We start from the raw sequence: 72,089 nt of genomic DNA, 5'->3' as shown, positions 1-72,089 counted from the left end.
ACATTCCCACCAACAGTGTAAAAGCATTCCTATTTCTCCACATCCTCTCCAGCATCTGTTGTTTCTTGACTTTTTAATGATTGCCATTCTAACTGGCATGAGATGGTATCTCACTGTGGACTTGATTTGCATTTCTCTAATGACCAGTGATGATGAGCTTTTTTTCATATGTTTATTGGCCGCATAAATGTCTTTTTTTGAGAAGTGTCTGTTCATATCCTTCACGCACTTTTTGATGGGGTTATTTTTTTCTTGTAAATTTGTCTCAGTTCTTTGTAGATTCAGGATAATAGCCCTTTGTCAGATGGATAGATTGCAAAAATCATTCTGTAAGTTGCTTGTTCACTCTGATGATACTTTCTTTTGCTGTGCAGAAGCTCTTTAGTTTAATTAGATCCCATTTGTCAATTTTGGCCTTTGTTGTCGTTGCTTTTGGTGTTTTAGTCATGAAGTCTTTGCTCATGCCTATGTCCTGCATGGTATTGTCTAGGTTTTCCTCTAGGGTTTTTACGGCTTTAGGTCTTATGTTTAACTCTTTAATCCATCTTGAGTCAAATTTTGTAAGGAAGAAGTCCAGTTTCAGTTTTCTGAATATGGCTAGCCAGTTTTCCCAACACCATATATTTAATAGGGAATCCTTTCCCCATTGCTTGCTTTTGTCAGGTTTGTCAAAGATCAGATGGTTGTAGATGTGTGGCATTATTTCTGAGGTCTCTGTTCTGTTCCATTTGTCTATATATCTGTTTTGGTACCAGTACCATGCTGTTTTGGTTGCTGTAGCCTTGTAGTATAGTTTGAAGTCAGGTAGCATGATACCTCCAGCTTTGTTCATTTTGCTTAGGATTGTCTTGGCTATACAGACTCTTTTTTGGTTCTGTATGAAATTTAAAGTAGTTTTTTTCTAATTCTGTGAAGAAAGTCAATGGTAGCTTGATAGGGACAGCATTGAATACATAAATTACTTTTGGCAATATGGCCATGTTCACAATATTGATTATTCCTATCCATGACCATGGAATGTTTTCCCATTTGTTTGTGTCCTCTCTTTTCCTTGAGCAGTGGTTTGTAGTTCTCCTTGAAAAGGTCCATCATATCCCTTGTAAATTGGTTTCCTAGGTATTTTATTCTCTTTGTACCAATTGTGAATGGGATTTCACTCATGATTTGGCTCTCTGTTTGTCTATTATTGGCGTATAGGAATGCTTGTGATTTTTGCACATTGATTTTGTATCCTGAGGCTTTGCTGAAGGTGCTTATCAGCCTAAGGAGATTTTGGGCTGAGATGATGGGGTTTTCTAAACTTACAATCTTGTCATCTGCAAACAGAGACAATTTGACTTCCTCTCTTTCTATCTGAATACCTTTATTTCTTTCTCTTGCCTGACTGCTCTGGCCAGAACTTCCAATACTATGTTGAATAGGAGTGGTGAGAGAGGGCATCCTTGTCTGGTGCCAGTTTTCAAAGAGAATGCTTCCAGCTTTTGCCTATTCAGTACGATATTGGCTGTGGGTTTGTCATAAATAGCTCTTATTATTTTGAGATACTTTCCATCAATACCTAGTTTATTGAGAGTTTTTAGCATGAAGGGGTGTTGAATTTTATCAAAGGCCCTTTCTGCATCTATTGAGATAATCATGTGGTTTTCACCATTGGTTCTATTTACGTGATGGATTACGTTTATTGATTTGCATATGTTGAACTAGCCTTGCATCCCAGGAATGAAGCCGACGTGATTGTGGTAGATAAGCTTTCTGATGTGCTGCCGGATTCAGTTTGCCAGTATTTAATGAGGATTTTCACTTCGATGTTCATCAGGGATATTGGCCTGAAATTTTTTGTTGTTGTTGTGTCTCTGCCAGATTTTGGTATCAGGGTGATGCTGGACTCATAAAATGAGTTAGGAAGGATTCCCTCTTTTTCTATTGTTTGGAATAGTTTTAGAAGGAATGGTACCAGCTCCTCTTTGTACCTCTGGTAGAATTCAGCTTCGAATCTGTCCGGTCCTGGGGTTTTTTGATAGACTATTAATTATTGCCTCAATTTCAGAACTTGTTATTTGCCTGTTCAGGGATTTGACTTCCTCTTGATTTGGTCTTGGGAGGGTGTATGAGTCCAGAAATTTATCCATTTCTTCTAGATTTTCTAGTTTATTTGCATAGAGGTGTTTATAGTATATTCTCTGATGCTAGTTTGTATTTCTGTGGGATCAGTGGTGATATCCCCTTTATTGAACACCACTTTTTATTGTGTCTACTTGATTCTTCTCTCTTTTCTTCTTTGTTAGTCTGGCTAGTGGCCTATCTATTTTGTTAATCTTTTCAAAAAACCAGCTCCTGGATTCATTGATTCATTGATTTTTTGAAGGTTTTTTTGTGTCTCTATCTCCTTCAGTTCTGCTCTAATCTTAGTTATTTCTTGTCTTCTGCTAGCTTTCAAATTTGTTTGCCCTTGCTTCTCTAGTTCTTTTAATTCTGATGTTAGGTTGTCGATTTTAGATCTTTCCCACTTTCTCCTGTAGGCATTTAATACTATAAATTTCCCTCTAAACACTGCTTTACCTATGTCCCAGAGATTCTGGTATGTTGTGTCTTTGTTCTCATTGGTTTCAAATAACTTATTTATTTCTGCCTTAATTCTGTTATTTACTCAGTTTTTTACCTAAATTATTTATTTTTAAAAAATTTACTTAGACCACTTATGAAAACTGAGATATTGAACAAAGCAAGTCATCATTTCAATTTATTTCCCTGTTAATCATTTTTATAGGCTGTGACTATTTGGTGTTCATCTCAACATCAGCAGAAAAGTCAGAAGTAGGCTGGAAAAAATAAATAAATAACGCGAGAACTTAGAAGGCTGTATATATTAACTTTGTAATTGCAGTTTTTAATTCAGCTCCAAGAAAAACAGACTTGATGAGTTCAAATGATCTCCACGATGGCCATGAATTTAGAAATGTGTATGAGAAAAGCCATGTAGTCTGTTGGGGGCCACAGAAAAACTGGCATGCCTTAGAATTTTGAGAATCCTTCTCTTTCTTATCAGTTTTTCCAGAGTAAAGAAAATCCTATAACTTTGATCGGGGAATATCAGGAGTTTGGACTGGTGTTTATATGGTGGTGACTGTCCTAGTGGCTTTTAACGGGCCATCTTGCATCCACCATTTAGAATGTTCTTTTTTGTTCTCAGAAAATTTTCAGAGATAAGCAAGGGAAAAGAGTCAAATCATCTGTAGACACACCTAACCAAGCCAAAATGAAACCGAAATCAGTGTGTTCACAAATATTTTAAATCAGGCATACAGACCACACACAATATTAAATTAGGCACACAGAACCAAGATGAATTCACCAGAAAAGATATGCCCCATAGAGAATGTAAATCCTGTAGAAACCAAGCTACTCAGACCAGGACACTTGTCTTTATACAAGAAAGCACTTCCAAAGAACAAAACAAAAACCAAAAAAGAAAAACTTTCATGGTCCCAAGAGAGATAGAGGCAAGGTTTTTTATTTAAGACAGCCTTATAACAAAACCAAATCCCGAATAAATTCAAAAAGCCTGTGCCAAAAAGAAGGGGGTTTGACTTGAGAGAAGACTCCTAATGCAGAAAAGGTGAGCCATGAAGGAGACAGCCCACAGGGCTCAGGTGAGTACTGCATATCAATCAGTTCCAGGAATCACCAATTCCTTTAAAAGTGATCTTATGTCAGATCCCACTTCTGGACACCATTTCTATCAGAGAGGCTGTATAGAAGAAATGATGTTCATTTGGGGATACAGCATTGCAATGGGAACACACACACTGTAGTAAACTATCCTTGACTACAAGGATCAAGAACAAGCGTAGCATTCGCTCAAGATTGGACAGGCAGTTGCGGGGCAGCTGTCCTGATAGGAGTATTTTTTTCATAAGATTATAATGGCCTTTGTGCAAAGTTGGTTTTTTTTTTTCAGTATTTTGTGATATTCTTGTTATCAGTCATTTATGCACGAGAACTTTCTCTTCATGGCCTTCCCTGGATTTATTTGTCAAGATTTTTTTTTAACACAAACGACTCTATTTTGATTCTGACAACTTTCAGTGTCCACCTAAGAGAGAATTTTCTTTTCCTTTCACTTCGGATACTATTATACTTATTCAATCCTTAAAGTATTCAAAGGCAATCAGCAACATTTGAATCCTTTTCCATTCCTAATGAAAATAAAACTGTCTTCCCAATTTCCTGAGTGGGAATTGAGGCCAAATAGAAAACAGTTTTCCACAAGGAAGGTCTTCCGATAGACCAGAAGTGGGGAAAAGTATATGTAATAGACTTAATACTTGCCTGCCTCCCCAACATCTATTCCCTTTATTCTTGCTAAATTCCCCCAAATTCATTCAGATATACACACCTTCCCCTAGGGCAGAGTTTCTCAATCTTGGCACTACTGACATTCTGAGCCAGTTAATTCTTTGTTTACGGGTGGAGGGATGGACCGTCCTGTGCACCATAGCATTGCTAGATGTTTAGCATCTTCCCTGGCCTCTACCCACTAGATACCAGTAGCACACCTCCCTCCCTTCAGTTGTTCCATGGAGGCAAAATATTTCCCCTTGAAAACCACCGCTGCAGGGGTAGAACACAGTTGTTCAGGCCTAAGTCAATTATTACAATCCCATTCTGGCCCACAGTTATCTTTTCAAGGGAAAACACACGTCCCAATTCAGTTCAAGAGTATTACAGCAAATGTTTCTTTGTTAGTTTCACGAAATGAAATTCTCACTCTCTCTAAATTTTGTAGTGTATGAACGAAACTCTAAGAACCAGTGCTTTCATTTGCCCTGCACTAGGGAAAGAAGCCAGACTTAGAATGAAAAAAGCCAGGCTTAGAATGAAGCTGACACCACATGAGGCTAAACAGAAACACTGAAAGAAACTGAGTCCTGATTACATTTTCAAATTGCTAAGTCAGTTCTGACCTGGAATCATGAATGTATCTCCTTTTTTTGTTTGTTTGTTTAAGACAGTTTCAGTTGGGTTTTCTGTTATTTGGTACTGTTAAAAGGAAAGCTTTAGACAAATTAGATTTAGGAGTTTAATTGAGCAAAAAAATATATTCGTGAATCCCTTAGAAGCAGCAGAGGTTCAGAGAGCTCTGCTCCACAACGTGGGCAGGAAGCATTTATGGAGAGAAAACAGAAGTGAGATACAGAAAAAGCCTTATTGGTTACAGCTCTGCGTTTACCTTTTTCTAACATCACCTGATCCGTGGGCTGCCTGCAATTGACGGAAGCTCCACTCAGTTGTGATAGGCTGAGCCTCAGCCATTTGTGACAGAAATTAGGCTTTGAGTTAGTTTATGTACTAAGTTAGGTTGCAGTTCATTATGTAAGGATTCAAAGTATGGAGGCATCCTCAGGCCAAATTTAGTTTAATTGAACACTATTAAAGGCATCTTACCTTGTAAAATATGGTAAGTATATTTATGACACTTAGACATCGGGAAAGTTTTGACCCGTTCTAAAAAGAAAAACTCTATTATTAACTTCCAGTTCTGAAAAAAAAGTTAAGGAGAGTTGAAGATAATTTCTGTCTGTCTTTGAACTCACTGCATCCATTCCAGTCATGTCAGTTGTGCAGTCAAATGAGTTATGTCAAAAGAACTCCATCATATAGAACCCATCAAAATGCCCTGATTACCATTTCAGGCAGAATGGTCCCAAGAGACCTTATGGCAGAAAAGAAAGATGATGACCACATGGATTTTAGGTGTTTCTATTATTGCCTTGTTGACATCAGCAAAATCACCCCTCTGGGTCAACATTTGTCAAACTGTAGTCCATGAATCCTTAGGAGTCCTTGAGGCCTTTTCAGGGGACCCACAAAATCTACACTATTTTTATAATAATATTAAGGAAAAATTTCATCACATCAACAGTTGCACCAATGGCTAGCAAAACTGCAGGGGTCTTAGCACAAATCAAGGCAGTGGCAACAAACCGTACTCACAGTAATTATATTTTTTACTCCCAGTAAAACAAACAAACAAAAAAATCACTTAAGAATGTCCTTGACAAAAGAGTAGAAATTATTAACTTTAGTACATCTTGACCGTGATTGCATGTCTTTTTAATTTTGTGTGACTAAATGGAAAGAATGCTTAAAGCACTTCTGTGGCATACCCAAGTACAATGATCGTTTTGAGGAAAAGACCTTGTGTGATTGTTCGAATCACCAGCTGAACTAGTTGCTTTTTTCATGAAATGCCATTTTTACTTGAAAGAACAACTGACAAACTATAGTTTTATCAGACTTGGGTATCTGGCAGACATTTCCTCGAAAATGAGCAAGTGAACCTGTCACTTCAAGGAAAACAATCTTGATAAAATTTGAGCTCTCAAGAGAAAATTATAATTTTGAAAAACTTGTATCTACTACAGTAAGCTTGACAGCTTCCCAGCATTTAAGATCTTTTCTGATGAGATCAGTAGTGATGTTAAAAATGTAATTTTTTGATATTGTATAATAAGATATGTCAGATTTGAAAGATCTGCATAACTCATTGAACCATTTTTTTGTTAGGCTGTTTGTCATTTTCTTATTGGTTTTAGGATTTTTTTTATATATTCTAGATAGGAAGCATTTTTCAGTCATGTGCATTTATATCTTATCTTGTACTATTTGCTTGTCTTTACACCCTCTTTATGATGTCTTCAATAAAGAGAATTTTTTGGTTTTTATGTAGTCAAATTTATCAATCTTTTCCTTAATGATTAGTGTTTGTTGGCCTTGTTTTCTGATCCTAAGACGCGAATATATTCTCCCATGTTATCTTCAGAAACGTTGTAGTTTTACCCTTTACATTTAGGTTTTTAATCTACCCAGAATTTTTTGTTAGGTTGAATTAAATTATTATTAGGTTTCATTAGGTTGAATAAAATTGCCTATACTTGACAGCTTTTGACCTACAAAATTGCAATTCTATATCATTCAACACAATATATGATGTGAGGCTGGAATATATTTTTCTTTCTTCCCGTATGAGTAGCAAATTTCCCCATTACTATTTGTTTACAGGTCTGTCTTGCCCACTGATCCACAGTGCCATTGTTCTAATGTAGTTCTTTTTGTTGATCTCTGTTCTAATACTACACCATCTCAATTATTATGGTTTTAAAACAATTATTAATATCTTTAGGGCAAGACCTCCCACCTTGTTCTTTCTTGTCAGTGAATTTGGCTATTCTTGATTCTGCCTTTCCAAATAAGTTCTTTAATCAGCTTGTAAGTTTTCAACAACAACAACAAACAAACAAACAGCGAGAATTTTAATTGGAATTGCACTAACTTTATACATCAACTTTATACATACAACACAATGTTGTGAAGAGGCCTGTCAATGAACACTGAATACCTCTCAATTTATGTCTTATTTAATATCTTTCAATAAAAAGTTACAATTTTCATCTGAGAGGTTTTACATGTCTCTTATTAGATTCCCTGCCAGGTACTATTTTGGGTCTGAGATTTGATTTTATACTACTTACAAGCTAGTAAGTTGACCTATTATTGTTTCACGAATGCTGGCAGAAGACACAAGCCTCCTGAAGAGATGAAAACTCTATTACTTACGGCATAACAAGCAGCATGTGCGTTGGTTTTCCTCAGCCGAAGTCCCGTGAAGAAGCACAGGTGGATGCTATGCACAGAGGGGGTTTGCCTGACAGCTGAGGAGCACTGACCTTGGGAAAGCCATTATTCCATTGCAAGCAAGAAGCAGGCTTGCTCTCTTCTCCAGAGGAAGACATTATCTTGTCCTGCAAGATTTTTCACTGCAAAAGCAACCCCTTATGGCCTGCATGAAGATTTGTTGGGACCTTGCATTCTTGGCATACACAGCAAGAAATGTAAGAGTATAAAAGACTCATGGGAAAGTATCCCCAAATTTCACAGTCGGATAATCTTATAAATGATTACCTTTGTAAAAATTTCATTTTCTAACTCTCTGCTGCTGATACACAGAAATATAATTTAATTTTGTATACTAATCTTTTAACATGCATACCAAACTCATTAATTTTAATCATTTATTCTTCCATTCTTTTTTTTTTTTTCTTGAGACAGAATCTCACTCATTCTATCGCCCAAGCTAGAGTGCAGTGGCGCCATCTTGGCTCACTGCAACCTTCACATCCTGGGTTCGAGCAATTATCCTGTCTTAGCCTTTTGAGTAGCTGGGATTACAAGCATGTGCTATCAGACCCAGCTAATTTTTGTATTTTTAGTAAAGATGGGGTTTTACCATGTTGGCCAGGCTGGTCTCAAACTCCTGACCTCAAGTGATCCGCCTACCTCGGCCTCCTAAAGTGCTGGGATTACAGGTGCAAGCCACTGTGCCTGGCCTATCCTTCCATTCTATAAAATAATATCTTGTATGTTTTCTTTTTAAAAAAAAAAAAAAGTAAATTGCATCAGTGAAAATAGTATGTAAATCATATTTTAAATAATCAAGTGTTTTTTCTTTGGTCCTAAACATTACATCTTTTATTCTTTTTTCCTGCTTTATTTCATTGGTTAAAATCTCCACAGCAATGTAAGTGGTGAGAGATAGCACTCTCGTCTCATTTTCTTTTAATCTCAAAGAGAAAGTTTTCAAAATTGTATCATTATAAATGATGTTTTCTCTTCTTCTCTCCCTTTTTATTTTTATAGATACCTTCCATTAAATTAAATAATTCTTTTCTATTTTCACTTTGCTAAATGTTTACAATGCTTAGATGTACATTCATTTTAAATTTTTTCTTGGAATTTGTGGAGTTTTGAATCTGTAGTTTTTACTCTTTAGCAGTTATCAGAAATTATCGTCTATTATCTCTTCAAATATTTTTCACATCTTATTCTCATCATTCCTTCTGAATTCCAATGAGATGCTTGTTAGATCTTCACAATCTGTTCTCCTTGTCTCTGGATATCTCTTTCTTATTTTTAATATTTTGTGTTTCTGTGCTATATTCTGGATAATTTAATCTGATGTTAAGTCCATCCATTAGGTTTTTAAATTTTATTATTATAATTTTTATTCCTAGAAATTATATTTGATTCTTCAAATCTGCCTAGGCCTTCATTATAATTTTGTGTTTCCTATAGATATTTTAAGGTTGTCTTTTGTTTCTTTAAACATAGTAATCATGTTCATTTTGGATGATGAACCTGATTATTACAATATCTACTTCTAAAGCACAAATCTAGTTTGAGATTAGCCTGGCCAATGTGGTAAAACCCTGTCTCTACCAAAAAGTACAAAAATTAGTCAGATGTGGTGGCACAAGCCTGTAGTCCCAGCTACTCAGGAGGCTGATGCACAGGAATCGCTTGAACCGGGAGGTGGAGGTTGCAGGGAGCCGAGATCATGCCACTGCACTCCAGCCTGGGTGACAGAGCAAGACTCTTTCTCAAATAAATAAATAAATAAACAAATAAAGTCTAAATCTAAAGTCTAAATATCTAATATCTAGAGTATATCTATAACAAATAAACTAATATCTAAAGTTTATGAAGATCTGTTTCTTCTATGTATATACTTAATAAATTTTCATTGTTAGCTTCATTTTTTCCTTTTCCTCATGAGAATTCTTTGAGGCCTTGGATGAAAGTGAATTTCTTCAGAGAGGATTTGTGCTTACTTTTACCAGATGCTTGGGCATTGCCATTCTGGGAATACTTTAAAATTTGACTTGAAGATTTTTGGACTACCCAGGTCACATGAATTTTATTAACATGTTCAGATGAAGATCAGCTTAAGATTTTAACTATCGGGGAGAGTTTTTGGGAGTTTTTTTCCCCCTGTTTTGTTTGGTGCTTAAGCTACTTGCCTTGAAATTTCCTGTGTGTGGAAAGGTTGAAGTCAGGTTTAGATCTCACTCACGTTTACACTTAGCTTGTGACACATTGGGTTTACAGAATTTGGGAATAGGCTCTGAACTTTGTTTTCTGTCTCTATCTCTTTCTCTCTTTTACACATACACACATGCACACACACACACCATACACACAGAGGCACTTATCCTAAAACAATATGAAAATTGAAGCTCAGGTTCATCATAAATTCAGCAATAGCCCTCAGGGTAAAACCTGTTTCAGAGTTTTGCTTACTTCTCTTTGTTCCTGTCTTGCCTTAGATGTTGGACTGATAAATCCTTGCTGCTATGTTTTACTAGTTCTTGGATGTCTTTAGGAAGAGTTTTTAATATATGCATTAACTCACTTTTTTAATATTAGCAAGAAGATTGTTGCAGGTACCTAGCCATTATATTACCAGAAACAAAGCAATGCATTTCTGAACAAGCATGTTTACAGCAAGATTATTCACTGTGAATTCCAACTAAACAGGACAAAACAGAGATCTGTGGCTTGACAGTTTTTCAAAGGAAACTTAGAGAAATATGATAGTATTACCTTTACACACACACATATATACTAAACTAGAAGTTTCAGGCTGGTGGGGATTCTAGGTTCAATCTCTGTCTGTGAGGCCCAGCCAAACTAGACAGATTTCATTAATTCAACAAATATTTATAGTGCAACTATTCTACATACTGGGGATATAGCAGTGAAAGAAAACCAAGTCCCCATCCTCATTGAATATAAATTCCAATAGAGATTCATGTCTGTGACTTTTTCAGTACTATGTTCTAACCAGCAGAGTTATGCAGCACAGTTGGGATAGAACTATCAGTGTCATGTTTCCTGAGGCCAACTTAGCAAGTGAAAAAAAACCACTACAGTGAAAAGGAGTTGTTTGTTTTTTTTTGTTTTTTTTTTTTTTTCACTTTAACAGCCCATGCTCAACAAATGATCCATTATTTTTCATTCCTCTAAGTTAAGTCTTCTTAAATCTCTGCCCCTTCCACCCTGGGCATAATTGAGAGCAAGGAGGATATTCTTTGTCCATTTACATGGCAAACCCTGCTGTAGTTAGTCGTGCTTAGGTCTGGAAAATCAGGTTTCTTTTCCTCCTTTATAGTCTGTGTAAAATCACTGTAGAGGTCTCACTCTTAAGCTTGGGAAGTGAATGGGACGTTGGATATGCCTTTTTAGTGGAAAAGTATATCTCAAAGCATTACTTGGGAAATACCCAAGTAAATTAAATTTATTTCGGGATTAGGAGGTCTTGGCCCTAATTTCAAGGCCTGACAATCTGCTTCTACAAGAGTACACATGAGCAGAGACTATGTACCAAGACGCCATCTGCTAGCTCAGGGCAGGGGTTCCTACCTTCTCGCTTGCTGCTGGATCATCTCAGGTTCACACTTACAGACCCCAGAGACTAATGGAGAGAATCTGTTTCTACGCAAAGCCTTGTCTTCAAAGTCCCAGGATAGCATAGAAGAAAGCAGGGAAGAAAATTGCACATGCCTTATACTTATCATGATGTAAATCACTTGGATGTGCAAATAGAGCAGAAGGCAGCATTTTGCAGCATGTGTTCCTCAATATCCCTTGAAATGTTCCCAGGGGGAAAAATGTAGTTGTTTATCCTTTTCTTGAATCTTCTTAAAGTGCATTACCATACTAAAGATTTTGAGAAGTTATGCAACAAAGTAAAGAAAGCTGTGTAATATTATCAGAACATTTCTCAAATTTCTGAAATCATTTTATGATGGAGCCTTTTTTTGTCCACATGACATCCAGTGTTTTATGAAATCCTTTCGGGAGGGTGCCCTGAGGGAAACATAATGGTCAGTACTTTTGTGTTCAAGCAATAAGGTTATGGGACCTTTTTCCTCCTTTCCAAGCATGTTGTAATCCAAATTGTTTTGATGATTTTGTTGATTTATTTATTTTGGTGTCAGGGTTCTTAGTTGCAAACTTGTTACTGGAAAGGGGTTCCAATCCAGACCCCAAGAAAGAGTTCTTGGATCTTGTGCAAGAAAGAACTTGAGTCCACAGATTACAGTGAAAGCAAGTTTATTAAGGAAGTAAATGAATAAAAGAATAGACAGAGTATTCCCAAAAATAAAAGGAGGAATGCACCCACCTTAGGTACAATGCTTGTTTATTTATCAGATAACCAAAATCATGAGGGAGATGTACTCTATTACAAGGATTTGGGATAAAGGATTGCTGATCTTTGTGTAACTACCACCATTCGCAAGAGTCTATATTATTATCTTTAAAGCAAAACTTATTCTTAAACTAGGAATGGTTTCTTCTTAATATATCAGGACATCAGGACATTTCCTGGGTCTGTTAGGTCTTGGGTATGTTTCTGTTTCCTTATGCAAAAATATCTTGTGGCTAAGAATGCCTAACCTTCCAGAAGTGCCACCTGGCAGGCCTTGGCCTCATTTTACTCAGTCCCTATTCAAGATGGAGTTGCTCTAGTTCGAATGCCTCTGACATTTCCCTCCTTCCTTTTACAAGGAAAGCCTTAATCCTAAAAGTGGCAGAGGGATGAATATCCATCTTCTGTAGCTTCTTCATGCTGAACAGAGGCAGTGATGTTCTCATCTAATCATTAGGGTGTCTTGTCTTGAGGGTGTGGAGGAGCTCAGTCAGAAAGCGTTGGTATGGTGAGGGTCTTTCACAACTCCGAGTCCTGATAACAGGTGAAATCTGGAAGATTAATAAGTATCCAATTTATGAAAGCATTGAGTAAGCTTATCTTGAATTCCTACACAAAGAGTACCACTGCACGATATTCCACAACAGCAAGGCAATATAAGTAAAAGTATTCCAAGTAAACTAAGCAAGAAGGCTGTCCAAGAACTAGACAATTGCTGGAATCAAGCCAATATGGGGTCAACCAGCAGCACATCAGTAGCAGAGATGTGAATGTCTAAAGCCTTTATAGCTTGGCTGATAGTATGTGAGTAGTTTGTAACATATACACAACATTCAGTTATGACCAAAGCACAAGTTCTCCCTTGAGCTGCTATTAAAATGTCCAAACCCATGCAGTTTTGTAAGGCTAATTTGAGAGGTTTCCTCAGTTAGGAGGGTAAAGGCATGATGTGTATTATTGAAAGCTGCAAGTGTGAGCTTGGTGAGTTCAATATCAATCGTGGCTGCCTGTGGGGAAACTATAGCCATCAGGTAAAACCACAAAGATGCTTTCTTTTGTCACCTATGGCAAGCCTTTCCAATTTCCCAGTTAGATGGCAGAGAGTGCAATTTAGTGAGCATATGTCCTGGGAGATAAGGACAACCCCACGTACACCTTCCAATCCAATTTTAAGGTAAGTATGGCTAGCCATGAGTTCCACAAGCCCATAACCATCCCCAAGGAGAAGGGTAGACACCTATTTTTGGTGAATTACATTGCCATCCCATCCACATTTGGTCTGTTAAAGAAGGGTCTGATTACATTGTTGAGGTGGCAACCATCCCATGTCATGGGTCCCTGTCTGGTGGTGACTGTTATTGTGCCTTTCAAGACATAGAGACACTTTGCTTGATAACTGTCATCCACCCAAGTCCATCCTGTACAGTATAACCTAAGTTGGGATGGAATTTAGCTGTTTCCTAGTTAGACTAAAAAAAATAAAGTACCTTTTTGTCTCTCTGTATGAGAGGAAAGGGGCTTAGGCCTGTGTGGCTATAGTGCATGAGGAAAGAGGGTGTATGTTTATTATTTTCCATTTCCCAATCGTAATACAGTCCCCATAAACTTAGGTTGGCTGGTTGAATATGCCAGGGCAATCTGGAAGTGGAGGAAAGTGGTAATTTTCCACATCCCCAACATTTGGTCTGATTATGCAGTGAGGCTAAGGTCTGTGCTCACTCAACAAATAAGTTATTCTCTGTGTGATTCTAACTTATACCCAAAAGTAGAATGCCAATCCATATTTTTATGTTAACCATCCCTTTCATTCCTTCTGAATAGGAGCCAGAGGTCACTGGTTGGCTCACAGGAATAAGTAGGATCAGTCTCAGTCTCCAATGGCCTGTGGGGCTTCATAAGGGACAGGTTTAGTTCAAGATAACTGGACCCAGCTATTTATTCCTAGAAGTTTAACTGCAATTGGGGTACTAAGGAGGACTCCATAGGATCCCTTCCATTTTAGGGAAAGTTGATCTGCTGTGAATACTTTTTTCCAAGTTTTTAATAGGACCCAATCTCCCCACTAGGTTATAATAAGATTCTCTTCCTAAGCAGGGAAAAGAAGTCTTTGATTTCCATATTCAAGGAGTGCTTTTTGCATTTGTCCTAAGTTGATTATATAATTTTGGAGCTTGAAAGTATCTATGTCCATTAGGAAATCTGTAGTTAAGAAAAGGCTTCCAAACATTATTTTAAAAGGGCTGAAGTGTAGGTTTCCTTTAAGGGCAGCTCAAACCTGCAACAAGGCCATAGGCAATAGAGTCAGCCAGGCTTCTGATGTTTCCTGGCAGAGTTAAGCAACCATCCTTTTCAGAGTTCGATTGGCTCTTTCTACTTTCTCTGAAGACGTGGCCTCCATGCTGAATGAAGGCAGTACTGAATTCCTAGGGCTAAAGATATGTTTTGGGTTATTGTTGCAGTTAAAGGTGGGCCATTATCACTCTGCAAGCTTTTAGGCAGCCCAAACCTAGGAATTATTATATTTAATAAGAGTTTAGAAACCTTGATTGCCTTTTCAGACCAGGTAGGAAAAGCCTCAATCCAACTAGAAAAGATGTCAACAATATTAATAGATGTTTAAACCCATTTCACGGGGGCATCTGAGTATAATCTATTTGCCAGTCTTCACTGGGATATGTTCCCCTATGCTGAACAGGCCTTATTGAAGGAGAAGGTAAAGCTGGGTTATTTGGATTATTTCAGGCACCAAGTTCATAAGCTCAAGTTACCTGCTTTACAGTTTTACATAAGCCATTTACTATAAAAAGATGAGACATTTATTGAAACAAGGAATCTCTTCCCAAGTGAGTAGAATCATGCAAATATTTATTTTCCTTTAATTAGCATCTGGTATCAATAGTCTGCTGTCACTAATCAGCCAGCCAGAAGGATCTTAAATTAAGCCATGACAGTCAGCCTATTCTTGTTCCTCTTTAGTATATTTCGGTTCTGTTACTACTGGGGAAGTGGACACTAACATACCTACAAGTTTAACTGGCTCCTTTAATGCAGTGACTTTAGCTGCAGCATCCGCAAAGGAGTTTCCCTTTGTCACACTGGAGTTCCCTTTCAGATGCCCTCTGCAATGGATTACAGCTACTCCCTTGGGCCGCAAAATGGCGTCTAATAGATTCGGAATTTCCAAGTGATGTTTTATAATGAAAACCTTAGCAGTTAGGAGTTCTCATTCCTTCCAGATAGCAGCATAAGCATGAAGCACCAGAAAGGCATACTTCTTAGAATCAGTGGAAATGCTAACTCTTCCCAACTGTAGGGCTCTAATAAGGGCCACTAATTCAGCCTCTTGAGCTGAGGTAGAAGCCAGTAAGAGCTGAGCTTCAATTATCTCATGTTGACTGATGATAGCATACCCAGCTTTTCTGTTTCCCTGGTGCACAAAGCTACTTCCACGTGTAAATCACTCTAGCTCAGGATTATCTATAGGCTCATCATTTAAGTACAACCAGTTGGAATAAACTTGCTCCATAACTTATATGCAGGAAGGATCTAGGGTGCCTGTGAATTCAAGCAGATAAGTAGTGGGGTTTAAAGTCTGGCAGACTTTAAGAGTTACATCAGGAATGTCTAGCAACAAAACCTGATACTTTAATACATGTCCTCCAGTCATCATCTGGTGTTCTTTAGCTTCTAGTACTCCTTGTACTTGGTGTGGAGTCAAAACCTCCAGATGTTGTCCCAAAGCCAGTTTATTGGCTTCATTTACCAAAAGAGCCATTGCTGCAACTGCCTTGAGACATCTGGGACATCCCAAAGCTACATGGTCTAATTACTTAGAAAAATATGCTACTGGTCAGGGATGCCTCCCAGTTTCTAGACAAGTACTTCCAGAGCATTCCTTGTTTTTCAGCCACGTAAAGGAAAATGATTTATCAAGATTGGGGATCCCTAGGGCTGGAGCTATTCCCAATTTCTCCTTGAGGTTATTAAAAGCATGTTTTACAATTGCTACTGCATTCAAAAGGATCTAAGTGTGCTCCTTTTAGAGCCTTACATAAAGACTTGGCCATATGCCCAAATCCAGGCACTCATTAAGAGCAGAATCTTCACATCCTTAGGAAAGCTCACAGCTGCTTTCTAGTTTGGGGTTCCAGGATTCCCAAGATCACTTCCTTTTTTTCTGGGGGCTATTGCCCAGGTGCCAGGGGTTAAAACATATCTTAAATATTTAACTTCTTGAGCTTAAACATGGGCCTTATGCAGTGACACCCTATACCTATTAGTGCCCAGAAAATTTAGCAACTTAATGGCATTTTTATTTGAGCCTCTTTGGGTTGGGCTAGTTACCAACAAATCATTCGCATACCAAATAATCGTGGCCCTATTCAATTTTAACATCTTTAATTCTCTAGCCAATGCATATCTAAATAAATGCGGGCTGTCCCTAAACTCCTGGGGAAAAACTGTCCAAGTTAATTGAGAAACCAAATGACTATCAAGGGTCAGTCCATCCAAAAGCAAAGATAAATTTTGAATCAGGGTATACTCAAATGCAGAAAAAAATAAATCCCTGAGATCTAAGACTGTAAACCAACTGGCATCCCCAAGGACCTGGGCTAGCAGCATGTAGGGATTGGGTACTACAGGATGTTTGGGAATGACAGCATTGTTGACCGCTTGAAGATCTTGAACAAATCTATAGTCTCCGTTTGGCTTTTTAATTGGCAATATTAGAGTATTGCAAGAAAACTCAAAGGGTTTTAACAAACCAAATTGTAGAAACTTAGTTCTTAATGGATGAATCCCTCTTTATGCCTCTGGCTTTAGGGGATCTTGTCTCTTTCAGGAGTACAGGGCATCAGGCTTAAGCTAAATGCAAACCAGAGGAACATTTAGTGCTTTGCCTGGAACCTCAATGTCAAATGCCATAGGATTTATTTGAGAGGTTACTTCAATAGGCAAGCTAGATAAGTCCCTATTTACTTTCCTCTCTTATCACGGAAAAGGAGAAGAAGCAATCCCTTATCTGCCTTGTTATCTCCAAAAGATGCCACTGTTTGCAGCTGAGTCAACAAATTCCTTCCTAACAAAGCAGTGGGACATTCAGGCATGATAAGAAAAGGCATATGAGAAAGCTGAAGCCCCTAAAGAGCAGTTTAACAGATAGGTAAAATGGTATCTGTGAGTTTGTCCATCTATCCCCATGACCACGCAGTTTTAAGGTGACAGTGGCCCATTATAATGGTTCAAAACAGAGTAAGCAGCCCCTGTATCCAGAAGAAAGTTAATATTCCTATCTGCCACTTCAAGGGTTACCTGAGGTTCCTCCAAAAGAATGGTTAGTTGTCCAATGGGACTGGTGCCTGAAGGTCTGAGGCCCCATCACTCATGGACTTGCTTGGCTATTTTGGCCATCATTTGTTCAGGTGCCAATGGCTCCCTTCAGAACACTGGGAATTCCCTCTTCCAATGACCAGTTTTCTGACAGTGTGCACACTGATTTGTGCCCAAGGCACAGTGACTTGGAAGCCCAACTCAGGGCTTTTCACCTTCTAGCTTCCCTTGTCCAGGCCAATAGCCATAAGGGCAACCCATGCAGGAGGTGCAACCAAAAGCTGCACTTTGTGGAAGTTTCTTTTAGCTCTTTCGGCTTCCTTTGTTTTGTCCTTGTTATTAAAAATTATCAATGCCATATCCAAATGCTGATTCATAGGAGTCCAGGGACCCAAGGCTGCTTTTTGTAATTTCCTATTAATATCAGGGGCAGATAGGGTTATAAAATATACTCCCAATAAAGTCTGTTATTTCTTTGAGTCAGGATCAGTGTTACATACTTCCTGATTGTCTTAACTTGACACAACGCTGGATTCTCATCTTCACCCTGAATACTTTTCTTAACCTTTTCATAATTAACAGGCTTTTTCATATACTTCAGTCCTTCCAACAAACAAATTACCATGTGATCTCTCTTCCCCAAGTCCTCACTGCCGCTTTAATAGTTCCATCCTGGATCTTGATCAGGGACTGCTCTACCTACTGCCTCGTAGATATTATGATTAGGGTTATGGGCCGATATCTCATTTGCATGGGTCTGAGCCATTCCCAGAATGCATTGCTTCCCTTCCACTGTACAAAAAACAGACAACAAAACATACAGATCCTGCCAGGTCAAGTTATAGGTCAGAGTTAATTTCTCAAACTCATCTATGAATTTCCCTGGATCTTCAGAGAAATGACCAACTTTCTCTACACAAAGCCAAATCAGACATAGAAAAGGGGACATGTACTCTTACAGTGCCTTCTTCACCATTTGCTACTGCTCTAAGCAGACAAAAATTTCCCTTTGGGAGTTGATAAGAGGCTCCACTACAAGTAGTTCTAGCAGGGCTAGGTTTCTCAGGGAGTAGCAGGTATACAGTGGGATTAGACAGGTAGCGAGGAGGGGACAAAGGAATCTCAATAGGACTTCCAGATAGGCTAGAAGAGGCCAATAGACCTGAAGCATCAGACCTGACATGTTTCACTCAAAAGTACCTGTTGAACTGGTTGGCAGGGAGGGGTCTTGCATCAAGTGATCATCTAGTATGTCTAAATATTTTTCTTCCTTTCCTTTCATTAAACATGCACATACCTATTGCAGAGTTTTATTCTGACTGGGCAATAAAAATGCTTGAACATATTGGTTTCATCCCATTTCCCCTCACACTTACAAAACAAATCAAGTTGAAGTATAGTATTAAAGGCCATAGTTCTGGTAGGTGATGATTTTTCTTATTTTTCCAAGTATAGTAATTTGAGGCTAGACAGTATTATATGAAACTACCAATTTTCTTTTCTTAAGCCCATTTGGTTTAAACTTGTCCCAATGTTCAAGAATACATCCTAGTGGTGAGTCCTCTGGGATCAATGCTGTATTCCCCAAAAAGGAGGCAGATGACATTGAAAGAAAAGTTCCAAACCTGCAAGACTGTATTGCCATTGGCCAAGTTCCATTAAAAAGGACAAGAGAGTTTTTAAGGCACGCTGCATTATGATGGAAAACCTGCTGAAAATTGAATTCCTTTATTTATATTGGCCAGATAATATAAACAGGCTGAGCCATGGGCCCTAGATAAACCATGACATGGAAACTGACAAAAGAAATGTCAAATAAGGCAAAGGAAATGAGAAGGATTTAGGTGGAGATGACCAGAGAGAGCAGGTTCCAGGCAATAGTGGCAGCATGGGTTGGACAAAGCCGATTTGCCTGAATCCAAGAAAGGAAAGAAGTTTTATTAGTGTAGAAATGAAACAAAACAGCAAGGAAAATTCCCTGATTTCCATCCTGGTACTTAAAATCCCAAGACCAGTTAAATGAGGTCTCCTGAAAGTGGCAGTGAAACAAAGACAGCAACCAGGAAATTGATTCAGGAAGCGAAGAGGACAAGGTGAATTAATCCAAAGTTAATAGTGATAAACATCCTGTAGAGTCAGATCTATTTTTAACCAAGAGGTGGCTTACCAAGGTGGATCTCTAATGCCCTATGTCTTAGGAGGGACTCTAACCCCCCTTAGTTGGGCCTTTAACCCAAGTTTGGACAACCATCATTGCTCTTTACCAAGAGGAGTCTTTAAGCCCCTATGTTTTAGGAGGAGCTCCAACCCTTCCAGGTTGGGTCTCTAACCCAATTTCATTCCTCACCTGGGATAGAATATACCCCCACCACTTACCCAGAATTGGCCAATTGGTGCTGCAGTTTATTTCCTTTGGGTCAGGGGTCTGTTCAGTAGTCCCTTTGTGGTTCACCAGGAGGATGTTACCAGAAAGTGGTCCCATTGAGACCCCAAGAGAGGGTTCTTGGATCTCGTGCAGGAAAGAATTCAGACCAAGTCCGCAGAGGAAAGTGAATACAAGTCTATTTTGAAAAGTAAAAGAATGTAAGAATAGCTACTCCATAGACAGAGCAGGGTGTTCCTGAAAGTAAGCACAGGAATGCACCCACCTTAGGTACAATGCTTGTTTGTATATAACAAAAATCATGGGAGAGATGTGCTCTACCACAAGGATTTGGGATAAAGGATTGCTAATCTTTGTGTAACTACTATCTTTCACAAGAGTCTATATTATTATCTTTAAAGCAAAACTTGTTTTTAAACTAGGAATGCTTTTGTTCTCAAGATATCAGGACATCAGGATATTGTCCGGGTCTGTTTCTGTTCCCTTAACTGTAAATACCTTGTGACTAAGATACTTAGCCTCCTGGGAATGTGGCCCAGCAAGTCTCAAAATCGTTTTTCCCACTCCCATTCAAAATGGAGTTGCTCTAGTTCAAACACCTCTGACAAGCTGAGTGATTAAGGCAAAAAGGGAATTATTGAAAGATATTGTGTTACTCATGGAAGTTCCAGGAGTGTCAGAATCAACTTAAATGCCACCCATCCAAGAAAAACATTCAAAATTAACAAAATTCCCTCATGTAACTGATTCTATGAAGGCACAACTGTTGCTTTTACCAGGCACAGACTCAACTGCTTGTCCCACTGACAACACTGATGCTAGACACTGGCCCCTGCTAGCTGCTGGAACCGTTACCATGAACCCTGGAAACTGGATCTAGCCACCACAGACACCATTAACCTCATCATGATAGCTTCCTGGTGGCCCTGGCTCTTTGGACTCCTACCTTCTAAGTTACAATCTACCTTGGATGGAACTGATGAATCGTCATGTATCTTGAGTCATATGCCTATAATCTAGCTATAAGGAAGGTTAGAATGGCATGTGACTTCTACTGAGTGAAAAGGATACTGCTATCTGCCAAAAAGGAGAATGTCTCAAAGACAAAAGGTGAAGAGGTGAGTAGTCAGCCAAAAATAATGACAAATGTCCACTTTCCCAAAATATTTTTTATCCTCTCCAACTTCCTTACTTCATATTCAGTTAGACTTTGCTCTCTCATCCTCCTACAACACATACATTCCACCTCCTCTGTCTAGTACAAATGTTAAGGCAAAATGAAAAGTTTCAGAAACTAATCTACAAATAGCTGAGACTCTTCAGCAAACATTATAATAGCATGTTATTTAATGAGCTAAACTCACTCAAACCTGTGGAGCTGCCACTGCTGGCAATGGCTCAGGTTTGAAAGTTACAATCAAAACTTCATGGTTTTTTTTGGGGGGGGCGGGGGTTTGAATGCCCACTTCAGCACCCCCACCCCAAGTAGCCATTCTAGGCATTAATATATATGTTTACATTTTTAAAGAGAAATTTATTAGTTTTCTCACACTTGAATAAAAAATGTGCCTCCTATCCTAACCTCCCACCAACTCCCACACACAGCTGGCTAGGTCAGTGTTGTGAAATGAGGCAACACTTTCTTCAAGAAATTCTTGGAATTCCTTGAGCATGTTTAGGGAGCTTCTTAACTGCCCAGAAATACTAAAGGACTCTAAAGTAGCTGCCCAATAGCAGCCCTGCTATGCCTAATGGCCAAAAACAAAACAAACATATAAGTGAGCTTAGTGGTAGAACAGGCCTGGGATTTAGAGGAGCAAAGGTTCCACGGGAGTGTGATGTGGAGTCTGACATCACCCAACCAAACTCCTCTTAGCTGAGCTGTCCACTCTGGGAAGGCTTGGGCTGTAAGGCAAAGGAGAGACTCTGTTACTGAAGTTCAACAGCTGTGCTCTGCAAAACACTCCAGAAAGAGCTTATTAGAAGAGAAACGCATTCCCCATGGACCCAGAGGGAGAAGCATCCTGAAGTCATCAAGCCAGCTGGAAGAATACACAGCTTCCCTGGCTGACCAGTGGCTGTGGAAGTCAGAGCTGCTGGCAGAGGCTCTGCTGACAACTGTGAGAAACTGCTGGCCCCCCACAAATCCCAACCTAGCATAACCCCAGGAAACCAAGGGAACAATTGAGACGCACAAACATCTGTGAGAGCGGCCCCAGAAATATTTAGGAAGAGAAACTCCTGGAAACTAAGGGATCTCTGCCTGTCAAGGATAGCTGGGCTCTGAGCATTGATATTTGGGGTATTACCATAAATCTGATTTGACTTCATAGCCAAAGATGAGTAAGATCTGGGTCTTTTAGTTACAAGTGTTGAGGTTCCTTGTTTAAATTTTGATACACTCTTTGAGCACCCAGCAGATCAGGAGTATCACCAAACTCATGCACCCCAGTTTATAATTCCTTTGTAGGAAGTATGCCATTGTGAAATACATATTTGGTCTTCATCCTATTTCCTGACATTCATCTCCTAAAACCCTTGGAAATCTCTGGTGTGGTGAGTGTCTTTTGTATGCTGAGATGCCTGGTAGCTGGGGGCACCTAGAGAGCTTCAGGATGGGGGCTAGTCACCTGAAAGACCATGGCCTAATTAGAAAATCAGTCCCCTTAATCTCTGGGAAGAGGAGGAAGCACTGAAGGTTGAATTGGTGACCAGTGGCCAATAATCTAATCAATCATGCCTACTTAATGAAGCCTACATTAAAAACCCAAAAGGACTGGTTTCAGAGATCTTCAGGATAGCTGAAAACATGAAGCTTCTTGGAGGGTGGCACACCCAGAGAGGGCCTGGGAGCAATGGTCAGTGCCCCTTCTTCTAAACTTTGCCCGTGCATCTCTCTACTAGCTGTTTGTCTGTATTCCTTGTAATACTCTTTATAATAAATGGGTAACATGAGTAAAGTGTTTCCCTGAGTTATGTGAGCCACTCTAGCACTCAAAGAGGGGATTATGGGAATCCCTATTGAAAGCCAGATGATTAGAAGCAACAGGCCATGCTAGTATCTCAAGGGTGGAGGCAGTCTTGTGGGACTGAGCCCTCAACCTGTGAGATCTGACGCTATCTCCAGGTAGATAATCAGAATTTAGTTAAACTGTAGGACACCCACCTGGTGTCTACTGGAGAATCTACTACAGAATTGCTTGGTTGTATGTGCAAAGAAATCCCCACACATTTTGGTAAACAGAGGTACTGTGTTGTATTGAATGTGAAAGTGGAGAGTAGGAAAAACTGTTTGTTTGTTTGCTATCCTTTGGGGAGGGAGCGTTATAACAAACTCCAAAAACAAGCTTCAGATGGAGCCTCCAATTCACCCTCTCTTTACATATGAGGCACAGCTACCCTATTTGAAAGTAATCCTGTAGGTTGAGAGTTCACAACCCATACCACTCTGGAAAAACTGAGGTAACACTTAGGTTAAATGAGGGACAATGTCAAGGCAAAACAATATACTTCCTAGGAGACCCCACCCCACTTTAGTCCTCCCATGTATGGCTGATTTGGATAGAAGACGCTCCAGAAGAAGAAGGTTCTCTAGCCCTTTTTACCTTGTACCAGTGCTACTTGGGCTCATGAACCATCCCTTTGCTATAAACTTCTTGAGAGCATGATTCATATTTGCTCCATGTTTTATCTCTGTAACTCCTAGGATACAGTTTTCCCTTCTCTGTAGTTTTGTTTCCATGGCTTTAGTATTACCTATGATCTGAAAATATTAAATGGAAAATCCCAAAAATAGACAATTCATAAGTTTTAAATCACTTACCATTCTGAGTAGAGGGATGGAATCTAGCCCTGTCTCCCTCCATCCCACCCAGGACATGAGTCCTCCCTTTGTCCAGTGTATCTACACTGTACATACTACCTGACCATTTGTCCACTTAGTAGCTGTCTCAGTGATAAGATTAACTGTCTCAGTATCACAGTGCTTGTGTTTAGGTCATTCTTATTTTACTTATAATGGCCCCAAAGTGCAAGAGTAGTGATGCTGTCATATTGTTATAATTGTCCTATTTTATTATTGTTGTTGTTAATCTCTTACTGTGACTAATTTATAAATTTAACTTTATCATAGGCATACATGTACAGTAAAATAAACATTGTATATATGAAAGTCTCTTCTATCCACAGTTTTAGGCATCCATTGGGAGCTTTGGGACTTATCCCTGGTGAACAAAGGGGAGACTTTGAATAAATGAATGAACAATAAATAATGACAGATATTTGGAGCAGTAATGTCATACCACCCAAAGTTTCAGTGACAGATGAATAGCACCTAGTCTATTACAGGGAAGCTCTTACTTTTCTAGCTGAAGTTCTTTACCCATGCTGAGAGATTACTTAGATGACAAGGTAATGCAACACACTCTTCCCCTGGTCAGTTTAGGACTCATCCCATGTCAGCTTTCACATTAAAAAACACACACACACACACACATAAAAATAACTAATCTAAAGAATGCAATAATAAGATTGGCCAGGGTTCACGAATTCCTAGAAATGTTCTCATGAATTTGTTGTGGAAACCCAATATTTTGTGTCTCAGTGGTCTCCTGGGTGAAAACACAGTTCTCTCCTATGTGTGACTTAGAGCATGAATGAAGTGTTAGCTTCGGTTCAGAGATGGGCATTAAGAAACAGCTAGTTTCAGCTGACTAATTACTGGGTTCCAAGTACACTGAAATCTGGCTTCTGAATACCAGCTACTCCAACAAACTGCTTCAACTAAGGTCGCTCACAACTTCCTTACAGGTAAAAATCAATGGCCCCCTTATAGTCATTACTTCATGTAACTTCTCTGCAGCTGTTGGCACCTCCCATGTACCTTCTCTTTCAAAATCCCTTCTGTATCTTCTAGTTGCCATGTTCTCTTGTATTTCTTATTACTCCTTCATCTCTTTGTAGTTTCCTCTTGCCCTGCCCATCTCTAAACTGTTAGTGTCCCCTAGCAGCTATCCTTGGCCCTCTTCCAGTTTCATCTACTCCCCAGACAACACAGACAATGACTTCAAACTCTATTTCCCACTGTATTGATCAGCCCTTCTCAGTTGCTTCTGCAAGGACATTAAGCTCTAGTGCCCTTAGGTATGACCTGTATATCATCAATGGACTTCTCTCCTATGTATCTAGAATGTGAGTAGTTATCAATCATTCTGGGAAATAATTGAGAAAAATCGTCATGCAAATAATTTTATGTAGGACTTAATTCTTTCCAAGAACCTTTCTTCAGGCTAGTTGGCACTGGACCCATAAGGCCAACTGCCTAGTAGACATCTCCACTTGGTTGTTTCACAGATATCTCAAAACCCACAATTCAACAATACATCTTATTACAGCCCTCATAATTCCTCTCCCCTGTGTTTCCTATCTTGATAAAGACCATCACTATATTACTACTTCCTGATTTTTCCATTATTAGATGTAACCTATTGATTTTCTACTGTAGGAGATGAGGATGGGATGTTCTCTTTCACATATATCCCTGTTCCCAGCATACACTTTCCATCTCTCCATCCTACTTGTAATTTAGAATTTTGGTAGCATAAATATTACTTGCTTATATTACGATGACTATGTAAACATGTTTTGTAACTGAGCCATGTAATGTACTATAATGACTTTTCATTTCTTGCACAACTTTCTGGTTTCCTTGGAGTTAGTTGTCTTTTGTTTATTTGCTTAGATTTTTATGAGTGCATCTTTAGTTTTTTCTGTATACTTACCAGTAATTCAGCTGATTGGAATCTCTGTGTCTAGGAGTAGACTCATGGTCTTCATTCATATTTCCACCAATTGTACAACCCCTCTTGGTATATTAGGTATCCTATCAATTTTCTATCAATTTCTCTTTCTTGAAGAAACCATCCTGAAGCCTTCTAACCGGCTCCATCCTGAGCTTCCAGCTCTCCAACTATATTACAAGACTGTTCATCTTGTTAACTCTGCTCGCCATCATCATGGGGATGCCACTCATCTCTCTCTGTTGCTGGATCCTTTTTACCAGGTTTTTAAAATGTTTCATATCGCAAAATGTCTTTATTTTACCCTAAGTAGGAATTTGGCTGTTAGAGAGTTTTAAGTTGTACTGCTGTCCCTCTGTATTTTGGAGGCATCATTCCATTGCCTTCCAATTTTCAGTGTTGATAAGGAGAAGTCTGATGTAATTCTGAATCTTGATCCTTTGTATGACATCTTTTCCCCATCTCAAAAATTGTAGATTTCCATTTTTTATTTGTGTTATTCTGAAATTGCACAGTGATGACCCTCTATGTGGTTTTATTTTCATTCATTGTACAGAACTCTGGTACTCATGTCTTTTGGTTCTAAGAAATTTTCTGATTTAATTATTGATACTTTCCTTCTCTTCAATTTATCTTTTCTCTCTGTCTGGAAATTTTTATTTGGATGATGGATAGTTTTTAAAATCTTTTCTCTCCTATTTCCTTTTGCTTTTATGTTCTTCTTTCTGGGAGAGTTCATTAATCTTATGTTCCAAAGCTTCTATTGAAATTTTTATTTCTACTTTTACTCCTTTAATTTACAAGAGCTCTCTTTTTGTTCTCTGGGTGTTATTTTTATAGCATCATATTCCTGTTTCTTTGAAGCAGTACCTTCTTTTGCCTCTCCCTGGATATTAATAGTAATATATTATTTAAGTTTTTCTTCCTTTGTTCTCTACCTTGTCTAAGCTGCTTATTTCTGTTTGTTTTTATCTCTATCTTTTATATTTGTAACTTTTCTCAGCCGATCTTTGGTGTTCGAAGAAGTTGATTGGGAGCTCTCAGTCTATGGATGAACTTGTAATCTTCATTTTTGATATCTCACTGGGCTCCCTGGGGAAGCCCTGATGTTAATAACTTTAGATCATTTTTCTTGGGTTAGTCATATTTCCAGAGAAGGCTCTTTTAATCTCCTTCTCAAGTATAAAGATATCACTATTAAAATTCTAAGAGCCTGTTAGGAGATGCAGACTTAGGGTGTCTCAATTTCAATATGTAAACTTTTGCTAACTCACCACATTTTCCATATGATATTCCCATACCCAACTCTACATGACATCTAATTTATTCCCTTGAGAAAATAATCCTCCAGTCTTCTGTCCAAGTGGAAGTGGGAAGTCATCTTATTATACAAAGGAGAAATGATTTGGGAGTCCAAATCTTTCTTTATAAGAACTTGAGGACAGGTGTGGTGGCTCATGCCTCTATTCCCTCCCTTTGATAGGATGAGGCAAGAGAATCCCTTGAGCCCAGGAGTGCAAGACCAACCTTGGAAACAGTGAAACCCCACCTGTACAAAAAAATTAAAAATTACAGGGTCACTTTCAAGATGGCCATATAGGAACAGCTCCAGTCTACAGCTCCCAGTAAGATCAACAGAGAAGATGGGTGATTTCTCCATTTCCAAATGAGGTACCTGGTTCATCTCACTGGGACTGGTTGGACAGTGGGTGCAGCCCACACAGGGTGAGCTGAAGCAGGGTGGGGCATCGCCTCACCTGAGAAGCACAAGGGGTTGGGGGATTTCCCTTTCCTAGCCAAGGGAAGCCATGAGTGACTGTACTTGGAGGAACAGTACACTTCTACCCAAATACTGCATTTTTCTCATGGTTATCACAACTGGTAGAACAGGAGATTCGCTTCTGTGCCTGGCTTGGTGGGTACCATGCCCACAGAGCCTTGCTCACTGCTAACGCAGCAGTCTGAGATCGACCTGGGATGCTGGAGCTTGGCAGTGGGAGAGTGGGAGGGGCATCTGCCATTGCTGAGGCTTGAGTAGGCGGTTCTATGCTCACAGTGTAAACAAAGCGGCAGGGAAGCTTGAACTGGGCGGAGCCTACTGCAGCTCAGCAAGGTCTATTGCCTTCCTAGATTCCACCTCTGGGGGCAGGGTGTATCTGAGCAAAAGGCAGCAGACAACTTCTGCAGAATTAAACTTCCCCACCTGACAGCTCTGAAGAGAGCAGTGGTTCTCCCAGCATGCATGGTGTTCAAACTCTGATAACAGACAGACTGCCTCCTCAAGTGGGTCCCTGACCCTCATGTAGCCTGACTGGGAGGCACCTCGCAGTAGGGGCCAACAGACACCTCATACAGGCAGGTACCCCTCTGGGACGAAGCTTCCAGAGGAAGGATCAGGCAGCAATATTTGCTATTCTGCAGCCTCCACTGGTGATACCCAGGCAAACAGGGTCTGGAGTGGACCTCTAGCAAACCCCAACAGACCTGCAGCTGTGGGGCCTGTCTGTTAGAAGGAAAACTAGCAAACAGAAAGGAATAGCATCAGCATCAACAACAAGGACATCCCCACCAAAACCCCATCCATACATCACCAACATCAAAGACCAAAGCTAGATAAAACCACAAAGATGGGGAGAAACCAGAGAAGAAAGGCTGAAAATTCCAAAAACCAGAACACCTCCTCTCCTCCAAAGAAATACAACTCCTCGCCAGCAAGGGAACAAAACTGGATAGAGAATGAGTTTGATGAGTTGACAGAAATAGGCTTCAAAAGATTGGTAATAACAAACTTCTCCAAGCTAAAGGAGCATGTTCTAACGCACCATAAGGAAGCTAAAAACCTTGTAAAAAGGTTAGACAAATGGCTAACTAGAATAACCAGTGTAAAGAAGAGCTTAAATGACATGATGGGGCTGAAAACCACAGTACAAGAACTTTCTTGAAGCAAATACAAGCTTCAGTAGCCGATTCGATCAAGCAGAAGAAAGGATATCAGTGATTGAAGATCAAATTAATGAAATAAAGCAAGAAGACAAGATTAGAGAAAAAAGAGTGAAAATAAATGAACAAAACCTCCAAGAAATATGGGACTGTGTGAAAAGACCAAATCTACATTTGATTGGTGTACCTAAAAGTGACAGAGAGAATGGAACCAAATTAGAAAACACTCTTCAGGATATTATCCAGGAGAACTTCCCCAAACTAGCAAGGCAGGCCATTATACAAGTTCAGGAAATATAGAGAACACCACAAAGATACTCCTTGAGAAGAGCAACCCCAAGATACATAATCATCAGATTCACCAAGGTTGAAATAAGGAATAAATGTTAAGGACAGCCAGAGAGCAAGGTCGGGTTACCCACAAAGGGAAGCCCATCAGACTAACAGCGAATCTTGTTGGGTGCAAGCCCCCCAAAATCTGGCCATAAACTGGCCCCAACACTGGCCATAAACAAAATCTCTGCAGCACTGTAACATGTTCATAATGGCCCTAATGCCCATGCTGGAAGGTTGTAGGTTTAAGGAAATCAGGGCAAGGAACACCTGGCCCGGCCAGGGGGGAAGACCACTTAAAGGCATTCTTAAGCCACAAACAATAGCATAAGCGATCTGTGCCTTAAGGGCATGTTCCTGCTCCAGTTAACTAGCGCAACCTATTCCTTATATTGGCCCATCCCTTCATTTCCCATAAGGGATACTTTTAGTTAATTTAATATCTATAGAAACAATGCTAATGACCGGTTTGATGTTAATAAATATGTGGGTAAATCTCTGTTCGGGGCTGTCAGCTCTGAAGGCTGTGAGACCTCTGGTTTCCCACTTCACACCTCTATATTTCCATGTGTGTGTCTTTAATTCCTCTAGTGCCACTGGGTTAGGGTCTCCCCAACCAAGCTGATCTCGGCAAGTGGTGTCCATTCGTGGGGGCTCAAATCCAGGTTTAAGAGTTGCCAGAGCGATGGTTGGAATGGAAAACTAGCTGGAGGATACCCAAGTACTCTTAAAGCAATCCCCATGGTGAGTAAGAAGGGGAGCTTGGAAGCATCAGGGTAACAGTGGGACACGTATGGGGTCTGGTTCATTTCACCTTGCAACTTTTTCACACTGATAATGAGGAGGAACAAGAGCATAGCAAAGTAACAGAAGAGGTTACAGAGTATGTTTATTTACCAGCTAAAGCTAAAGTGGCAAAGGAAGGAGAGGTTCATCCCTACCCTTCTGCACCCCCTCATTATTATTTTGAAGGAAATAACCCCCCAGATCTTTCTTTTCTGGAGGACACTGGGTGAAAAGTAGTTGCCCCAGTGACTGTTTGAGCAGCACCTTGAGCAACCGCTCTTAGTTTTATTCAGGCAGGAATTCAGCAAGCTAGACAAGAGGGTTATTTAGAGGCTTGGCAGTTCCCTGTTAGAATACACCCCCCAGATCAACAGGGAAATATTTCAGCTACATTTGAGCCTTTTCCTTTTAAATTACTCAAAGAAATAAAACAAGCTATAAGTGAGTATGGACCAGGTTCTCCTTTTGTAATGGGACTGTTAAAGAATGTTACTGTTTCCAGTCGGATGATTCCTACTGACTGGGATGCTCTTACTCGAGCTTGTCTAACTCCTGCTCAGTTCCTACAGTTTAAAACTTGGTGGGCAGATGAAACTTCCATTCAGGCTGCTCACAATGCCCAGGCCCAGCCTCAAATTAATGTAACTGCAGACCAACTTTTGGGGGTTGGCGACTGGGCTGGTTTAGATGCACAACTTCAGGTGGAGAACAATACCCTTCCTTTAGTGCTATAAAACAGGGACCCAGAGAACCATACATTGATTTTACAGCTCAGTTACAGGAGTCTGTTAAAAAGATGATTGCAGATTCGGCTGCTCAGGATATAGTGTTGCAGTTATTAGCTTTCGACAATGCTAATCCCGATTGCCAGGCTGCTCTGCAACCTATCAGAGGGAAAGCACATTTACTTGATTATATCAAGGCCTGTGATGGTATTGGAGGTAGTCTGCATAAAGCCACTTTGTTGGCACAGGCAATGGCAGGACTGAGAGTGGATAAAGGAAATACCCCTTTTTCTGGAGCTTGTTTTAACTGTGGGAAGCATGGTCATACTAAAAAAGAATGTAGAAAAAATCAGCAAGTCAGACCGCCAGATAGGGGAAAAAAGAAAACTGATCATCCTGAAATATGTCCAAAATGCAAAAAAGGAAAATGTTGGGCTAGTCAGTGTCACTCTAAGTTTGATAAAGATGAGAACCCGATTTTGGGAAACGCCATGAGGGGCTCATCCCAGGCCCCATTCTAAACTGTGGCATTTCCAGCTCAGGCCATTCCCTCGCCCCTGTACAATATCTGTCCCCTGCCACAGCTAGTAATGCCACAGTAGATTTATGCTGCACAAAAGCTGTGAGCCTTCTGCCTGGGGAACCCCTGCAAAAGGTCCCAACAGAGTCTGTGGACCCTTGCCAGCAGGGACAATAGGATTACTTTTAGGAAGGTCTAGTTTGAGTTTAAAAGGGGTACAAATACATACAGGAGTCATTGATTCAGATTACAAGGGGGAAATTCAAATTGTCATATCTACTTCTGTTCCCTGGCAAGCAGAGCCAGGAGGGCGCATAGTACAGCCCCTGATTGTGCTGTACGTGGGACTGGGAAAAAGTGAAATTAAATGAACAGGAGGATTTGGAAGCACAAATAAACAAGGCAAAGCAGCTTACTGGGTAAATCAAATTACTGAAAAATGTCCTACCTATGAAATAACTATTCAAAGAAAGAAATTTAAAGGTTTGGTAGACACAGGAGTGGATATTTCAATCATTCTCTACAGCACTAGCCATCCACGTGGCCAATTCAATCTGCTCAATTTAACATAGTTGGAGTTGGTAAAGCCCCTGAAGTATATCAAAGTAGTTATATTTTTCATTGTGAAGGCAGGATGGGCAACCTGGCACTATTCAACCAATTATAACTTCTGTACCTATAAATTTATGGGGAAGAGATTTATTACAACAATAGGGAGCACAAGTTCTAATTCCAGAACAATTATCTAGCCCTCAAAGTCAAAATACAATGTATGAAATGGGGTATGTCCCTGGTATGGGACTAGAAAAAAATTTGCAAGGTTTGAAACAACCACTTCAAGCAGAAAAACAAAGTTCCCGCCAAAGATTAGGAAATAATTTTTGATGGCGGCCATTGTTAAGCCTCCAGAACCTATACCTTTAAAATGGTTAACACATAAGCCAATTTACATAGAACAATGGCCAGTAAGTAAAGAGAAACTGGAGGCTTTAGAGAAATTAGTTACTGAACAATTAGAAAATGGACACATAGTTCCAACATTTTCTCCTTGGAATTCTCCAGTTTTCATAATTAAGAAAAAATCAAGAAAATGGAGAAAGTTAACTGACTTAAGAGCCATCAATTCAGTTATACAACCTATGGGAGCATTACAGCCAGGATTGCCTTCTCCTGCTATAATTTCAAAAAAAAATAGCCTTTAATAGTCATAAATTTAAGACTGTTTCTTTACTATCCCTTTAGCTGAGCAAGACTGCGAATGGTTTGTATTTACATTTCCTGCAGTTAACAACCTGCAGCCTGCTAAACATTTTCATTGTTTTACAGATGGGTCTAGTAATGGTAAAGCTTCTTATTCTGGATCAAAAAGTAAAGTTTTCCAGACGCCTTATACTTCAGCTCAAAAAGTGGAGCTTGTAACTGTAATTGAGGTATTGACTGCTTTTGATATGCCTATTAATGTGATTTCTGATTCTTCATATGTGGTTCACTCCACACAGCTAATTGAAAATTCTCAGTTATGATTTCATATAGATGAACAACTGATGACTTTATTTACCCAATTGCAAAGAGAAATTAAGAGTAGAATGCACCCTTTTTACATCACTCACATTAGAGCTCACAAACCTCTTCCAGGACCTTTGACTGAAGGGAATCAAATGGCTGATCATCTAGTTGCTAACGCAATATCTAATGCCAGACACTTTCACAATTTAACCTATGTTAATGCCTCTGGTCTCAAACACAGATACAGCATTACCTGGAAAGAAGTTAAAGCTATTATCCAGCGATGCCTAACTTGCCAAATGGTACCTTCCTCATCTTTTACAGGAGGAGTTAGTCCTCAAGGATTGGAACCTAACTCTATTTGGCAAATGGATGTCACACATGTTCCCTCGTTTGGGAGACTAGCTTATGTGTGTGTGTGTGTGGACACATTTTGTCACTTTGTCTGGGCTACACGCCAAACAGGAGAGTCTTCTGCCTGTGTTAAACAATCTTTTGCAGTGTTTTGTGGTGATGGGCATTCTAGCTTTTATTAAAACAGATAATACCCCAGGCTATACTAGCCAAGCTATAGCTACATTTTTCTCTATGTGGAATATTAAACACATTACTCGTATCCCATACAATTCTCAAGGACAAGCCATAGTGGAAAGAATGAAGTTCTCCCTAAAACAGCAGTTGCAAAAGCAGAAGGGAGAGAGAGAATATGGAACCCCACAGATGCAACTGAACCTAGCATGATTAACTTTAAATTTTTTGAGCCTGCCCAAAGGCCAGATGTTATCAGCACCTGAATAGCATCTACAGAAACCAGCTGTAAAGACAGAAACAGAACACCTGATTTGGTGGAGAGATCCAATAACAAAAAGTTGGGAAATAGGTAAAATAATAACTTGGGGTAGAGGTTGTATTTCTCCAGGCCAAAATCAACAGCCGATTTGGATACATCAAGACACCTGAAACCTTATCATGAGCCAGATGCTGAGGAAGAGACTCCGGGAGGATCCCGAGGACCCCCTAGTTGCAGCTGTGTCAAGACTGGCACTGAGGAGGACCCCAACTGTCACAAACAACACCTGTTGAACACAGCCACCCACCTGGGGACAGAACAAGAAGCTGTCACAGATGGTGGAAGAAAACTTGAGGGAAGCAGGATAACCAGTCACAATGAATAATTTAATGGTAGCTACGATAACGGTTATCACCACTGCCGTGAGTATTCCTTCAATAAGGGCTGGTAATAATGCCAGGTGCAATCACTCTATGACACAGTTACACATGCTTTCTGATCTCAGTATTTACTATAATAAATCTGCTCCTATAATTGAGGCATACCACCATCAAAAACCTATTTATAAACAGGATTGGACCCAGTTAGAAAAAATAAACATACTTGTTTAGGAAAAATGCTTTGTAGAATAGGCAGAGGTGCTGCACAACGATTCCTATGGAATCATTAATAATTGTTCCCCTAAGGGGAAGTTGAGTTTGAATTGCACCTCTCAGTCTGCCTGCCACGATCACACTATGTTCAGCTGATCTGAACAAAATGGTCAGAAGGTAGATATAATAAGAAGTATGGCAAAAGTTCCTATTATCTGGAACCATGGCGGTATAGTGGCACCTCAACCTCAGATGATATGGCCCACTCTAGGAGCTTAACATAAGGATTTGTGGAAACTATTAAATTTTCTTAATAAGATCAAAATTTGGGAAAGAATAAAAAAGCATTTAGAAGGACACTGTACAAACTTGTTTTGGGACATAGCAAAATTCAAGAACAAATATTTAAAGCATCCCAGGCACACCTGACATTAATGCCAGGAACTGGAGTGCTTAAAGGAGCTGCAGACAAATTAGCAGCTAGTAACCCATTAAAATGGATAAAAACACTTGGAAGCTCTGTTATTTCAATGATGACTGTGCTTTTAATCTATATTGTTTGTCTTTGTATAGTCTACAGATGCAGATCCCAACTCCTGTGAGAAGTAGCTAACCGTGACAAAGCTGCCCTTGCTTTTATCTCTTTGCTAATCAGAGAAGGGGGACATGTTGGGAGCAAGCCCCCAAAAATCTGGCCATAAACTGGCCCCAACTCTGGCCATAAACAAAATCTCTGCAGCACTGTAACATGTTCATAATGGCCTTAATGCCCATGCTGGAAGGTTGTGGGTTTACGGGAATGAGGGCAAGGAACACCTGGCCTGCCTGGGGTGGAAAACCGCTTAAAGATATTCTTAAGTCACAAACAATAGCATGAGCGATCTGTGCCTTAAGGGCATGTTCTTGCTCCGGTTAACTAGCCCAACCTATTCCTTTAATTTGGCCCATCCCTTCATTTCCCATAAGGGATACTTTTAGTTAATTTGATATTTTTAGAAACAATGCTAATGACTGGTTTGCTGTTAATAAATATGTGGGTAAATCTCTGTACAGGGCTCTCAGCTCTGAAGGCTGTGAGACCCCTGATTTCCCACTTCACATCTCTATATTTCCATGTGTGTGTCTTTAATTCCTCTAGCGCCACTGGGTTAAGGTCTCCCCTACTGAACTGGAATCCGCTGGATCTCTCTGCAGAAACCCTACAAGCCAGAAGAGAGTGGAGGCCAATATTCAACATTCTTAAAGAAAAGAATTTTCAACCCAGAATTTTATATCCAGCTAAACTAAGCTTCATAAGTGAGGGAGAAATAAAATCCTTTACAGACAAGCAAATGCTGAGAGATTTTGTGACCACCAGGCCTGCCTTACGAGAGCTCCTGAAGGAAGCACTAAACATGGAAAGGAACAACCAGTACCAACCACTGTAACAACATGCCAAATTGTAAAGACCATTGATGCTATGAAGAAACTGCATCAATTAATGGGTGAAATAACCAGCTAGCATCATAATGACAGGATCAAATTCACACATGACAATAATAACCTTAAATGTAAATGGACTAAATGCCCAATTACAAGACACAGACTTGCAAATCAGATAAAGAGTCAAGACCCTTCATCCATCTTGAGATAATTTTTGTGTAAAGTGTAAGGAAGAGATCCAGCTTCAGCTTTCTACATATGGCTAGCCAGTTTTCCAAATACCATTTATTAAATAGGGAATCCTTTCCCCCATTACTTGTTTTTCTCAGGTATGTGTGCTGTATTCAGGAGTCCCATCTCACATGCAAAGACACACATAGGCTCAAAATAAAGGTATGGGGGAAGATCTACCAAGCAAATGGAAAGCAAAAAAAAAAAAAAAAAAAAAAGCTGGGGTTGTACTCCAATAAAACAGACTTTAAACCAACAAAGATCAAAAGAGACAAAGAAGGCCATTACATAATGGTAAAGGGATCAATTCAACAAGAAGAGCTAACTGCCCTAAATATATAGCACCAAATACAGCAGCACCTAGATTCATAATGAAAGTTCTTAGAGACCTACAAAGAGAGTTAGACTCCCACACAATAATAATGGGAGACTTTAACACCCCACTGTCAATATTAGACAGATTAGTGAGACAGAAAATTAACAAGGATATCCAGGACTTGAACTCGGCTCTGGACCAAGCAGACCTAATGGACAACTACAGAACTATCCACCCCAAATCAACAGAATATACATTCTTCTCAGCACCACATCACATTTATTCTAAAATTGGCCACATAATTGGAAGTAAAACACTCCTCAGCAAATATAAAAGAATGGAAACCACAACAAACTCTCTCTCAGACCACAGTGCAATCAAATTAGAACTTAGGTTTAAGAAACTCACTCAAAACTGTGCAACTACATGGAAACTGAACAACCTGCTCCTGAATGACTACTGGGTAAATAACAAAATGAAGGCAGAAATAAAGGTGTTCTTTGAAACCAATGAGAACAAAGACACAACATGCCAGAACCTCTGGGACACATTTAAAGCAGCGTGTGGAGGGAAATTTGTAGCACTAAATGCCCACAAGAGAAAGTGGAAAAGATCTAAAATTGACACCCTACTATCACAATTAAAAGAACTAGAGAAGCAAGAGCAAATAAATTCAAAAGCTAGCAGAAGACCAGAAATAACTAAGATCAGAGCATAACTGAAGGAGATAGAGACACAAAAAACACTTCAAAAAGTCAATGAATCCAGGAGCTGGTTTTTTGAAAAGATCAACAAAATAGATAGACTGCTAGCCAGACTAACAAAGAAGAAAAGAGAGAAGAATCAAATAGACACAATAAAAAATGATAAAGGGGATATCACCACCAATCCCACAGAAATATGAACTACCATCAGAGAATATTATAAACACCTCTACACAAATAAACTAGAAAATGTAGAAGAAATGGATAAATTCCTGGACACATACCCCTTCCCAAGACTAAACCAGGAAGAATTTGAATCTCTGAATAGACCAATAACAGGTTCTGAAATTGAGGCAATAATTAATAGCCTACCAACCAAAAAAGTCCAGGACCAGACAGATTCACAGCCAAATTCTACCAGAGGTAGAAAGAGGAACTGGTACCATTCCTTCTGAAACTATTCCAATCAACAGAAAAAGAGGGAATCCTCCCTAACTCATTTTATGAGTCCAGCATCACCCTGATACCAAAACCTGGCAGAGACACAACAAAAAAGGGAATTTTAGGCCAATATCCCTGATGAACATCGATGTGAAAATCCTCAATAAAATACTGGCAAACAGAATCCAGCAGCACATCAAAAAGCTTATCCACCAAGATCAAGTCCGTTTCATCCCTGGGATGCAAGCCTGGTTCAGCATATGCAAATCAATAAATGTAATCCATCACATAAACAGAACCAACGACAAAAACCACATGATTATCTCAATAGATGCAGAAAGGGCCTTCAACAAAATTCAACAGCTTTTCATGCTAAAAACACTCAATATACTAGGTATTGATGGAACATATCTCAAAATAATAAGAGCTATTTATGACAAACCCACAGCCAATATCATACTGAATGGGCAAAAATTGGAAGCATTCCCTTTGAAAACTGGTACCAGACAAGGATGCCCGCTCTCATCACTCCTATTAAATAGAATATTGGAAGTTCTGGCCAGGGCAATCAGGCAAGAGAAAGAAATAAAGGGTATTCAATTAGGAAAAAAGAAAGTCAAATTGTCTCTGTTTCCAGATGACGTGATTGTATATTTAGAAAACCCCATCGTCTCAGCCCAAAATCTCCTCAAGCTGATAAGCACCTTCAGCAAAGTCTCAGGATGCAAAACCAATGTGCAAAACTCACAAGCATTCCTATACACCAAGAAGAGACAAACAGAGAGCCAAATCATGAGTGAACTCATGATTCACAATTGCTTCAAAGAGAATAAAATACTTAGGAATCCAACTTACAATGGATGTGAAGGGCCTCTTCAAGGAGAACTACAAACCACTGCTCAAGGAAATAAGAGAGAATGCAAACAAATGGAAAAACGTTCCATGCACATGGATAGGAAGAATCAATATTGTGAAAATGCCATACTGCCTAAGGTAATTTACAGATTCAATGCTGTCTTCATTAAGCTACCATTGACTTTCTTCACAGAATTGGAAAAATCTACTTTGAATTTCATACAGAACCAAAAAGAGAGCCCATATAGCCAAGACAATCCTAAGCAAAAAGAACAAAGCTGGAGGCATCATGCTACCTAACTTCAAACTTAGCTATAAGGCTACCCTAATCAAAACAGCATGGTACTAGTACCAAAACAGAGATATAGACCTATGGAACAGAACAGAGACCTCAGAAATAATACCACACATCTACAACCATTTGATCTTTGACAAATCTGACAAAAACAAGAAATGGGGAAAGGATTCCCTATTTAATAAATGGTGCTGGGAAAACTGGCTAGTCATAAGTAGAAAGCTGAAACTGGATCCCTTCCTTACACCTTTTACAAAAATTAATTCAAGGTGGAATAGAGACTTAAATGTTACACCTAAAGTCATAAAAACCCTAGAAGAAAACCTAGGCAATACCATTCAGGACATAGGCATGGGCAAGACTTCATGTCTAAAACACCAAACCAATGCAACAAAAGCCAAAATGGACAAATGGGATCTAATTAAACCAAAGAGCTTCTGCACAGCAAAAGAACTGCCATCAGAGTGAACAGGCAGCCTACAGAATGGAAGAAAATTTTTGCAAGCTACTCATCTGACAAAGGGCTAATATCCAGAATCTACAAAGAACTCAAACAAATTTACCAGAAAAAACAAACAACCGCATCAAAAAGTGGGTGAAGGATATGAACAGACACTTCTCAAAAGAAGACATTTATGCAGCCAACAGACATATGAAAAAGTGCTCATCATCACTGGTCATCAGATAAATGCAAATCAAAATCAGAATGAGATATCATCTCATGCCAGTTAAAATGGCAATCATTAAAAAGTCAGGAAACAACAGATGCTGGAGAGGATGTGGAGAAATAGGAAAACTTTTATGCTGTTGGTGAGAGTGTAAATTAATCCAACCATTGTGGAAGACAGTGTGGTGATTCCTCAAGAATCTGAAAATAGAAATGCCATTTGACCCAGCAATCCCATTACTGGGTATATAGCCAATGGATTATAAATCATGCTACTATAAAAACACATGAACTTGTATGTTTATTGCAGCACTATTCACAATAGCAAAGACTTGGAAACAACCCAAATACCCATCAATAATAGACTGGATAAAGAAAATGTGGCATATATACACCACAAAATACTATGCAGCCATAAAAAAGGATGAGTTCATGTCCTTTGCAGGGACATGGATGAAGCTGAAAACCATCATTCTCAGCAAAATATCACAAGGACAGAAAACCAAACACCACATGTTCTCACTCATAAGTGGGAGCTGAACAATGAGACCAAGTGGATACAGGGAGGGGAACATCATGCACTGGGACCTGTTGCAGGGTGGAGGGTTGGGGGAGGAATAGCATTAGGAGAAATACCAAATGTAAATGATGAGGTGATGGGTGCACCAAACCAACATGGCACATGTATACCTATGTAACAAACCTGTACGATGTGCACAAGTACCCTAGAACTTAAAGTATAATAATTAAAAAATTAAAGATTAGCAGACTGTGGTGTCATGTGCCTGTGGCCCCAGCTACTTGGGAGGCTAGATGGGAGGATCATTTGAGCTGAAAAGGTCAAGACTACAGTGAGCCATGACTGTGCCACTGTACTCCAGTCTGTGCAACAGAGTGACAGAGTGAGACTCAGTCTCTCAAAAACAAACAAACAGAAAAAGGAATTTGAAATAATCTTCCTGGTTTTACATCTTCCTTTAGATCTAATTCCACAGTGTCCTTTATCTCTGTTTCTTGAGATTTTTGCAGGGCAATCCCTGGTTCAAATGAGCTTCCCACTTAGTTTGTCTGCTGCTTACTTAAGGTTCAAATTCCACTTTCTACAGTATGCCAAATCAGTTGACAGTCTTCCATTTATGGCTTAGCTTCTAAAAATTTGGTTACTATTGTCTTTTTCCTGTTTGTTCCTATATTTATATATATTTTTAAAAACCATATTATTGGCCTGGTGGGATGACTTGTGCCTGTATTCCCAGCACTTTGAGAGGCTGAGGCAGGCAATTCACAAGGTCAAGAGTTTGAGACCAGCCTGGCCAACATGGTGAAACCCTGTCTCTACTAAAAATACAAAAATTAGCCAGGCATGGTGGCACACACCTGTAATCCCAGCTACTCGGGAGGCTGAGGCAGGAGAATTGCATGAACCCGGGAGGCGGAGGTTGCAGTGAGCAGAAATCATGCCACTGCACTCCACCCTGAGTGACAGAGCAAGACTCCATCTCAAGAAAAAAAAAATCCTATGATCATCACTTTAATAGAATTTTGTCAGGGATGAAAGATAATGCATGTGTTCAAATTTTATTCAATCTCTTGATGCCCTTCCAAACACACTCAACTTGCAGTTTTCAAAATGTGTTAGATTCTCCTTTGCACTTGCACTCTCCCTCCCTCTCTCTGTCTCTCTCTCTCTCTTTCTCTCTCTCTCTCACACACACACACACACACACTTGCCCTTCTAAACCTCTCCCCCATTCTCATCTATGCCTGAGGAACTCCTACTCATCTCTTACCAGGAGCTCTCACCTCCACTGGGACACTTCCAGGACCCCCTCCTGTGATCCCACAGTTCCTTGGATAACTCCCTATCACAGCGGATGTCTTCCTAGATAATAACTGCTTGTTTACTTTTTTATCTTACCCACCAGACTGTAAAGGTACGCTTACTGCTCTCTCACAAGGTCTTCCTCCTCCAGGGATGCTTCTGGCAAAAGAAGTCTTTTCAGTAAATCTTTTCACTAAGGAAACTAGAGACTGTATAAGATGCTCCTCTAAGGCCATGTTCCAGACCAAGAGAAGGCTCCAGTCCAAATCATTAAATAACCATTATTATTATTTATGTTATTACTGTAAAAATCTCTTTCCCAAATTGGTCCTGATAGTTAGACCAGATATTAACTGCCCTAAAATTATGTTTAGTGCTTTGTTTAGTAAGAGCACTTTAGCATTAATTAATTAATGGTGGTAATTTACCACCATTAATTAGCTAATTAAATTTGAAACTAAACCTCCAGAGGAGAAATACCAATTTGGAACTACCACTCCAGGCAGATGTCCATAGGCCCAGCTCCTTATTTCTTGATCTTCCACTTAAAAAAAACAGTGAGCTCTGGGATGAAACTGAGTCAAGAAATGATCCCATGGGACCCTCTTCCTCATTATGCAGTCCAAACCCAGTGCCAATCCTCTCCAGAGCTTTCACAACAAACAGCTGTGAGAGTGTCCTCACAGGTGTCATACACATCCAACATTATTTTCAGCCCAAAACAAGAGGCTATTTCTAATACAAACAACATACAAAATGTAGAGCTCCTCTGGCCCTTACTATTGTAAAGAAAAGAGTAATAAAATGACTATAGCTGTAAACAAAGCAAGTCCTGCAGTGTTTAGGGGCTGCTTAAGAAGAGGTTGCAATGGACCGAATGCTCATGTCTTCCCAAAATTCACGTTGAAATCCTAACTCCCAATGTTTTGGTATTGAGAGATGGAGCCTTTGAAAGGGAAATAGGTAAAACTTTCACAAATGGGATTAGTGTCCTTATAAAAAGGACCCTGAACCACAAAAAGCTCTCTCACTCTCTTCCCATCCTATGAGGATACAAGAAGAAGGCAGTCTACAACCTAGAAAAGGGCCCTCACCAGAACCCAATCATGCAAACACTCAGATCTTGAGCTTCCCAGCTTCCAAAACTGTGAAAAATACATTTCTGTTGTGTATATGCCACGCAGTCTGTGCTACTTTGTTATAGCAGCCTGAAAAGACTGACAGTGGTCTTGTACAGGGGAGTAGGGAGGACAGAGCTACTTTGTTATAGCAGCCTGAAAAGACTTACAGTGGTCTTGTCCAGGGGAGCAGGGAGGACAGAAACAATGAAATGGAAGAAAGCCCTTTAAAAATCTCTACTTGGGGAACTGCTGCTTTCAGCAATACAGTGCAGTTGGGCTCCTAGATATATTTCTTTTCCATGCATCAAAGACATGACCTTTCACCTGAAATTTGTGAGCTCTCCACTTCTCAAAGCAAAGGAAAATGGAGAGAAAAGTTACCTGGTTTGTGTTGCAACCCTACATATGTGTGTGAAATGCTGGAAATACTCTCGTGGAACATTAGCCCCAAAAGCAATCTGATGAGCCCCCTTTTGCTTGTCAGGAGATGTTGCTTTCATATTCCATTGAACTCCCCTCATTCTAAACTACAGCCAGCCTGACTTTTTGTCATGTGCCCTTAGGAGAAAGGGGAGGTACAAATGTCCCAGGATGCAGTAATTTTCCTGGAAACAGAGAAAGACTTGAAAGCATTCTCACTGCAGATTGCTTATGATGAAGTCTGATTATGGTGCTGTTATTCTTACATAACATGTAATAGTAATAAATAGAATAGTAGGCCGGGCGCGGTGGCTCAAGCCTGTAATCCCAGCACTTTGGGAGGCCGAGACGGGTGGATCACGAGGCCAGGAGTTCGAGACCATCCTGGCTAACACGGTGAAACCCCGTCTCTACTAAAAATTACAAAAAAAACTAGCTGGGCGAGGGGGTGGGTGCCTGTAGTCCCAGCTACTCGGGAGGCTGAGGCAGGAGAATGGCGTGAACCCGGGAGGCGGAGCTTGCAGTGAGCCGAGATCTGGCCACTGCACTCCAGCCTGGGTGACAGAGCAAGACTCCGTCTCAAAAAAAATAATAATAATAAAATAAATAAATAAATAGAATAGTAATAATAATAATTTTCAGGTGTTTTTATATTTTATATTAGAAATTCTACCTTATAAAGTATTTTTATAAGGAGTTAGGCTCTTGGAAATAAAATAACTTATTCAAGGTTACAAAACTAGTTGGTGATACAGTTGAGATTTCAACCCTGGTTATTTCATGCCAATTATGGCAGAGTGAATCTCAGTCATTCTATATCTGTTGGGATGCTTTTGGCTGCTAATAAAAGAAACCCCAGATAAAATCTGAGGGAAGACCAGTCCTGCATTTGGTTGATTTGGTGCCTCAGTGACATAAATAACCCAGGTCTTTTCCCTTTTTCTTCTCTACTACTCACATTGTATTAAATATATTCTCATGGTTCCAAGTTCCAGGCATCACCCATAGTAGGCAAAGTCCAGAGGAAGAAAAGGGAATAGCTCTGTAATGTGTGCCTTTTTTAAAGCATAAGCAACACCCTTTCGTGTCTCATTGGCCACAATTTCACCATATGCTCTCAGTTCAACAGTCATTTGGCAAGTGATACTATATTAACTAGCTTAGATCAATTAAGATTCAGTGCCCTAAGGCTAAGAAGATCTCAGCCCCTGCTGAAGGAAGCAGATTCTCAGAGGAAGACAAAGAAAATGTGTCAGCAAAGAAGAAAGAGTAAATGTTCTAGGACTGGCAACCAACAATGACAGTCACTCCCACCAATATGGCAGATGATTTACTTTCTACAACATTTTGCTATCAAATAATGAAGCAAAGCATCTTACAAATATATAATCATAATGAATACAAAAGGTTAGTGGAGTATTTGAGAAAAGTCAAAGTTCAATATACTTAAATATATGTGGTGCTAGGTATATAACACTGTAGAGGGAGCCCCACTGACTGGGGATGAAGAGACCTGAGATCTCTTCCCACACTAACTGACTGAGTTCTACCTCCAACACTAATTAGCTGGATGGTCTCAACCTGCCTAATATTGATTTCTTCCTTTTTTACATTGAATCACAATGCTGCCTTTATAAACTCCATAAAATTTTTACTTCATATCCAATGATTACTAAAGATTATTGACATGAACCTGAAGTTAATGTTTCAATGAATACATGCAATAGGGAAGATTTCTGATTTTGAAGGCATTTTGAGTGTTTATCTTGCTGTGTCCTATCGGGGGAACCTGCCCCCAATAGTTAATGTGGGTTCTTTTCTATTTCCCTAAGCATCTCGGCTGGTTTTAGAAATAAAGGGAAAGAGTACAAGAGAGAAATTTTAAAGCTGGGTGTCCAGGGGAGACATCACATGTCGGCAGGTTATGTGATGCTCCCTGAGCCATAAAACCAGCAAGTTTTTATTAGCAATTTTCAAAAGGGGAGGGAGTGCATGAATAGGGTGTGGGTCACAAAGATCACATGCTTCACAAGGTAATAGAATATCACAAAGCAAGTAGAGGCAGGGTGAGATCACAGGACCACAGGATGGGGCAAAATTAAAATTGTTAATGAAGTTTTGGGCACACATTGTCATTGATAACATCTTATCAGGAGACAGGGTTTGAGAGCAGACAACCTGTCTGATCAAAATTTATTAGGAGGGAATTTCCTCATCCTCATAAGCCTGGGAGTGCTACAGGAGACCAGGGCTTATTTCATCCTTTAGGCTTCGACCATAAAAGATGGCTGCCTCCAAGGGGGCCGCTTATACACCTACCCTCAGTGTGCATTCTCTTTCTCAGTGATGTTCCTTCCTAAGAAAAAGAATTCAGTGATATTTCTCCTATTTGTTTTTGAAAGAAGAGAAATATGGCTCTGTTACATCCAGCTCACCAGCAGTTAGAGTTTAAAGTCTCATTTCCATTGTTCCCTGAACATTGCTGTTATCCTTTTCTTTTTTCAAGGTGCCCAGATTTCATATTGTTCAAGCACACATGCTCTACAAACAATTTGTGCAGTTAACGCAATCATCACAGGGTCCTGAGGTGACATACATCCTCCTCAGCTTACGAAGATGATGGGATTAAGAGACTACCAAGTAAAGACAGGCATAGGAAATCACAAGGGTATTGATTGGGGAAGTGATAAGTGTCCATGAAATCTTCACAATTTATTTTCAGAGATTGCAGTAAAGACAGATGTAAGAAATTATAAAAGTAGTAATTTGGGGAACTAATAGATGTCCATGAAATCTTCACAATTTATGTTCTGCCATGGCTTCAGTTGGTCCCTCCATTCAGGGTCCCTGACTTCCCGCAACAGTGTCCTCCTCACCTTTTTCTTCCCCTCCCAAGTTCTCAGACAAGCCTGAGACCTGTGTTGTGGATCCTCTACTCCTGGTGCCTGGCCTTAAACCAAAGACTGTCAGTCAACATCTGAATGGCTCTTCAGAATGCTCTATAATGGGTTTACAAATGAACTCCTTTTCTGTCTTTGCATTTTAGAGAAACTAAGTGATTTAGGGGGGATGTCAAGGATCACAGTGACAATATGTTCTTTAAAAGAAGCTAGGAGACTGAGAGGGAACTGATAGAGGGCTGACAGGGCTCTGACTCCTTCTGCTCCTTTGCAGTATAAGGGATGCTTCATTAAGGGCTTTCAGTTGCACAGGATTCCTAAGTATTCCATTGATCTTCCCTCTCTCTGGTCACATTCTTTTGACTGAGATTCATTCCCTGATTTTACCTTGGCTCTGCTTCTCTTACTCACGGAGTCACTGAGTCAAACTTAACTGCCAGATCCATTCTTTTGAGAGCCCACATTTCTTGATTTTTTTCTTATTTAGTACAGTAGTTCTTGTCATTGTTTTTCCTTCACTCTTATAATACAAAGTTTTTAGCTGATTTAGCTGATTGCTTGTGAAAGAGTATGTTATAAAACCAGGTTTAATTCAACTGGAAGAGACATAGAGATCATCTAGATCCTCACTATTCAGAGTGTGGTCCACAGAACAGTAGCACTGGCCTCACCTCATTAGAATCTCAGACTAGTCCCAGACTCTACTGAATCAAAATCCACATTTTAACAAAAATCTTCAGGTGACTCATATGCATATTAAAGTTTGAGAAGTGCTGAACTAGAAGAGCCACCCCATTTCACAGAGAAGCTAAGTGACTTTTCTATGGTCTCAAAGCAAATAGGTTGTCCCCAATTCTCCTGATTATTAAAACTGCATTCACTACCTCTGAAATACCATTGATTGATTTTTATACTTAGCTGGTTTATCCAACTTTATTTCCAAATAAGGTGTTGGGCACTGACATAAGGTATGCCAGTATTTGGTATTCAAATTCACTTATCTGACCCAGTGCTACCTATTATTCTAATAACATAGCTTCATAGTTGTCTGCAACCTTCTTCTCTTTCATTTCTTGATTTAATTATCTCACCAGGGCATGCTCTAGTCCAAACAATGAAGTGAGTAGAGCTTGTCTTTAATGTCTTTGTACTCACCTCTTTATTCCCACGCCCTGTTTGGATTTCCTTAGCAGATTACAAAGTGACCCTCCATCTGCTAATATTTTATTTACAATCCCTATACTTCTATCTATAAACAGAAATAGTCTAAAGCTTTCTTTTTATTTTAGTTCTTGGTTAAAACCTGAGGTTAAAATTATGGTTGCTTCACAAAATGGATAAGAGAGTTTGATCATTGATTTAAAAACCTACCAACCTTCTCAGTGAGGAATTAATTGTGTGGGTCATAATCCATGACTTATCTATATTGTTAACACTTTTACAAGATTATCATAGTTACAGAATCATAACTTCTGAAAATCAAAGCAGAACATTTTCTTAGACAAAATATACTGCCATGTTTGCACCATTGAGATTTCTGGTACCTCTTAAGAAGATTGCAAGAAAGGGTGCAGAAGGGGAAATATGTCCCTCAAACCTCCAACTCTACCTCTCCTTCACTGCCCCAATCCTGAAGAATACAGCCCCATGTATCTATAACTCTGTTCCTCTAACCACAGTTTACCCACACAATGCCTCCATTGGCATTCTTCTGATCCCTTTTATTTAACACCAAGCAGCTAAGTACACCAGGCCTAGGAGCCCTAGAACCCACTGCAATACATTCTTGGGATTTTCCATTTCAATGCTCTAACAGTAGGAAAAGAGCATTTAGGCCGGGCGCGGTGGCTCAAGCCTGTAATCCCAGCACTTTGGGAGGCCGAGACGGGTGGATCACAAGGTCAGGAGATCGAGACCATCCTGGCTAACATGGTGAAACCCCGTCTCTACTAAAAAAATACAAAAAAAACTAGCCAGGCGAGGTGGCAGGCGCCTGTAGTCCCAGCTACTCAGGAGGCTGAGGCAGGAGAATGGTGTGAACCCGGGAGGCGGAGCTTGCAGTGAGCCAAGATCCCGCCACTGCACTCCAGCCTGGGCGACAGAGCAAGACTCCTTCTCAAAAAAAAAAAAAAAAAAGGAAAAGAGCATTTAGACAGCTCACAGTCACACTCAGGACATCCGACAGGGCACATCTGGGAGCATTTTGGGGTGACTCTCAGGCCCTCCCTGATCTGGAAAGGTTTGGTAATGACTCATGTTTCCGTAGCAAATGACAAGAAGAAGAATAGTGTCTGCCACTTACTAGCAAGTGTCCTTGCTGTTCTTGTCCTCATAAACTGTCTTTCCTAGTTTAGAATTGTTTCTTAACCTCAGGAACAGCCTGTGTGTGTAAGTTCCTGGGTAACGAATAAAAAGAAATCTTTAATTTTATCAATACCACCCCACCCCCTCAGTTTGAAGTCTTTGTGATTGGAAGAAGTTAAGGAATTTACAGGGAGTCTGAAGAATCTTAAAACTTATTCGTCAAAGATAAATGTTACCCCATTCTGATTAACAGGTCAAATAGGCAATCGCCTCTGTAATGTGGCCTGAAGACATGAATCAACAAAAGGCCTGCCTACCCCATATAGTTCCATCTCTCTGGCCTGAAGTTCTGCCACTGATTCACTGATGATGGTCCCTTCTTTTCTCTCTGTGTTGCAGGGAGAAAAGGAACAAAAGACAGTGCATTTAAATCCGTGTATTCCACAGTGTGCCCAGGGCTAACCTTCTTCTACATTTTTCATTTATGACCAGCTGAGTACAGAGGCTTCCAGGTGGGTATTTGGGAAACAGCATTTCCCAAATGGATGGTGGAGGGAGAGTAGCATTCATGGAGAAAGGAGCATTTCTAAACTGGAAAAGACTTTCATGCAATGGGCTATAAAATCCAGGAAGAAGCAAAGTTCTCAGGAGTCACTGCTTTGTTTCTCAGTCTCCTCCAGCTCTAAGAATTTCCTTCTTTTGACAGGGGATCTCTTCATTCAGCAGTTCTGAGGTAATGAGAGTGGGAGAATAATGGGGGGAAGGAAATAAAGAAAATCAGAAAACAACAGCCTCTATGGTAGCTTGAAAATGAACCAAACAGTTTATTTATGCATGTGTTCATTTTATACAAATAATTCCAGAATCATACGTTGTTTTCACTATTTCTTGCATGTGGACCCATGGAGAAATCTTCCTATATTCCAACACCAGAACAGTGACAAAACAGTCTAAGAATTACAATAGGATGGGATATATGGGAACTATAACAAGGTAATCTCAGAGGTATCTGTAGGCACAGTTCTTAGTTCACTCTACAAGCTCTGAGTTGAAGGAACAGAGAAGCCCAATCTATAGTCAAATCCAGGAAACTGAACTCCCTAGAGGATATACTTATTCATCTATGTATTCATTCAACAAATATGGAATCCTTACTCTGGGCTAATCACTGGCAACCCAGATAGTAATAAGACTATTCTTAAATGACAGAGTCCTGTGATAGGATTGTAAAATGGCATCCAACTTAGAGAATTAGATAGGCAAAGTGGTGTGTATGTGTTCATGTTGTGAGAAATAATACTTTATGCATAGTGTATTAGGGTTCCCTAGAAGGACAGGACTAATAGGATATATATATATGACGTATATATATATATGACATATATATCAGATATATGTGTGTGTGTGTGTGTGTGTGTGTGTGTGTGTGTGTGTGTGTGTGTGTGTGTGTGTATACCAGATTAAGGGTGGGTCTGCCTTCCCCACCCCACTGACTCAAATGTTAATCTCCTTTGGCAACACCCTCACAGACACACCCAAGGTCAATACTTTGCATCCTTCAATCCAATCAAGTTGACACTCTGTATTAATCATCACAAGTTCACCCCTTGTCAACTTGAACCCATACACATCTCCTGAGATCATACATAATCTTCAAATAAAGACAATAAGAAGGTCATAATTATGCCTAACATAATACAACTATCCTTCGTACAACCGGAAACTCACCAATCCCCAACCCAAATACTATTACATAAAGTTAACAATATTTAAATGCTGATATTAAGTCAATGAATCTTATGTCACATGATAAAGGAAGAGGAAATAGAATGAAGATATTTTCTTAGTACAAGTGTATACACACATTTTTGTTTTTAACTAAAGAAGGAGGAAATACTCATGACAGTTATAGTCCTTGTGTCTGCAGCTGTTCGCGAGGTCATAGCTGGTATTGATGACCACCTTCTTCTACTAAGCTTTCTGTATTCACTTTGCCTTCAGCAAGCACCTTAGCAGGTCATGGTTTTTTCCTGGTGGAGTTATCTAAACCTTCATTCTTGAGGGGTCTGGACCATTTATAGTCCTGCCTGGATTGGGTTGTTGTAGTATCCCACTGACCTTAATCACAGGGCATGGTAATACTGAGATACCCTAACAGATCTCCTGTATTCCATGCATACTCTTCCTTACCTCCGTTATGGAGTAGTAGACTGATTTCATCTTGATAGACCGGGTCAATCACCCCAGCCAACACTGTAACTCCCTTCTTAGCCTGTTGACTTAAAAGTAGGAGGAGCCCAAAGTGTACAGTTGGCAACCTTAACTTCCAGTTTAATGGAATCATTGCCATGTCTCCTGGTGGCAGCATTCCTTCCTCTGGAACTGAGACCTCTAGGCCAGCAGAACGTAATGTAGCAGGAACAGGAAGCAAAAATTTTGCTAGTGGATCACTAGAAGTGATGGTGAGTGGTGCCACTTCCACTTCGACCCCTTGATTCCTGGACCCATGAATCCTGGCTATGGGTGAAAGAGTACCATATACTGGATGCTGATTCAGAGCATGCATGGCTTTCTGGAGAACTTTGCCCCAGGCTGGCAAAGTATTGTCACCTAGTTGGCATTGTAATTGTGACTTCAAAAAGCCATTCCACCATTCTATCAATCCAGCTGCTTCAGGGTGACAGGGAACATGGTAAGACCAGTGAATTCCATGAGTATGAGCCCACTGCCGCATTGCCTTAGCTGTAAAATGAGTGCCTTAGTCAGACGCAATGCTATGTGAAATACCATGACAGTGGATAAGGCATTTTGTGAGTCTACAGATGGTAGTCTTGGCAGAAGCATTGTGTGCAGGATAGGCAAACCCATATCCGGAGTAAATGTCTATTCCAGTGAGGACAAAGCTCTGCCCTTTCCATGATGGAAGATATCCAATATAATCAACTTGCCACCAGGTAGCTGGCTGATCACCCCGAGGAATGATGCCATATGGAGGGCTCAGTGTTGGTCTCTGCTGCTGGCAAATTGGGCACTCAGCAGTGGACATAGCCAGGTCAGCCTTGGTGAGTAGAAGTCCAGGTTGCTAAGTCCATGTGTAACCTCCATCCCTGTCACCATGGCTGCTTTGTTCATGGGCCCATTGGTCGATGACAGGGGTGGCTGGGGAAAGAGGCTGAGTGGTAACTACAAAACAGGTCACCCTATCCACTTCATTATTAAAATCCTCCTCTGCTGAGGTCACCCATTGGTGAGCACTCACAGGGTACAAAAATACCTTCACAGTTTTTGACCACTAGGAGAGGTCCATCCATATACTTCTTCCCCAAATTTCTTTGTCACCAATTTTCCAATCATGCTTCTGCCAAGTCCCTGAACATCCAGCCAAACAATTGGCTACAGCCCATGACTCAGTATATAATCACACATCTGGCCATTTCTCCTTCCATGCAAAGTGTACAACCAGATGCACTGCTCGAAGTTCTGCCCACTGGGAAGATTGACCTTCACCGCTATCCTGCAGGAATGTCCTAGAAAGGGGCTGTAGTGCTGTAACTGTCCACTTTCAGGTGGTGCCTGCATATCGTGCTGAACCATCTGTGAACCAGGCCCTAGTCTTCTCTTCCTCTGTCAACTGATCATAGGGAACTCCCCATGAGTGCAGGCTGGGGAGGAGAAGGCAGGGTGGCAGGAGTGACCATGGGCATTTGAGTCATTTCTCATGTAACTGACTTGTGCCTTCAGGACCTGCTTGAGCCCAATCACATATACACCACTTCCATCTGATGATGAAATGCTACTGTGCATGACCCAGTTTATGGCTAGATGGGTCAGAAAGCACCCAGTTCATGATAGGCAGTTCAGGTCACATGGTTACTTGATGATCCATAGTCAAATGTTCCATTTCCACCAAAGCCCAGTAACAGGCCGAAAGCTGTCTCTCAAAAGAAGAGTAGTTATCTACAGACAACAGGGCCTTGCTCCAAAATCCTAGAGGCCTCCACTGTTATTCACCTATGGGAGTCTACCAAAGGCTTCAAACAGCATCCCTATCTGCCACTGACACCTCAAGCACCATTGGATCTGCTGGGTCGTATGGCCCAAGTGGCAGAGCAGCTTGTACAGCAGCCTGCGCCTGTTGCAGAGCCTTCTCCTGTTCTGGATAGCCCTCTAAACTGGCAGCCTTTCAGGTCGCTTGATAAATGCATCAGAGTAATGCACCCAAATGAGGAATGTGTTGCCTTCAATATCCAAATAGGGGTGCCTTTTTCTTGGTTATAGGAGGGGCCAAATGCAGCAACTTATCCTTCACCTTAGGAAGAATATCTCGACAGGCCCCACACCACTGGACACCTAGAAATTTTACTGAGGTAGAAGATTCCTGAATTTCAGTCAGATTTATTTCCCATCCTCTGGCACACAAATGTCTCACCAGTAAGTCCAGTGTGTATGCTACCTCTTGCTCACTGGATCCAGTCAGCTTAATATCATCAATGTAATGGACAAGTGTGATATTTTGCAGAAGCAAAAAGCGATCAAGGTCTCTCGGAATAAGATTACGACACAAAGCCAGAGAGTTGATACATCCCTGAGGTAGGCCAGTAAAGGTATATTGCTGGCCTTGCCAGCTGAAGACAAATTGCTTCTGGTAGGCCTTATGAACAGAAATGGAGAAAAATGCATTTGCCAAATCAATGGCGGCATACCAGGTACCAGGAGATGTGTTAGTTTGCTCAAGCAATGAAACCACATCTGGTACAGCAGCTGCAATAGGAGTCACCACTTGGTTAAGCGTATGATAATCCACTGTCATTCCCCAAGATCCATCTGTCTTCTACACAGCCCAAATGGGAGAGTTGAACTGGGATGTGGTGGGAATCACCACCCTGTCCTTGATGGTGGCACTAATCTCCACAATCCCTCCAGGGATGTGATATATATATATTTTTTATTTACTGCTTTTCTAGGTACAGGCAGCTCTAATGGCTTCCATTTGGCCTTTCCCACTATAGTAGCACTCACCCTACCAGTCGGGAAGCCAATGTGGATGTTCTGCCAGCTGCTAAGTATGTCTATGCCAATTATGCATTCTGGCACTGGGAAAATGACCATAGGATGAGTCTGGGGACCCATTATAAGTCAGATCTGAGCTAAAACTCCACTAATTACCTGACCTCCATAAGCCCCTACTTTAACTGGAGGACCACAATGACGTTTTGGGTCCCCTGGAATCAATGTCAGCTCAGAGAGCCAGTGTCCAGTAGTTCCTGAAATGTCTGGTCATTTCCTATTCCCCAATGCAGTTACCCTGGTAAAAGGCTGGAGGTCCCCTTGGGGAAGGATGGGAGAAAGATTCACTGCATAAATTGTCAGTAATGTAGTGGGGTCCTTCCTCAAGGGGACCTGGCCTCCTCTTCATTCAAGGGGTTATGGGTCTGTTAACTGGCTCAAGTCTGGAAATTGAGGGGCTGTGATTCTCTATTTTTATAATTCAAATTAGTCTTTTGTGTATTTGACCTAGAAGTTTTCTTTTGTATAATTTAAGTAGGAATGCAGTAAGCTTCCTATCAATTTCACTTCTAGAATGTGATTAGCCAATGTCAGAGCTCTACATGAGTCATACTATTCTGATTTCCACTTTGCCTCTCCTTTACCTAGCTATGCCCACTTTACCTTTGACAGTTGAGTGCTGCCACTTGGCCTGGGCCACCTCAGGATCCAATTATTCCCATTGTACTTAAATTTTGTAGTTGAGTGACTGCCGTTCCAACCATTAGATCTGACATACAAAGAAGAGCAATTACAGAGCTCTTCAAAGATGCAGGTGCTGCCCTCAAAAATCCACTTCACAAGGTATTGGTCAAGGGTATATCTTCTGGACCCTCCCAGCTGGAATGAGTAGTTTTAAAGTGACTAATCTACTCCACCATCCCAATCTCCCTAAGCCTTTGGATCCCTTCCTCTACATCAAACTAAGGGAGATCAGGTATTTCCAGCTCGCTCACAGTGGGCCATCTTCTAATCCTTATTTCAGCTAACCAAGCAAATAAACTATTAGAACCTTTTTTAACTCCCCAAACTGCAGCATTAAATACAGAGTCCCTACTTAGTGGACCCAAATCAATAAATTCACCCTGATCCAACTCTATGTTCTTTCCCCCATTATCCCGTACCCTTAATATCCATTCCCATGCATGTTCTCCAGATTTCTGTTTATGTAAATTAGAGAACTCAAGCACTTCTTTTCCAGTGTAGTGCACTTTCTCAAGGGTGACACTGTAAACCTCACCTCTAGAGGCCCGCCAGGACTTTAGTCTAGTTATAAGTCTAGAAGCAAACAGGGGTTTTGGGGGTGGCTCCTGAGGAGAATCAACATTATTTTGCCTGGCAACTGCCTCAGGTGAGGCTATCACTGTTGCCTCAGGCAGCACTTGGGTTTATCTCCTCAGACAAAGGTAAAAAGGCTGATGGCAGCATGGATCAGGGAGAGGGTGTTGCCAGTACTGGGGATGGGGAAGCTGTTCTTTCTGGCAAAAAGGTTCATCAGAGTTTAAAAGCTCAGTGTCCCGTGCTTCATCAGGGTCCTCCCACACATCCCCATTCTAAGTTGCAGGGTCCCATTTTTTTTTCCAATCAATGCACTCACTTTAACAGTAGACACCTGGAGAGGCTGTCCATGCACCTTTCATTATAGATCAGCCACTCACATGATAAGACCTTGTGTCTGCTTTTCAACAATTTCAGCTCTTTCTCTACAGGAGATAAGATTCTTACTCAGGGCAATCTTAGCAGATTTGAGGCTCAGTATCTGCTCCTGAACCTGGGAGAAAGAATCCCTGAGGCCATCATCTTCTTTCATCACTTTGCCCACTGAACTTAGGAGCAACCAACCAGCTTCATTATGTTCCTTGATTCTCCACGTATGGTCAAAGGTATTATGTATAGAATCACTAAACTCCTTGCCTCTCATGAGCAGTGAATCAAGAGTGTCAAATGCATTTATTTTGCATATGTCTTACAACAGTTTATGCCAAGGACTATTAATGTTCTCCACACTATTAAAAGTAGAATCCTTAGCATTTTGGGGCCTAATCATATTAAGCAGTCAACTCCAGAAACCCCCAAATCAATGAAAGAACCCCATCTTTAATATTCTGTTTCTCTAGAACCACTCCTGTTACCAAAATCTATTAGATTTTGTATTACATATAGATTATATTAGTAATAGATTATATTACTATTGGATTTTGTATTACATATAGATTACATTAGTCATCTATATGTATTAGGGTTCCATGGAGGGACAGAACTAATAGGATATATATATACACATACATATAAGGGGTAGTTTATTAAGTATTAACTTACACAATCACAAGGTCCCACAATAGGCTGTCTGCAAGCTTGAGGAACAAGGAGAGCCAATCTCAGTCTCAAAACTGAAGAATATGGAATCAGATGTTTGAGCGCAGGAAGCATTCAGCATGGAGAAAGATGTAGGCTGGGAGGCTAGGCCAGTCTCGCCTCTTCACATTTTTCTGCCTGCTTTATATTCATTGGCAGCTTATTAGATTGTGCCCACCAGATTAAGGGTGGGTCTGCTTACAGAAAAAAAGTAGTCAGAAAGGTGTTAATAAAATGTGAGGAAAATAGAGTGATCAAGGGACAGAAAGTGCATATGAGGTCAAAGTGTAATGGAAGAATATTTTAAGGACCGGACACTGGGATCAGAGGGCAGGATCCTGGAGTACTGCCCAAGTAGAGGTTGGTTGATGGGGAAAGAAATAGAATATACTGGAGTCAACAATGTCTGGCAGTTTGGAGACTGGGTTGTTGGATTGTCTGACAAATGTTAAAATATCCTAGGACTGTGTCTCAAATAAATGGGGACAATGACTGACAGACATTCCAAAATCATCTATGAAGGAAAGGAACTGTAATGGTTAATACAGAGTGTGAACTCAATTGGATTGAAGGATACAAAGTATTGATCCAGGCTGTGTCTGTGAGGGTGTTTCCAAAAGATATTAACATTTGAGTCAGTGGGCCAGGGAAGGCAGACCCACCTTAGTCTGGTGGGCACAATCTAATCAGCTGCCAGTGAATATAAAGTAGGCAGAAAAACATGAAAAGGAGAGACAGGCCTAGCCTCCCAGCCTACATCTTTCTCCATGCTGAATGCTTCCTGCCCTCGGACACTGGACTCCAGGTTCTTCAGTTTTGGGACTCAAACTGGCTCTCCTTGCTCCTCAGCTTACAGATAGCCTATTGTGGGACCTTGCTCCTCAGCTTGCAGAGAGGAGACTGCAGAGGAAGTTAGGTCTTCAAGAACATCTAGGTCTCAGTTAAGAAAAAGGAGTTGCAAAACCCCGTCTCTACTAAAAATACAAAAATTAGCCAGGCGTGGTGGTGCAGACCTGTAATCCCAGCTACTCCAGAGGCTGAGGCAGAAGAATCGCTTGAACCTGGGGGATGCAGGTTGCAGTGAGCCAAGATTGCACCACCTCACTCCAGCCTGGGCATAAGGATGAAACTCCCTCTCAAAAGTTAAAAATAAAAGAAAAAAGGGTTGAAGAGTCTCACTCTTTGGGGACATAGAGGAGTGTATGTTAACAATGGAAGAAGGGCTAAAGGTCACCAACACCCCTGAAGAATTCTCAGGTCTTTGGTAGGGGTAAATGACAGTCTGACTCAAACTCAGTTTATGTTTCAATAAATATAAGAATCCTCCGTCTACTGAAGGAGAATTTCAATGTAACCATGACGTCTACACCCTATAAAACATTAACAGTATCAATATTAATGCAAGGAAAGCTTTTTATGCCAGAATAAATAAAAATAAAGGTATGAGTTTACATATGAGACAATGTGGCTCTCAGCAGGAATGCATAAGTTTCCTCTAAACTTGCTCTGGCTCACTCATACTCTTTGTCTCCTTTCATTTGCGTTTCTGGTTTCTTTTCTCATTATCGAAACTATTTACTTGACAGATGATAGAACCCCAGCTGAAGGGGGAGTACAATTAGCATATAAACAAGATTTTTAAAGTGCTGGAACAGAGATGGACTTTAGAGCCTTATGCTCTCTGGAGACTTGACCCCAAAATAATCAAGAGAGATTGTGCTTGGGCGATCCCCAGCCAGCCCTAAAAATGCCCGTGCCTTGCCTTGGGTGATCTAGGGTGCATCATCATATAACTTGGCTGCAAGTTGCCACCAGGTCTTTCATTTGGCTTTAATACTCTAAATAAAGAGTTAGTAACAAGTACATAGTCCTTGAAATAAATGTGGTAGAGTGGAAAAAATGAAGATATTAAGACTCAGATAAGCCTAGTTCTGAACGTCAGTTGTCATGCCCAACTGTACTTCCCGTGGCAAGTTACTTCAACTCTGAATAATAATAGCAGAAGTCACCATGTAAGATAAGTCAGCAAAGGGCCAAGTATTTTATGTGCTAAATCAGAATATCCCCTACTCTACTAGTATCCTGGGGTCAGCCTCCCCTAACAAAATAGCCTGAGCCCCTAGGCAACATGCTACATCAGAGAAGTCTAATATTTTCTCTAGTATTTCTAAGATGGGCCCAAATGTTCTTCAAATTTCTGCTGTCAGCTCACCTCTTACCTCTTCTCTCCCTCTTCCTCCTGAGATGTTGTTCTCTCTCCTTTCTTCTTTCATTGAAGGTTAAATAAGGCTCCTTCTCCTTAGGCCTCCACATAATACAACACAAAGTTTTTCCCAATGGTTTGGTGATATGGAAGCAATTACAGAAAAGGAAACAGGCTGGAGTTTAATATCACAGTCTTGCCAACCCCGCTACCACTTCTAGAACCTAGGCCTAAGGCTGCCATGTACCTGGGATCTCAACCTCCCACTGTGAGCTTTCTCTCATTCTCTCAGCTACCGGGCTAGAAAACAGAAATTTTCTGTTACTTTGTTATGCAGGGCACTTTTAGACCCCCTTAGTTTTATTTCATACCCCTGAGCTTTGCCTTCGATAACCACAAACGGCCCTTTAATGTGAGTTTTCTAGGCTGAATGATATGAAGCTTTGAAATGGCAATTTTTCTTGCACTTCTGATCAGGAACCCCTCTCTTATCGATAGTTCTTGTAAGTGGAAAGGAAGTAAATAGAAAAGTAATTCTCACCCTGTCCCTAGCATAGGGGTCATGAAGTTCTGGGATTCCATTCTCCTCTTATACAGATATCACTTTAAACCTGTGAGTAAATTTAAGCCTAGAGAATTGAAATAATTTTCTCAGTGTCATAAAGCTAGTAGGTAATATTTTAGAACTCAGTGCGTAGACTTCTGCTCCCTCTTGGAAGTCAGTTGCCATGTAAAAAGTCCAACCACCTTGAGACCACCATGATGTAAGGAAGCCCAGTTAGCCATGTGGAGAAAAAAAGCCTTGTAGAGAGCATTGAGGAACCAGACATATGAATGAAGCCTTCTTGGATCTCCCAGCCCATGTTAGGCACTAGCTGAATGCAGATGAATGAGTGACAACAGCCAGTGTCATATGAAACAGAACTATCTGGCCAAACCACATCCAAATTGCTAACTATTCCTGTTTATAAACCCAAAAGATTAAAGAAACAATAGATTAAAGACTATTTGATTTGACAAACAGTTGCATTCCTTCATTTATTCATGTACAATACATTCATTAAGCATCTACTATGTGCCGGGCACTGCTCTAGGACCAGTGGACTCCACCACGGAAGGGGTAAACAAGGCCTTTTCTCAAGGAACTTCAATTCTAATGCTAGGAAGACAGACAACACGTAAAGAAACAAATCAATAAAGTATAAAATGTTGGGGGTAGGTGGGGCACAGTGGCTCATGCCTGTAATCCCAGCACTTTGGGAGGCCGAGGTGGGCAGATCACAAGGTCAGGAGATTGAGACCATCCTGGCTAACATGGTGAAACCCTGTCTTTACTAAAAATACAAAAAAAAAAAAAAAAAAAAAATTAGCCGGGCATGGTGGCGGGTGCCTGTAGTCCCAGCTACTTGGGAGGCTGAGGCAGGAGAATGGTGTAAACCCAGTAGACAGAGCTTGCAATGAGCCGAGATCGTGCCACTACACTCCAGCCTGGGCAACTGAGCAAGACTATGTCTCAAAAAAAAAAAAAAAAAAAAAAAAAAAACAATGTGGGGGGTAATGGTAAAAATTATGAAGAAAAATAGTGTGATCCAGGGATACAGGTGGGAGCAGGGAAGGATGTTGGTCAGGAAGCAGTGTCTATTTTTAAAGTCCTCTCTGAAAAAGTGACTTTTGAGCAGCTTTGAATGAATCGAGAGGGTGAACTATGTGAAGGAATGAAGGAAGAACATTCTAAGAAGAAGGAAAAACAAATAAAAGCCCTGAGGAAGAAACAAGCTTGGTTACTCAAGGAAGAGCAAGAAGGGCAGTGTGGCTGGAGTGATAAGAGAAAGGGGTAAGATTGGAGAGACTCACAGGGGTCACACACTGGAGGGCCCACATGCCTCAGTGGGGAGTGTGGATTTTATTCTAGTGTGCTCTCGGAAGGCACTGGAGGTCTTTGAGCCATCTATCCTGGCTGCTGCGTGAAGCACAGACAACAGAGGGGAAAGCGTGTAAGCAGAGAAACTGGGAGGTTATTGTAATTGTCCAGATGAGCAATGATAGTGGCCTGAACCTGGGTGGTAAGAAGTGATAAGACACGGGATTTAGTCTGAACAGAGTACCTCAATTTCACATAAAATTATTATTCAGAGTGAATCCTCAGCTCTGAGGTTTGGAAGCATTTCCATTTTTTAAAACTGATGATTGAAAGAGCTGAGCTGAGTACTTCATCAATGCCCTGAGAGGCAATGCTTGGCATTCCAAGCCTGCCCTTTGAGTGCAGAGAGGCCCAAATCACCAGGACAGCACTCAGGTGGGCAGAGCAGAGATCTTATTGGATCCAAAGGGAAAGCCCCATGTAAGCATGCATCAAAGTGGCCTCTGCTTCTCTTCCTAGGTGAGAGATCAGCTAACTTTTCAGTCAGTCATACAACTATCATTGTGGCTGTCCTCTCTGACACCTTAGAGGAGATCTTAGTTGTTTGGCACGTTCCTTGGAGAACAATGGAATTAAACCTTTTGTAGCCTAACAAATATTCCTCAATATGCAGAGCTGATTTCTGGGGAAAAGAAGGACCAGTTGGCATATGGCATTCGGAATCTTCTGGAAAGGAAGTAACCTAGATTCCTACTCCTTCCTACCCAACATTTAAAATTACAGAAGCAGGAGTGGCCTGACCATGTTTTGTTGGCAGGAAAGGATCCTAAAGGCCCCAAAGACAAGAGGGGTGACGGGATGCCATGCTGGGGACTCAGGCTTATCACTGAGGCCTGAGGCTTATGGGTTTGAATCAACTCTGGGAGAGTGTATGGCTGAGGCAGAAAGAGGCTCACAGTGAAGTCAACAGAACTCAGGGTATTCCTTTGGGAGCAATGTTTAAGAGTGAGAGTGTGAAACTTAGGGAGCTGTACCCTTGCAGCCTAAGTGTGGATTCAACAGTACTGACAATAGCCTAGAACTTTGAGGATGCCATGGGATTGGCAAATAGTTTTCAACAGGGATACCATGTGGCAGCGGGAAACATAAAGTGCATTGGATCAGACCCTGCTTTGTCACCTATTGTGTTTGAGCCAAAAGTCTGGCTCCCTTTGGACTGAGTGACTCCCTGGTGTTCAGAAAAATGGAAGAGAAAAGGGCATCTCATGAGATCCTGGATTTCCTACAAATAAGGATAAAAGTGCACCCTGGTGATTAACTGAAGAAATGAAAAGCACCATCTACTTACTTGGTAGTGGCCACATATGCAGTATGGTATATCGTACAGCATATATATGATAAATAATATATATACCTGATATGTATGGAAAAGACATGCTGCCTTACAATCATGAAAATTTGGCAAAAGCTGTCTTTTCTGGTAGGACAATGGGTGTTTTTATTTATCTTTTTAATTGTATGGACTTTCAAATACTCTAAAAATTTTCTACATGCATTACTTTTTCCAAAAAAAGTAAATCAAATATAAAAGAAGGGAATGTTTAGCCCTCATCCTGCCAGACAAATGCCCCTGCAGGTGACCCCAGGAACTTATCACCAATGATAACTTCCACATCCTTTTGTGGCTCCTGTGATAGCCATAGGTGGTGATTCCTAGGCCAGTGAGTGGCCGGGACCTGTGCTCCCCTCAGCAGGAATCCTGGCTGGCCTGTCTTCCCCAGCCCAGAATAGGACGAATAGGAGGACCTTCCTGGCCTCCTGTTACTGATCAGGCTCCTTCCCTCTACCGTTCTGGGGACGCTAATGAGGTGACCACTCATGGGTGTCAAGAAGGGATTTCCCACACAGGCTCCTTCGTACCACATGTGGCTTTGCAGAGTTTCACTTCAGGTGCCAGGTGGCACACCCACACAGAGACAAACAGACCCTCTCTCATATGATTTGCATGACCCGGCCTATCCTCCTGGGGTCACTTCATTGTCACTAACATTTACATATGGCACTCACCTGGCCTGAGCTCTGTGCTGAAGGCTGAGACGCACGCAAAGATGAAAGCTCCGACTGTCTTCAACACATCTTCAATCTAGATGGGACCTGGGGGACATAGAAGAAAGAGTCGCTGACACAAAGTAGAACATGCTGAGGGTTAAAATAGGGATAATCTCCTGATTGACTTCCTCCCATGCCAACCAAAATTACTCCTATCTGTTATCAGGTTCAGCCTTCCAAACCTCTCCAATGAGTGCCCTCGTATCCCTTCCCACCACCTCTGCAATGGTTCAGTCCTCATCCAGCTGTTACCAAGGCTCTTGTACTGGCCTCTGACCACCATTCTTCCTTCATGCATTTGCATTGCCAGAAGGTAATCCTTCATTGCTGTGTTAGTCAGCATTCTTCAGGGAGATAGAACCAATAGGCTATATAGGGTGAGTGTGTGTGTGTGCGCGCGCGTGTGTGTGTGTGTCCTGTCCTTAAAAACATTGAATAGCATCCCATTACCTTCATGAGGAAGTCTTAACTCCTTAGCACAACACTTTCTTCTATGTCCCCCAGGTCCCGTCTAGATGCCTTTCCCAGTGTAACTGTAACCTATCTTTCCCACCTGAGCTCTGTCTTTAAATTTTTTCTTCCCGCGCTCCAGCCCCAAGAAGAAGGCCCCTATAGCCATCCCCCTCCCCACTTCGCTCCCCACAAACACAGCACTTCGAGAGGCCAAGTCGGGAGGATCACCTGAGGTCAGGAGTTTGAGACCAGCCTGGTCAACATGGTGAAATCTCATCTCTACTAAAATACAAAAATTAGCCAGGCATGGTGATGGGCTCCTGTAATCCTAGTTACTTGGGAGGCTGAGGCATGAGAATTGCTTGAACCCAGGAGGCGGAGGTTGCAGTGAGCTGAGATCACGCCACTGCACTCCAGCCTTGGTGACAGAGCGAGACTGTTTCGAAAACAAACAACAACAACAACAACAAAAATACTCTAACAAGACCAATTTATCAACATTCCTTAAATTCAACATAGCCTGAAATATCCTTTTCTTTAACTTCTGCCTTTCTTTTCTCTTTTTCTTTTTTCTTTTATGAGATGGAGTCTCACTCTGTTGCCCAGGCTGGAGTGCAGTGGTGCCATCTCAGCTCGCTATAACCTCTGCCTCCCGGGTTCAAGCAATTCTCCTTCCTTAGCCTTCCGAGTAGCTGGAATTACAGGCACACACCACCACAATCAGCTGATTTTTGAATATTTAGTAGAGACGGGGTTTCACCATGTTGACAAGCTGGTCTCGAACTCCCGACCTCCAGCGATCTGCCCTCCTCAGCCTTCCAAAGTGCTGAGACTACAGGCTGAGCCACCTAAATTCTGCTTTTCAAAATTCTGTTCACTCTTCAGGGTACAATTCAAATGTTTTCTTTTCCACGGAGCCTTTTTCAGACTCCAGCTGGGAATTAATCCCACCTCAGACCACAACACTTGGCTTATATCTTCTTAAACGCATTCATTGTGTTATGCTTTGCCATCATCAACTTAACCTTGAGCTCCCAGAAAACAAATACCACATACCACATGTCATTTCCCTTTGTGTCCTCAACAACACAGGGCATTGCACACAGCAGACACTTCTCCTCCTCTTTGAATCAAGAAGCAAGTCATTCTTATCTTATTTTCAATACAAGAAATATTTAAGAAGCCCCAAGACTAAGGGCATGGTCCACAGATGCCAGGTGACTGAGAGGTACTAATTGATCCAAGGATGGATATCAATCTTCATAATTTAATTTTGTTCAGTGAATTTACTTATATTGGTGTCTCTTTCCCTCCCCAATACTCCCTCTCTCTCTGTACCCACACACACAAACACACACTCACACTCACACACACATCTCCTATATATCCCATTGGTTCTGTTTCCCTGGAGAATCCTAATATGGCAATGAACTCTTAATGGGCCGGAAAATTAAGCCACTCCTGCCAGCATAGAGAGCCTGGTCCCAAGAGAAGTTGCATGTCAATACAATACAGTTTTTCATATAGGAACATGTTTTCCCTAGCGCTGACATTTCCCCCACGTGAAGGGATGTCCGTTCATGTGACATTCCTGGCCCTTCCCACCCTTCACCTGGTTGGTGAGTAGAGTTGGAGGGAAGCACCAGACAGAGTCTTCCAGCCCCTTCCTCTGTTTCTTCTTCTTCCCTTCTGCCTTCTTATGCTCAAAGTCTTACCTGGAAATATGTCCCCTGCTGGGACAGGGTAGGCAGATCTGCCCAATCCTGTGCTCAAATAGCAGGGTCATTTGTTTCTCACTGTAAGTTGCTTCTTCCCATGTAGCTTCTGGCAAGTAATAAAGATAATATTTTTGTCTCCCTCTTTACTGTTGTGTCTCCTGTTCAGAATCCCAGGCAGGGAGGAGGCCCCCAGGCAATGCATATATCTTGACTTCACAGCTTCTGAAGTGTGCCTACCTAATGAATAGCCCAAGGTGGGCCCTTGGACAATGCCCAAGAACGCTGGAGTGATGGAGCTGAAGTGGTCTCAAAGGTGTCGAGTCCAGCCCCGCTTGGTACTGAGGAGGATTATTACCCTTGCTTCTACCACATGGGAGGTCATGAGGAGCAAATAAGAACATATATGTAAAAATTTCTGTAAAGCCCATTCTGGTATAAAATGCAAGGCAGAATTACTATTGTGGCTGCCGTAATCCTGTTGATGTGGGATCCCAGATACCCACTCCACCAACGTCCACCCAAGCTCCCTAAGGCCATTACATTCATGCCCTCAATAAAGACAGTTTTCCCAATCTTATACTTGGTTCCTGGCCAAACCGCTTCCAAACCTGACTTTGAGGCTTCCCTCCCTCTCCTTCCTTCTCCTCTCCTCCATCCCCTCCCTCTCCTTCCTTCCCTCCTTTACTTATCCAGGACAAGGAGATGGGGTTAGAGGGGTGAGATGTGGAGAAAGGCACAAGCATGACCCAACCTGAGGGTATTTTTCCTCCACTGCTCAAGCAGATAATGTATTTTATAGTCTGCCAGTCCCCAGAGAAAGTTGGGAGCTTTTTGGTTTTATGCCATATTTGGGTGCACTCACCTCCTTTGGGGAAAAGGAAAACATTCCAGCAGCACAGAGCAGTCCTGCCTGCACAGAAAGTCCTCCTGCAGCCTTAACTCACAAGCCCTCGGAATTCCTGTAGGTGGGGCCAGGAGACTGGTGAGTCTGTGAAAGGGACGGTGCACCTTGCTGCTGCCCGCTTCAGCTCTCTGCCAGAGAGCAACTCTGCTTCCGAGATGATAGCAGCAATCCCACCTCTAGCTCCCGGCTCCCATTTGGTGGAAAACTGTCTGAGCAAAAATCTCACCCTGAGCCAGCTGGTTTCCTTCTCTCTAGGTCAACCTCTAGAGAGAAGGGTGAAGGAAGAGGACCGAGGAGGAGAGGGGCATTTAGAACAAGAAAAGGGTCAAGAAGGGTTTTGTTCTCTTCCCAAAAGGACTGAGCCTGCAGAGCCTAAGAATTCCTCTTTACAAGCTGGGAGGATTGAGGCCACAGCCGACCAAGGGATGCCATGCATTTGGCACTGATCATCCTTCATCTGGACCATAAGAGGCCTGTGTTGCCTCAACCTCACCCCTGCTGCCAGAACATATGTGGCAAATGCTGTGACTGCAAATTCTTAAGGAACAGGGCTTTGGAGCAAGTGAGGCCCTTACTCTGGGTGGGAGTTCAAACCAAGAGACACATCTGGGAGGACACGGTCCAAGGGTGATCTGGAAGGTGCCCAAGGGAGCTCAAGGGGATCCTGGGACTAGGAGCCTGTGTTGGGGCACAGTTTGATGTTATATTTTCTCCCTTTCCAGCTGTCTTCCCCACTTTGACAGAAACAAAATATCAAGCACTATGAATGAATATTCCACAAACTTGGTTGTACAAGAAATAGAAATGTCCTACAGCTTTATTTACTTTCATTTTAATGTGCCTCTGAGCCCCATTCCCTCCAGTCTGGTGAGAAATCCAGTCTGGTCATTACTGCAGCCCCCACCTACCCACTAGGGTAATGCAAAGGGCCCGGGCATCAGGTTCTCTAAGCAAGCTTGAGCTGCAAGAGAAACTTCCTTCCTGTGGAGCCTGCAGGAAAAGGAATGCAACCAAGTAGAAGAGGGGACACACTGTCACTCTGGGGAATGTTTTTAGGAACTTAATTATCATTGCTTTGTGGTAACTCAGCAAAGGAAGTTTTTGAAAGAAGGATTTTGTCTTTCATTTAGAGATCCAATTCTAGTCTCCCAAATGTGATCTAAATTTTGCTTATCCATTCATTCAACAGATGCTCTTCTAGGTGCTGGGGATGCATCAGCAATGCCTGCTTTCATGAAGCTCATATTCTAGCAGGTGATGACAGAAAATAAATAATAAAGCATAATAAATCAACTGGATGGTATGGTAGAAGGAGATAAATGCTTTAGAAAGAAAATGTAGAACAAAATAAGAGAGATCAGCAGTATCGGCAAGAGAACCACTCATACTTTTAATAGGGAGATCAGACAGTTGAGTAAACACTGAAAGAGGCGAGGGAGATGAACGACCTAGACAGAAGTAACAGCCAGCACAAAGACCCTGAAGTGGGAGTGTGCCTGGGTGTTATAAGAACAGCAAAGAGGCCAGTATGTCTGGGGCTGTCAGAGGGAACACAGGATAAAATAGGGGGAGTTGGAGTGGAGAAGTAACAGGGTCCAAGTCAGATAGGGTCTTGTAAGCCTTTTCCCCCAATTTGTAATCCACCACCTGGAATAGAAATTGCCATAAGCTCCACTTCCATTTCTGTATCCCCAATCCCTGGCATATTACCTGCCCCCAGTAAATACTTGTCAAGTGGATCATTGCAGGTGCAACGCACTCATGATGTCCTACTGCATGCATCAGTGCTGAGTCATCACTGCCAACCAACAGGGGATTCCATTTCCCCTCCCCAACACTTCCATGTCCCCCTCCAACCCTGCAAGCATCCCTGATGCAATATTAGACTTAGTGTAGTCACAGCCCATGTCTTCACCCACTCTGAAGGGGGATACCCCAGGTCTCCAGAAACCATTTTATATTAGATTCTTGTAGAAAAGGGCTGAGAATGCAGGTCATGCGACCAAAGAAACAGGTCAGCATTCTTAATTGTCATAAGTTAACTTATCTTCTGGCCCTGTACTTCCACCTTTTATGGCTCTGCATCAGCGTCCCCCTTCCTCCCTCCCTCTTCCAGAGGCCATTCAAAGAGCACTAAAGATTTCCCCAGGAAGGAATTCCTGTGCAGAGTCAAAGCATGTATAAGGCACACTAATAAGCAAGGGAGATGAGGTGTACTTAGTCTATTTTCACTTAAGACAGCGCAAGTCAGCATACCAAATTTGTCCTAGGGCCTAGCCCTGTCAGCCAACAATTGAAAGAAGAAAGGAATTATCACGCTCCACCCCACTTCTACTTTACCTCATGACCTGACAAGACCTTGCTTCTTGCCCCTCAAAAGTCAGGGCTCTACATTTCTGGGAGAGACCAGGGGTCAGATCAGGTCAGCATATTCTTACAGGACATTTCCTCCCAGAAAAAAACTAAAGCGTCACCTTTGGGCACCAGGGCTGTCGCACCTGGGAATTAGATACGATGAAACTAGGCACCTTTTAATAAAGCTTTGAAATGCTTTTCAAATTTTCAGGCCCCACCAACGTTTTTATTTGACTCTCAGAGCGGCATTAATCTTGTCTCTCCCCACACGTTCTAAAAGCGCTCTTGCATTCTCTCTCAGTCACTGCCTCCTGGGGCAGGTGCCACCTCACAAGACTAAGAAGGCAGGCCTCTGCCAGCCCCGCAAGGACTCGCAGACAAAGGAGAACAATGGGAATGAGTATAAAGGTGCTCTAGAAAGGTAAAAGCTTTAGACAAATGTTACTCAGAGGTCAGTGCAGGTCGCTATGCTCTTTAAAATATACATCTGATTGGCTCAAACCCCTATATTATGTCCAAGGGAAAAATCTCATGCCTCCCTTGAGAGTTCTGCAAATTGCAAGGGAGCTTATATTCTCTTCTCACCTCTGGCCCCAATTTCCTGCCCTTGCTGAATTCTTATTCTCTGTTCTCCATAATTCTGCACCTTCTTCATCCAACCTTATCCTCTCACCTAAAAGCAATCATTTTTACAAGCGTTGCATGTTAGCAGAATTTTTATTGATGGTTTGTAGGTCATGAGGGATGGGTTACATTTTCTCACCACACAGCAAACAACCTAACATCTGATACTAGATGTCCCATTTCTTGAACATTCTCCGGGGATTTCTCACTGGCCATGCCTTAATGTGCAACACCACAGCTCCTCTATCCCTGTCTCCCCTGAGAATTCTTCCTACTTCTGGCTGAAAGCATGGTAGTTCTCTCCCCTGCCTTGCATATCTGAAGCCCATCTAGGTGTGCAATGGAACCAAAATCCTTTGGCTCCTTTAGAAGCATCAGCTTTCAAAGACAGCTGCTTTCAATGTTGATCCTTTTTCTTCATTTCGCCAATATAATGACGACTTTAATTCTAATTCATTAGAAAGCAGAGAAAAAGTCTTTCATTTCATTTATAAGCCCACTCGCTGATTTGTAGCATTCTCTGCCCTACTATCCTTTAGGCACTGAGCCTCTAATTACATTCATGGCTAATCAAGTGAACTTTCTACCTCAATCTACCTGCCCAAACAGCATCAGCACACCGCATCCTGTAAGTAATCCAAGACATTACTATGTTATAACTGCTGCAAATGTTTCTGCCACCAAGTGGTCTTAACCTGGGGTCATGGAAACCCTAAGGAAGCTAGGCACAACTTCAGGATGTCTGTGACTCTCCTAAAACTGTAGGCATTTAAGTGCATTTTTTTAAGGACAGGGCTTGTAACTTTAATAAGATATTTACAAGCATCTGCAACCTAATAAGATATTTATAGGCATCTCCAACCCCCTCTCCACCCTAAAAAGGCTTTATCCACTATTGATAGCCAGTGAGCAGGACTGTGTCAAGCTCTGCATGAACATTACAGCCTAAGGTGGTAATGTAGCCTTAAACCAGGTCACTCTTTAATTGGCAATCTGGGAAAAAGAAGAAATCATTATGAAAAGATCTAAATTTTCAAAAATACCTGCTATGGAAGTCGTGAAAAATCAACAGGAGTTAAAGGCAGGGAAAATAAAAATATTACAAAAATGTTAAGACAGATCTTTTAAGAAATGTAATTCAATAAGCTAATGCCCAAGAGCTAATGCCTTTTCTCAGACATTGACAGAGTAATTCTGGAATGCAGAGACTTACTCCTGTATTTCACACGCTGAAGAGTCTGGTTTTATAACTTAAAAATATTAACCATAAAAACAAAGATGAACCAGATACAAAGATTTATTGTATCCATTGGAAATGGGCTTAGCTCATATAAAACAATCGACACAAAGGTAAGGATAGATGGAAGCCTAGAGCCAATTAAAACTAAATGGGAAGGAGATTTAAGTCTGAAAACTGGAGATAAGGGCTGGCAATTATCCTGTCATCTAGCCAAACACACAACTGCTACTATTCTGGGTGACTTGATGTACTTTTAATTATCATATCATGTGTTTGAATCTAGCTTTAAAAAATTGACTGTTAAAAAATATTAAGCTCTTTTCCCAATGAATTGGGGGGAGAAATATTCCTTTCTGTCCACATGGTTTCTCTACACAGAGCCACAGTGGTGCAGTGCCATTAAAACTGTATCATAAACTACAGAGAAAGAACGCTCACCATCTCCTGATCTGTGTTTACCTAATATTAATTCTCAGTTGAATGTGGAAATGGTTAGTTTGGCCTCATTTACACTGTTGATAGTCTTACACCAGATTACAAGAAAATAGATGAGAAAGAAGACCCTTAAATGGTAAGTAGCTTAAAAGTCTTAACTAAACTTGCCCAGTGGGATACAGCACTACCTTTATGTTCTGGGCAAGAGGGTCCCTGCCCCAGACCTATGTGTTAGAGGGTCTCCTATTTCTCACATTATACACATATCAACTTACTGAAGATAATATGAACACCTCTGTCACGTGGGATCTGGTGCTCGACTCTGATGCAGAGCAACCCACAACCCTAAACATTCACTCTTGTTTCTAGAACTCTTTGGGCCTCAGGGAAACATTTCGCATCTCTTGCCCATATCCTTGAAACAGAAGGCAGCTGCATCTGAATGCCATGAAGGTTTGTGGGGTTTGTCCTGCGGTGAACCATAGGGACAGTTTGAGCAGCAGAAGCACTTAGGTGTAAAAGACAGATTAACTTGTCAAATTCTTCCTTTCAGCTTAAATGCAATACTTCTTGCATGGCAAATCATTGTTTCCTAATAGTGCCAGATGTCTATTTTCTTCCTTCTCTTTATATTCTAATTTGAGGTTCCAGAAATATTCACAAATTAGCACAGTATTTGCAACAGATGCAGGTAGAAACTGAGGTGTATTTTGCAATATTAAACAAATCATATTGCCCTTAAATTTGTATGTAGGAGTGATCTATATGCTACCAATATTTTTATTGTCAACTAAACAGATTTTGAATACTAAAACTATAAGTTGTTTTAATTTCTATAAAAACACTTAAAATATATAATTAAATTGTTTAAAGTTAAGTTAAAATTCAGCTTCATACAAAATTTTTATTTAAAGTATTTGCATTCAATACTTCTACTTCCAGGAAGATGGAATAGACATACGTAGACATATCTACGTCTCCCATTAAGTACAACCAAAAACCTTGGAAATTATATATAAAATGAAGATAAGAAGATACTGAAAAGTACAGTGAGGAAAGCAGACTGGCTAAAGACTCCAAAGCCCAAGGAATAAGAGAGCAGTGAGTTCTCTGGATTTCTTTTTGCCTCATATATCTCAGATTTGGAGCTAAACAAAATAACAACCCAGAAGCATCAAAAGGCACGGACCAAAAAAAAAAAAAAAAAAAAAAAACCTACAAAAGGAGCAGCGTAGCATGACAGGAAAATTTTACGTAATAACCATTCCTCTCTCACCAAACACCACAGAAAATAAACAAACAAACAAAAGCCTGTGGCCCACTCCTACCTGTGACAGCAAAGTCCAAGTAGGAGCCATTTCTCTACCGTTGAGAGACTGTAATGAGGTGTCTAACACATCTGCTGGAGTGGTGTCAGAGAAGGTCACATAGGCAGCTGAGACTTTCATCTCCACTTGCCAGTAACAAGTTTCCCAATCCACCTCTCACCATGGTGTCCATGGAGACAACATTGGAAGCCTGAACTTCTACCCTCTCATCCAGAAGTTACCAAGAAGCTCTTTTCCTCTCCTCTGGGGTGGTGCTGGTGGAGGCCACATAAAGAGTCCAAACTTTCATGACTACTGAGCAGTAAAAGAAGGCACCTTTACTGCAGAATCAATGGAGATGACATGGGGAGCCAGAGCTCCAATCCTCACCTCACAGTAATAAGAAGCAGCCCCCTCAGGTGTCAGTTGTCAACAGAGAACAAAGTAAAGAACATGGTCTTTACCTTCACTTTGCAATAATAAGGTGGTGACCCTCACCCCTGTCCCCTGTACAGTGGTACCAAAAAGGCCAACAAAACAAGAAAGTTTAAATAAAATAGAGTCTCAGACCATGATATGAAAATGTTCAGGTTTCTATTGAAGATCTTTCCTCATACCAACAGCCAGGAACATCTCAAACTGACTGAAGAAAGACAATCATCAATAAATGCCAATGCTGAGATGAAATAGATATTAGAATGGTCCTACAAAGATTTTGGAGCAGCTACCCAAATTGAAAAGTAAGAAGTTAAATTATCCTTGTTTGCAGACAATAAGATCTTATATTTGGAAAAACCTAGACTCCACAAGAAAACTATTATAACTGATAAATAAATTCAGTTTGCAAAACCAGGATACAAAATCAACATATAAAAATCAGTAGCATTTCTATATGCCAACAGTGAACAATGTGAAACATAAATTTAAAAAGTAATCCCATTTACAAAAACCACACATAAAATTAAAAACCTAGGAATTAACCAAACAAGTGAAAGATCTCTATAATGAAAACTATAAAACACTGATGAAAGGCCGGGCGCGATGGCTCAAGCCTGTAATCCCAGCACTTTGGGAGGCCGAGGCGGGCAGATCACGAGGTCAGGAGATCGAGACCATCCTGGCTAACACGGTGAAACCCCGTCTCTACTAAAAAAAAAAAATACAAAAAACTAGCCGGGCGAGGTGGCGGGCGCCTGTAGTCCCAGCTACTCGGGAGGCTGAGGCAGGAGAATGGCGTGAACCTGGGAGGCGGAGCTTGCAGTGAGCCGAGATCCCGCCACTGCACTCCAGCCTGGGCGGCAGAGCGAGACTCCGTCTCAAAAAAAAAAAGAAAAAAAACACTGATGAAAGAAATTGAACAGGACACTTCATGGATTGGAAGAATCGATATTGTTAAAATGTTCATACTACCCAAAGCAATCTATAGATTCAATGCAATCCCTATCAAAATACCAAAGACATTCTACAAAGAAATAGAAAAAACAATCTGAAAATGTATATGGAACCAGAAAAGACCCAGAATAGCCAAAATTATACCAAGCCAAATAAAAAAAAAAAAAAAAACTGTGCAAATCACATTACCTGACTTAAAATTATGGTACAGAGCTATAGTAACCAAAACAGTGTGGTACTGGCATAAAAATCAACACATAGACCAATGGAACAGAATAGAGAACCCAGAAACAAATCCACACACCTAGAGTGAACTTATTTTCAACAAAGGAGACAAGAATATATGCTGGGGAAAAGGCAGTCTCTTCAATAAATGGTGCTGGGAAAACTGGATATCCATATGATCCATATGCAGAAGTTGAAACTAGACCCCTCTCTCTCACCATATACAAAAATCAAATCAAAATGGATTAAAGACTTAAGTTGATGACCTCAAACTATGAAACTACTACAAAATATTGGGGAAAATCTCCAGGATATTGATCTGGGCAAAAATCTCTTGAGCAATGCTCCATAAACACAGGCAACTAAAGCAAAAATAAACAAATGAGATTGCAACAAGTTAAAAAGCTTCTGCTCAGAAAAGGATACAATCAATAAAGTAAAGAGACAACTCACAGAATTGGAGAAAATATTTGCAAACTACCCATCTGACAAGGGACTAATAACCAGAATACATAAGGAGCTCAAACAACCCTGTAGGGGAAAAAAAAAAAATCTAATAATTAGATTTAAAAATGGGCAAAAGATTTGAATAGACATATATCAAAAGAAG

At 40.9% G+C, this 72,089-nt stretch overlaps 1 long non-coding RNA gene across 1 annotated transcript; it reads right to left on the bottom strand.

Moving 5' to 3' along the window:
* Positions 1-21,590: 21,590 nt before the first annotated feature.
* Positions 21,591-69,942, bottom strand: LOC105484461 (uncharacterized). Its single transcript, XR_988964.2, has 3 exons — positions 69,884-69,942; positions 60,785-60,871; positions 21,591-21,668 (listed from the first exon to the last, which is right to left on the bottom strand). It is a non-coding gene; the product is annotated as an uncharacterized lncRNA (long non-coding RNA).
* Between the last annotated feature and the right edge of the window lie 2,147 nt (positions 69,943-72,089).

Source organism: Macaca nemestrina, chromosome 1 (assembly GCF_043159975.1).
Source record: "Macaca nemestrina isolate mMacNem1 chromosome 1, mMacNem.hap1, whole genome shotgun sequence".
Lineage (NCBI taxonomy): Eukaryota > Metazoa > Chordata > Mammalia > Primates > Cercopithecidae > Macaca > Macaca nemestrina.
The sequence above is the reverse complement of the archived record's forward strand: the minus strand, read 5'-3'. Positions and strand labels throughout refer to the sequence as shown.